The 60,948-nt window shown below is 39.7% G+C and overlaps 1 protein-coding gene across 4 annotated transcripts; it reads right to left on the bottom strand.

Annotated features, from left to right (window-relative positions):
- Positions 1 to 22,381: 22,381 nt before the first annotated feature.
- On the bottom strand, positions 22,382 to 39,684 carry MED30 (mediator complex subunit 30). Of its 4 annotated transcripts, none has more exons than XM_053978931.1 (5): positions 39,654 to 39,684; positions 38,968 to 39,173; positions 37,978 to 38,136; positions 34,841 to 34,951; positions 22,382 to 23,744 (listed from the first exon to the last, which is right to left on the bottom strand). In XM_053978931.1, exons 2-5 carry the CDS (start codon positions 39,139 to 39,141, stop codon positions 23,649 to 23,651), a joined length of 540 nt encoding a protein of 179 aa, XP_053834906.1. In that variant the 5' UTR covers positions 39,142 to 39,173; positions 39,654 to 39,684; the 3' UTR covers positions 22,382 to 23,648. The 4 variants fall into 4 exon arrangements, with proteins under 4 accessions (XP_053834906.1, XP_053834890.1, XP_053834898.1 ...); XM_053978915.1 differs by lacking the exon at positions 39,654 to 39,684 and adding an exon at positions 39,336 to 39,602; XM_053978923.1 differs by lacking the exon at positions 39,654 to 39,684 and adding an exon at positions 39,380 to 39,602.
- Between the last annotated feature and the right edge of the window lie 21,264 nt (positions 39,685 to 60,948).

Here is a 60,948-nt window from a genome sequence, read left to right as displayed (position 1 = left end):
TACTTAAAGAATTAGATATCTCTGAAAATGCATATCCACCCTTGTCTTCTTACGGTCTTGTAATATGTATGGAAATTGTGTATCTGCAGACATATACTTGAATACATCTCATGAATGAATTTGTCTTTCATTCACACCCACTCTCCCACTGTATCTCTACTCCTTTGTAGCTGTTTAGATGATCCATATTTGTTTCTCAATCTATAGATTTTATTGACAACCTTACAGACAAGTACATCGTCACCATCCAAATCTTCTCTCTGCTCACCCCCAGATATTGGACCTATAGATAAATTTGCTGTGGCTGTTTACAGGATGAAGGAAGAATAACATGAATTGAAGGTTAGAAGATTTCTGTGGAAGGGGGTACATTGCACAGTTTATAGCTACCCCAAAGGTTCTGACTAGAACCAAGATTTGGCCCCACATCAAGCGATAGATCAATAGTTCTGCTGTTAGCAATATATATCTGTTAACAAAACATTGGTCCAAGTTACTTAGTCCAATAGTTCACTAACTGCAATACTGCATGTGGTGCTGGGAAACTGTTGCAAGGGCTTTTAAAGAGAAAATAACAGTCCTTCTTGGGTGCTCTGTGTTTTCACAATAAACAACCATAAATAAGATGCTGCTAGTAGACTCCATTTTCTCTGATTACACAGCTACCTGCCTTTCTGTCCATCAGCCACACAGTAAATCTCTCTCTTTCCTTGAAGTATCTTATATTGTGCAAAATCAATATGCTGTCAGAGTACTTTGCTACCTGACTGCCATCACCAGCATGGCATCTGCCCTGGGGAGCCTGACTTTGTGTGGGAGAAAAAATTCACCCTATCCTAGGGCTGGATTTAGAAGGGGTCTGAGAAGTCTGGTGCTGTGGGGACTTTGGCATTTTTTTGGCTCCAGCTCACTTCTGGATCTCTGACCTGGCCCCTTCGGTTTACAACCCTCGGGGGGCCTCCAACATCCCATGCTCAGCAAACTTGGCCAGACAGCAGCCACAGCAGCAGCACAGAGAGCTTCTGCCAGCTCCCAGCTCAGCATTATCAGTGTTAAAATATTTACTGCATGTGCAATTCTCAACAGCTCTTAACTCTGGCAAATGAAAACCAATTTTAACCGGAACACTCCAAAACACTTCTCTGCAATGAGGGCTATCTATCTGTCTGACAAATTCAGGATTGCTTCCCCCAGCTGTTTTGGCATTAGAGCTGTTAAAAAAAAAAAAAAAAAAAAAAAAAAAAAAAAAAAAAAAAAAAAAAAAAAAAGAGTTGCAACAATTTTCTGCTTTATAGATGTTGAAAGAAAAATCATTCTCCTTGTATTAAAAGCTGGTGATAGCTTCATGCCAACAAATCAAATGAGATTTCAATTGCAGAAAAATTAGAAAAATAGAAAAAATTCTGTCTGATCAATAGACATTCAAAGTGTTATCAGGAATTAGCCAGAGGGAGCTGGGATGGAAATGCCTGCTGATGTCAGCTGCTATATGTAATGTCCTGTCTCAGGGCAGTTTGAACCCCTAAGGGCTGTGTATTGATCTAGATTTTAGGGCACAGAACCATAAATCCCTGTGGTCTGCCAAATCACTCACATTCCAACACCAGGCATGTGACTGAATCCTATTCCTTCCTACTGAGCATGCAGGCACTCACTCAACTCACAGCTGGAGCATCTGATGGGCTCTTTGAGGGCCCCAGTCAGCCTGAATTCTGTAAAATTCAGCTTTGGTTTTGCTTCCCACTTAGTTTAGCTTCATTGCTGCATTTGCAGGTTCAGTGTGTGTATGACCAAGCTGTGAAAACAGCAACCAAACAAAATAATAATACCCTAAGGTCTGATCAGCATCTCTCTGGGATTTACTTCTTTCAGGCTATCATCCTCAGTTTTAAATTGGAGCAGGGAGCACAGCACAGTCATTTTATTGAATGGATTAGAGAAAAATTGAGCTGGCTGATCTGTATGATGACATTATCGAGTTGTGTTTGCAGCTATGACAGAAACAAAGAGTTTTTATTGGATTACTGAAGCACAGGGAGAAAAGGGGAGAGAAAAGGTAATGTAGAGGTGAGCAGGTATTAGGCTTGGTGCCTCTGTGTTCAGTCTCTCCAGCAAGGGCTCTCTTCTTCTTTGCTAGCCTGTCTACCCAGCTCATTGCTGGGCTGGCTGCTGCTGCCTTCCCAAATGCAACCAACCACGTATCCAAAGAGACAGGAATTAGATGCAGTCCCTCGTTAGTGGATGCTTACATTACACTTGTTCATCACCCAGGTAAGAATATTTATGCTTAAAAAAAAACCCAAACAAAAGCCATTTGGAGGTGAATATCCTCTTTAAGGGATATTTTTGTGCAAGCCAGGTGTTTAAAAACTGTGGTGTTGCATGACACCTACTGACAAGCAAGGCATACCACAGTTCAGTGTGTAGGCAGCTGAGTTGTTTAGTTTATTTTTACTGGTGATTTATTTTTACATTTGTTAAAAGTATATGATTGAAAAGGAAGGAATTGATATTTTGTACCATGCGAATATGTGACAGTGAGTGACCGACACATACACATATGTGTGTGTGTGTGTGTGTATAAATGTACCCTACCCTATATTTTATGCACCTCTTTTGCATGTTTAGTTTATAGACTGGTGTTAAATCTACCATGTCCAGCAGCTTTGTTGATTCATTTTATTGGTGGCTGAGGAGGAATGTTAGTAGCAAATGTTGTACTCAGTACAAGAGAGCAACCTACAGGTTATGCTTTTAAAATGATCATATATTTTATTCATATGGTGCCTGTCAGTCATAGAAGCCTCCTGTGAAATATTACTGAAATGAAATGCAGCTAAGACTCAATATTAAAACGACAGCGTCTGATTCTCCACTGCCTTGCATGCTGTGCCCTTAAACTGCTGAAATCAAACCATGTGGAGAAGAAAACTATACAGGTATGAAGTGGCCTTACAAAATAAGAACATTTTTCAATTGCTTTGCTCTGGTATGTTTTGTACTACTAAATGATCAGGAAGAATTCAGAGCCATGACTGTGCTGTGTTTCTATTGGAGTTTTACTCCCAGACCAAAACATTCATTATCTTGTCAGTTCTCCTGTGGCACAGGTAAGAGGTCTGAGGGACACATGACCAGGTGTCAGATCAGAGCCTCACCAAAGGCCATCAGCCTCCTCGCCTTGCCATAGCCTGAGTCAGGATTTCACCCAACAGCTGTTTAAGCAGGAAGAGTTCCTGCATCACAGCTCAACCCAGCTCAGCACTGACATGCCGACTGAAGACACAGAAGGAAATGGAACTTGTGAGGCTCATCAGCACAATTCAAACCTTAAATGAAACCAACAAGCAAACAAATGAGCTGTAATTTTATCAGGTGGAAATAGAAATCAGAGGAGCTGTAAGTTTGCAGCAGCTGAGACTCCACTCTTTAAATAAGTTGCGCAAAGCCACTGCTGCAACTGGAGTGTTTTTCACCTCAGAAGGCAGCAAGTGGGCCCCATGCCCAAGGAAAAGATATCAACACTGTACATTTTGGAGATATCATTTCCATGCTGTGAAATTGCCTGTGTGCTAGACTTGTATGGATTTCAATGGGAAAGCTCACCATCAAACCACATGGCACCCAGCCCATGCAGAGCTTTGAAGAAGATACTAGAGATAATGTCAAAATTGCCATGAAAATGGGACCAATGGCTAACAGTACAGCCGAAATTGGTCCCATAATTCATTTAAAATGCTGTCAAAATAATTCTAGAGCTGAAAGAATCTCAACAAGCATCATTATCAGCTGCATTTTTCTTCTAAGAATGAAATACAATGGGAAAAAATTGTCTTTGTGGATATCCCACTGCTTCAAGGTAAAAGGACTGCAAAAAATTGCTCCATTAGGATTTAGAAGTTGACACGTCAGGCTACAAAATTCCATACAAAACACATAGCTCTCATTTAAAAAGCACAAAATCATACACAGTGATGGCATATTCATCCAAGCTCCCCAAACAGCTCTGTTTTCCCTAGTGCTGGACACATCTATGTATATCCCTACATGTGTCTGACTTTCACAGAAAATAGGTGCACTGAACACATTTGCTTCCTCAGCCTCGCTGAAAAACAGGCCCTTGCTGCTGCTGAGGATGACCTTAATCAGATGCTCTTGGAAATAAGCACACCAGCTTCCTGCTGGAGGAAGAAACCTCATAGCCACCTAAGGCTAGAGAACAGGCTCAGGATGCCCAGAGCAGTGACCAGGCTGTAGTAACTGGGAGTGCACCCACTGCTCTGGTGCACTTTAAAGACACTATTGACGTGCTCAGTTCCTTACTTAAAAGATGCCAGTGATGGAGCCTGTGAGGAGCAGTAGCATAAAATTTAACAGGAAAAATGTAAAGGCTGATAAAACTTTGGCATTGGTGAGGTCTAATTGAACATGGCATGATCCTGTCAGAGGTTTCTTGTTTGGTCACTGGAAGAGATCCAAAAAAAACCCACCAAAAAGACTACTACAAAGAAGAGTTCTGCATTGGCAAAGCATCCTGTTCTGCTGTGCTTCATCCTTGCACTGGCAGGATCCATTTACTCAGGAGATGTTTACCTACTTAATTTTAATTAAAAAAAAAAAAAAAAAGAAGAAGGAGCAGGTCTTAAAGCCTCAGGGAGGAGTTATCAGCTTAAATATATTTTTAAATTTAATGGCTATGTTTTTATACTGATTCTTTAAAATTATTTGAATGCCCATGGGGAAATATAGTAGTGTTATGTTTACACCAGAGATACTGAGAACACAGCTCCCCTCTAATTTATTCAGTACCACTCCATGGACTTCAAACAGGTCAGAGAGGAAGCAAAGGAGAGCAGAAGTTAACCCTGCAGATGTTTGCCTGGCTGGACTCGATTAGCTTATCTGCTGGTGCTCAGCTGGCACACGGTTTGGATTAGGATGAGCATTCCCCTGGCCAGGGACAGTTGCAGCAGTGGCATCCTTTGCACAGGGATGTGTTAGCTGGAGACGCTTGTCTCAGGACACAGCCTAAACAGTATTGCCTAAACAGTATTTTGGTATGCAGTGGTGGCTATCCCCCTGCCTGAGGTAGCTTTACATAAACATGGAATTTGTGTGTGATAGTTAATTTAACTAACATGTTTATTTACTGACCCGCTGTCTTTTTGTTTTGGAAAAGATGACTCATCTGCTACTTGATCCTGCCAATGTTTATTCTGCTGGTGGGCTCACTCTTTACTGAGCAGTGACAGTAATCCCACTCATATCAGGCCTATTAGTGAACATTCTTTCACAGGATCAGGTCACAGGCTGCCAGTAAATAAAAATATCCACCTCCTCACCCCCAGCTCGAGTAGAATTTCAAGGATGCTCATGGCCTGTTACCAGGTCTCAAAAGTACCACACTAGCTATGTCCGGTTTTTCTAGGGATAACATTTTAAAGGGCACAACATGCAAGGAGAGATTTTGATGTCACTCAGCTGAACACACAACACTGAAGCTCTCACAGGACTTTCTGCCTCATGCTCAGTGGTGTTCAGGTTCCTCCAGTGCCCAGAGGCACCTAAATGTCTAAGACAGTGGCTGGCCAGCAAAGCAGGGAGTTGTCTGAGGCTGAGATAAATAAAGCAGCTGCATGCACAAAAAAAAATCAAGGTTCCTGGGGCCAGCATGAGGATGTAACAGCAAACCCACCATGCCCCAGCCTTGCAGTCAGGACACCTGATGAAGGCAGATTAAAGGCCTATTCTTCCATCACTGCTTCTCCCTGCAAAGGTTGTATAGACAGCCCAGGACTCCCTGTGCTGAGCAGCTATGGAGTGCCAGGGGACATCAAGGGACACTGTAATTCAGTCATAGGTGCTTTTCTTTCTTGGAAACCTTTTGGGCTTGTGCCACCTCTGCATCACAAAATGGTTTGGCTTGGAAGGGACCTCAAAGATCATCTAGCTCCAATGCCTCTGCTATGGGCAGGGACGTCACCACTAGATCAAGTTGCCCAGGGCCCCATCCAACCCGGCCTTGAACACTTCTTAGGCTGCCCAAGAACATCCAGCCACAACCTGGGAGCAGGAATGGTCAGGGCCTCCCCAAGGAGGCAGTTTACATGCGGTTCCCTGCCTCTGCCAGCTTCGATGCTGGCTGGCCTTTGTGACACCATGCCTCTGTTTATGTTTAATGTATTGGACACCTGCAATTTCTATATAACCACTCTTACTTCAGGTTCCACACCAGGGAGATCTAAAAAGTAAGTGTTTCAGTTGTTTTGGTGTCTCACTTATAATCACAAGAGTCTGGATCTTAATTGCCAACTACATGAATATCTCTGAAAACTTGTTGCCCTTGAGGATCCATCTGGGCCTTGGCTTTTTGATTACACAGATATTAAACACATCAGGACTAAAATAGATATTTAGTACTTGCAGATAACATCATAGGGTTTGTTGAAAAAGAGCTGACAAAGATTTAGTAAACACCACTCTGGTGCACTTTGGTGCTTTCTAAACTTGAACTTGGCATCACGCATCTATCTACCTAGGTATCCTTGCAAATATTTGCTTCCCACTGGAGTCAGATTTGGAATGAGTTTTGGTGTCTAAAAAAATATCTAAGTCCACCCTGAGACCCTAAGTTCACCCAAGATGCCCCAGCTCAGGCACTAGGCAGCCTTGATTCTCCACAAGTCAGACTACTTGTGAGCCATGGGGTGGCCCAGCCAATGTCCCTGGAAGGACTGGCAAAGTCCAAGGACCAGTCACGCTCCTTGTAGCTGGAGCACCAATCACCTGAGCACCACAGAGGAGAGGACAGAAGAGGACACAGAGCACCAAAACAAGTAAGAACTGAGAATAAGTTTCCAAGTTGTGCTGAGTGCAGCAGAGCAATGCCACTCTTATTTCACAGATTCATAGATTCATAGATTTGTAGATTCACAGAATGGTTTAGGATGGAAAGGACATCAAATATCATCTAGATCCAACCTCCCTTCCATGGGCACAGAAACCTTACACTAGATTAGGTCACATGGACAGGTTTTTTTGCTCCTCTCCAGAAGCAGGTTTGGAAAGAGGTTCCTCACCTGTAGATGGTGCTGGTTCCAACCCTCAGTCCACTCAGGCAGTCCCAGCTCTCACCTCACTTTATCCACTATATCTCCCACCCTCCATTTTTTAATCACAGGCACTTTACTTGCCCCAGAGAAGCCAGCTTTAATTGTGTGGCCCTTGTGCTCAAGCTATATGTTTTCCTTTCTTTCCTTACACCAGAATAGTGCAGCACACAATATAATGGGATAATGTGCTAAAATGAGATGCCAGGGCTGTCTCTTCAGAGGGCTAGGCTGCCAAACATTACACCCACTGGATGTTAAATGAAGGTGATGACTAAGTGTTCACACAGTGGCTTGCTTTTGCTGAAGAGTTTGGCAGACTGACGTAAATTGAAAGCCTGCTGCGGGCAGATTTCCTCCTACTATTTTTGATTTCATGCAAATAAGAATTGCAGGACGCCAGGCAATTTCTACCTGTGACTGACATATTTGGTGTTGACAGTCCCACACTGTTTTTATATCTAGAAGTGTGGATTTAATGATACATGCAGGGAGGTTGCAGTTTGCAATCTCATCACAGACCCATCTCCAGTTCCTCTCCCTCCCCTGTTCCCAGCAGGCTGCATCCAGCCCCATGGCAAGGCTTCCTTGGACACATGCATGGCTATAAAGTGTGGCAGTCTGCTGCCAAACTCCCAAAGAAAACACAACTGTGCAATATTTTCTGCTAACAAGCCTTTGTCCTGTGTATTTCACTCCCTGGTTATGCTGGATAAAGGCTTCCTGTTAAAGGATTAAGGGGTAGCTTAGTCAAACAAAAATTCTCCATCTTCCAGCTGATCCAGGCAAGGAAGCATCTACTACTCAAAAGCATTTAAGCTAAACTGAAAAAGTCTAGGAAGGAGGCTCAGCAGGTGCAGGGCTTCTGGGAGAGGAACAGAGACATCTGCTTTTGGGGTGATGGGGAGACAGTAGGAAGCAGCTGCACGGGGGAGCAGCAAGCCCCATGAGAGTGGAAACTGGAATGTGTTGCAAGAATCTGAAGCACCAGGTGCAAGTGCGGCTTTGCTTTCTCAGCTCTGGGTTGTACCCGTGTGTCACAAGAAGTGCTGGGTAGGGATGGCAGTCACGCCCTGGGTATGAAGATCCCAGCCACCTGCAAGCAGCACTGCTGCCCCCCAAGGCCAGGGGCCATGCCTGGAGACCGAGGCTGGCTGCAGATACCTTTGGAAAAGCTCACTAAGCTCACTCCTGGATAAATAACCTGTGAACTCTCTTATGCTTGTCCCTGCCAGCCCAGAAATTTTCCTCTTTATATTTTAGTGTACTATCTAGCCATCATGAAATGTGGTGGTTTCACATAATGTTTTCCCCACAGCGACCAGTTATGAAATAAAATCTCAAGGAGGAAAGGAGACTAGGGAGTCAGGATGCTAACCAGAATATGTGACAGAGGTTAATGTTTTAATTTCGATCACTCTCTCAGACCAGGACTTTCCACTGCAGCAACTGCCCATTTGGAGGCACGTGCCCTCTCCTTGCAGGTATTCTGCAGCAGATGCCTGTCTTTCCCTACCATGTTTTAAACAAGGCTCAGGCTGTGCCTCCCTACCTACAGGCATTTGCAACAAGCTATACACACACAGCTTGGCCTGTGGCATGATGTGGACTGCAGCCCAAGATTCAGGGGTTGTCTAAGGGCAACTGGAAATCCATACATCTAACATACAGCCTCAGTCTCTAGCAAGGTCCCCATGGAGGACTTAATACATAATAATTTTTGGTGGTTTTCCTCCTAGAGTGCTTGAACTGATGTGAGACTGTTTCCTACAGTGATGTTTTGGCTTGAGGAGGAGAAGGGGAGCTTCAAGATTTTCTTGGATTGTGGTAACTAATGGATGGTGGACAGATCCAGACTTGGGGAATCTTGTCCATACTTTGCCTGTGGAAAAGTATCTCTGAATGAAGTATCCTTTGACATTTATTTAGTAGTGCACATACATCTGTGGGAAGCTAACTTGAAAGGGACCTAGCAAATGAGGCATCCTGGGTACCTCACCTCTTACTCCATAATTCACACAGGCTCCTGAGACATCTCATCCCTACAGGAGCAGAAAAGCAGGTGCCAAATCAGGCTGAAGGTGTTTTTACTGATGTGCCTCAGAAATTGCTTCAGCTCTAACCTTGTGGCTGGCACAATGTCCCATGATGCTGTATTCACATTGATATGTTCACAAGACCACCTTTTTCCTTGAGCATTCAGGTTTCACTGGGAGAGAACAAGTGGAAGAAAAATGAGAAAACTCATGACTTGAGATAAAGATAGTTTAATAGGTGAGGGAAAGAGAAAAAAAACCAAGTGGGATTACTCACTCTGTCCCACAGGCAGATCAGCTGAGCAATGACCACCTTGGAAGTCAAAACTCCATTGTTCACTTCCCCTACCCATTTTTATTCCTGAGGACATCAACCACTATACAGTATGAAATATCCCTTTGGCCACTTTGGGTCAGTTGTGGCTCCCAGCTCCACTGGAAAGCTGAGTCTGACTTCACCAAGTGCCAGCTGGTTCTAAGCATTGCAGTTCAGACAATGGACATGGGATTTCAGTACTAACTCTTCATGTGCAAAAGAGACACACAAAACACCTAATGGTCAAACTACCTACCCCTGGACGTGGCTAGAATGTCTTTTTTATGGTTACATATTTCATAGGAGAGCTCTTTCCTATATGTTTGAGCTGTTAAACCTAAAACAGTGAGTCAGGGCTACAATACTGGGACCAAAGACCTCAGTAAGTGTTTGTGTTCACAGTCCAGCTTCTATTTACATTCCTCCCTTCAGCAGCTGAAATCAAAGTGGGAAAAAGAAGTGGGTGGCTGGTCCCAGGGCCAGTACTAATAATTGCAATTAGGAAGCTTCATAAGAATATACCCCACATTTAAACAGAGCACCCAGTGTTTTGCAGCTTTGCTACACTACTTAACTGTGAGTGCTAATTTAACTAAAAAAGGTTGAACTGTTTTTTATCACAAACATCCAGTTTGTTTAGGTCTCTATGGACTTCCAAGAGCTCATGAACAAAAAAACCCTGCACTGAATCCATCATGTTCATTATTTCTTCTGAATGACCAAGTTAAAGTTTCTTTGAGAAAACAGAACATCATCTGAGCCCATTGCATGCACCCCACCAGTGAGAAAACAGCTGCATCCTACCACCATATCTCTGCCCATCTGTGCAGACTGTCTCTCTACTTACATTCAAAGCATTGACAGGAATCAGCCCACCTTGCCTCAGCTATGCCCACTAGCTCATAAACTTCATTGTTTTGTATCTCTTCTAGAGCCTGCTGCTTATTTTCCATGCTCCTTGCATCCACATACAGACAGTGCATTAATATTCTCCATCTTCTCTTGCTGAGCTACTCCAGCTTCAGTCTTACCTGTAGGCTGGAAGTACATGTCAGATTATTTGAGTTAGGTGAAAATTTTTCCTCCTTTCTTCACACTAAGTTTTATTGCTATCCAATAATGGTTTTGAAACTGGGGGTTTAGTACCCTGTTCTGGCAGAATAATATTAAACACAAATTGCTTGTATCTAAAAATAATACATGATAATTTTGTTCTCTCTCAGAAACTGGCACACTGCATTCTCTAAAGGGAGATAAATGAATATGTGAAAACATTTTCAGAACAGTTGCTTGTCTATAACAAGTCAATATGAAATCAAGATAGAATTTATCTCTTCATAAACACTTACTGAGCTGTGTTTCAAACATCTTTCAGCATGAACCTTCTGGAGGCCCAAGAATGAAGTACTTGATCTTTCTAGAGTTTTCTATTTAGAAGGAGACAACACACTTGAATATTCATCTCCTGGACAGCAGGCACAGATTACAGCCCTTGCAGAATTTCTTTGTGGAGTGAGGAAATCATGATAATCTTTTATTTTGCTCTCAATTTCCTGAGAAAATTCTGGGCATAGCAACACATAGCAATTTCCTACAAGGAGTCCTACATGTTAATTAGATCTCCTGAGAGTCATCTCTCCCAGTCTGAAACAAGGGCCAGACATTTGCCAAATTACATAATTTCATTGTGAGCAACTTCTCTAAGTCTCACCCGTGTCAGCCATGACAAAAATTGTGGTCATGCCCTGATCATTTCTCCTCAAGTCTGCTTGAGCCTTCTCTTCATTTTCACCTTTTTCCTTTGCAACCTATTTCAAATGTCTCAGTAAATCATCTGCCTCAACAGCAGCACCTCTGAATTCTTCTATCATCTTCCTTTGGCCTCCTGCATTAAATTTCAGCTACCTGTGCTTCCCTTCAAGGATCCCCAGAACACTGCCCTGACTTATAGCACCAACTGCAGTATTTCCTGCCCTCATTTTCACTCAGCCAGTACATCAAACCTTGGTGACACCTTCATCGTCTCCTCCATGCTCCAGACCATCCTCAAAAATGGAATTCTTCTTGTATGCAGTTTAGAAAGGAATGCACTTCTGTTTTCATACATCCTTTCTCAAAGCACATCTTCCTTTGTGGAAATGGGCTCCTCTAGCCCTTCCTACTCCATTATGATATTCAGACAAGGTTAAATATTGCCAAAACTATCACACTCTGGCCACTAATGAGCACCAGGCACGTATTTACAATTCATTGGTTAAAAGCCCCTGGGGCAGCAGCATTTTTCAAGCCCTGTACAGTATCCACCTACTTCTAGACATCAATAACTGATAAAACTAAGAGGCCTGGAATAAAGTCCTAGTTTCCTTTTTGTTCTACAGATGGAGTCCTGTTACATTTTTAAAAACAAAGTCCCTTCCAAGGTATAAAAAGAGTCAAAGTGAAGATTAGGTTTTCCTGAGAACTCCTCTATCCTTAACTGGCTGGCTGAGGCTACGCCCAGGACACTTTTGTTCTCCTTCTCGTCATATTTGGTCCTAGTTGCCCCCTTGTTTAGAGAGCTCCTAGAAGACAAGAGGCACTGCAGGCTCATGGCTCCAACAAGTGGTGGAGGATCTCACCTGAGTATTGGAGTCCCATCAAACCTAGTGGCTTAGCTATTGGAAAAGGATGTTTTTTCCAGCCATACAAAATGTGAATAATGTGAAGCTGGGTTTGTTATTATATGTATTTACCTGGGCTTAAAACCACAACATTGTGTTTGTAGTGAGAAGAGCTATAGGACTCTGTTTCTTATGCATCATTTAGAAGTGTGTGAAGAGAGCATAAAAAATAGAATGTGTTGTATATTTCCTACAATGCAGTATTATCTGGCAATTTTGCAAAGATCTGGTGAGAAATTATTGCAACCATATTTCACACTTAAGCCAATAACTGCAAGTTCACTGGCATCACAGAAGCAGTGTTGGACTTATGCAAATGCTATTTATATCTTTTCCCTTTGGCCTTAGCTACTGTGGCTAAAGGGAGCACTTGCTTATTCTGTTTCTGAAATTTTGGGTTGACCCTGCCTGGATGCCAGGTACCCACCAAAGCCACACTGTCACTCCTCTCCTCAGCTGGATTCCCTGGATTCCCACAGACAGGGGAGAGAAAATTTAACAAAAGGCCCATGGGTTGAGATAAGGATGGGGAGAGATTGCTCACCAGTTCTTGTCATGGGCAAAACAGACTCAGCTTGGGAAAATTAGTGTAATTTGTTACCAATAAAAATCAGAGTAAAATAATGATAAAAAAAATATCTTAAATCACTTTCCCCCCACTCCTCTCTACCTCCCAGGCTCTACTTTACATCTGAGTTCTCTCAATCTTCCCCCCAGCAGTACAGGGGGACAAAGAATGGGAGCTGTGGTCAGTTCATCACACCTTGTCTAGGCTACTCCTTCCCCCTCACTGGGAGAACTCCTCACATTCCTTCCCCTGCTCCAGCATGGGGTCCCTTCCATAGGGTGCAGTCCATCAGGAACAGACTGCTCCAATGGGAGTCCCTTGCAGGGTCCTGTCAGGAAAGCTGCTCCAGCCTGGGCTTCTCTCTTCAGGGCTCCACAGGTCCCTGCAGGAGCCTGATCCAGCACAGGCTTCCCATGGAGTCACAGTCTCTTTTGGGCACCCACCTGGTCCAGGCATGGGGTTCTCCAGGGGCTGCAGGTGGATCTCTGCTCCACCATGGACCCCCATGGGCTGCAGGGGCACAGCTGCAGCACCATGTTCTGCTCCACAGGTTGCAGTGAAATCTCTGCTACAGCACCTGGAGCACCTCCTGCCCCTCCTTCCTCACTGACCTTGGGGACTGCAGGGCTGTTTCTCTCACATATTCTCACTCATCCAAGCAGTTTTTTCTCTTTCTTAAATACATTACCCCAGAGGTGCTACCACAGGCTGATGGTCTCAGCCTTGGCCAGCAGCAGGTTCGTCCTGGAGGCAGCAGGTGTTGGCTCTGTCAGACATGAGGGAAGCTTTCAGCAGCTTCTCACAGAAGCCGCCCCTGTAGCCATCCACTACTGAAACTCTGCCACAAAACCCCAACACAGCAGTATTTTCTACTTTTCCCTTTTCTGGATCAGCTGTTTGATTTGCACTGAGAAGCTGTATCTTCCAACAAATATAAATCAAGCACATAGTCTGTGTCTTCTCTGTTTTCATAAAATGCATGCTTGCCTTCTCTCTCTGCAGTGAGGCTTCTATGTATGCAAAAAAAGAGACTTGCATATGAAAGAACACCTTCCAGACACCAAGCTGGCTCCTTTCAGGCAAGACTCACTCTGCTGCAACCCTCTTCACCTTAGCCTGAGCCTGATGTGTTCCCAAAGATCGAGGACCTGAGTTTGGATCCTTCGAGGAAGTGCTTTAAATGCCAGTGGCACAGGTGTTGCATCTTGTGTAGTCTCTTGTGCCTCACTGACAAAATGCCTACTAGTGCCAGTTCCCAAGAGCAAGAGGTGATGAAAAGGTCAGTACGGGACTTTTGCCAACACTCAGATCCTATCTAGGGATCACAGCAGCTCAGTTACATCAAGGCTTAGCGAGCTTGTGAGTTCCTGTAAGCAAAACCTAGGTTTCAGGGTTGCAGCAACATAGACACAAGATTTGCAACAAGTATTAATGTCATTGTTGGACAAGGCACTCCAAGCAGCGGTACAACTTTTGAAGTACTCAGTGTCCAACACTTAAACAACAAAGTAATTGCACACATAAATGGCCAGAATTAGCCAGGTTTCATTACTTGCTGTGTTATGTACCGATGCAACACAACATCACAGTTATTGTATTTTACAAATTGGTCCCCTCATAGTTGTTCCAGAGAGATGTAGGCTAATGAAGCAACGTTCTGTCATGGACTCAAGAGGCAGAAACGTCTCTGTAGATATTTAAACAAGACCCTTGCTTGAAGAATTAGTGTTGATAGAATAAAATTAAGATCGGAATAGGCTCTCTAGTCAAGCAATTCTTCCTATTACAGCTATCCTTCAGAAATAAAATGTATGTTCCTAAAGCTGTGCCTTCTGGAAATTTTGAGGAAATTTATGTGCCTTAAAAGTCAATGTTCTTAGACCTTGTTAGACACAGAAGAGAAGCACAATACAGAACAGAAGACTCTCTCAATTAAATGCTTAAAATGTTCCAGTAACAAACTCCCCCACATTAAACTGGATGACAACTAACTGAGGCATTTCTGATGTGTTCTGCTGCTTTGGTGCTACACAAGCAGAGATCATCTCTAGAAGGCACAAGATCCAGCCTACAAAGGCTGCTTTGTGCACTGTTTCTCTGAAACAATTTTTATAGCAATTACTTGGAAATTACATTCTACTGCATTTGCCATTAGCTTCAGTGGAACCGGGCTTTCATCCATTTCATATCAGCTTTAGGGGTGGTTTTTTTCTGTTTTCCTATTTCTGGCATGATCCAGTTCAAAGAGTAGCTGCAATCTGTCATCTCTTGGTGGATACTGAATGTATACTGGGGGAGGCAGGGGAATTAAAAAAACCCCAACCTGCCAAGTCTTTCAGCCTTCAACCTCTGGTGCAGTACAAGGTTTACAAGATGATTTAAAATCTGCATGTGTAGGAAATAAGGAAGATGGGCTGAGTCTATACAGAAAATGGGTTTGGGACAGACACAGATTGATGGCTTTGTGACAATGACACTAAAGTTAATAGCTGATACAGGCAGACAACAGAGTCTATTTTAAATTTCAAATTGAACACTGTGTCGCTCACAGCATCATACTGACCATTCATTGCTAGACCTAATTTTTTTCTGCTAATGACTACAAGAATCAGAATAGATAATGATGTGCACTGCTGAACACTGGGGAAATGGCATTAACTGATTCTCCCCCCGCTTCCTGTTTAAAAACCAACAATTTAATGATTACTAGGGGTGACTATCCTTGAACACTCCTGAAGGGTAAAAATTAGTCACTCCTCTGGGGACATCTCTGTCGCCTTTCCTTTCCTTTTGGAGACAGAAGGGGTGTAAATTGTGCTTGCAACAGACTGGGAAGGCTGACACTGCTAAAATATAAGACCTTGACAAAAACCCTGGAGATGATGTATCACTAGTCTCCTGGGCAGTTGCACTCCACATTCACATTTGCACACTGCAGATAATTCCTGCCTCTCAAAATCCTGAACCCAAACTTCAAATGCAAATTGTCTTGGAGGTGGAAATGGAAACCTGCATGCACTGAGACAGTTATTCACATATTTAAATAAAAATCTCACAAATAAAAACCAAATCCTTCAGTCCTGGGGGAAGCATTTCTTTGTTGTCTGTTTCTGTCATTAATCCCTCCTGTTTACCTAACCTGCACTTCAGGGACAGATACCCATTGGTTTGCTACATCTCCACCCATACAAATAGAGATCTTTACCTGGCATACCAGTATATGGTTGATCACCAGAGACAGTATGTCAGTGAAAGGCCTTTAAAAAAGCACACCAACCATAATACAAGGGGCTTCTGAAATTTTATATGCATGGGACATGGAAGCGACTGAATTTGGGAATAAATATTTGTGCCTCAGACCTGAACACAGCCAGCACACATGTGTGAGGTGAATGTTGCTGGCCTTATGCTAGAAGTCTGGGCTCTGTCACTGAAACCACTTTTCTTGGTAAGTGCTGTGGCAAAATTTTAATAATACATTCCATTATTTGCTTGAAAACTGTATTTCAGAGTATCAGCAGGCTGAAATTTCCACCTGTTTTCCTTACTCCAGTCTGTGACACACGCTTGCACATGAGAAGGATTTACTGTTTCTCTGCCTAATTTTTTGTTCAATGGGAAAACTAGCTGAATTGTTTGCATCAAGTTCAAAAGCTCTAATATGAAAGCCACATACTTTTTGCTTGAATTAATTCCTACTCCACTCTGGCTTTGTAAAACTAATTTAAATTATAGCTGTCTCTGCAACTTCCTGTTATAATAAATCAAAATAAGTAAATCTAATTGTGTGTGGCTTTACTACCATGAATCTCATTACTTTCCAAATGGTATGGTGGGGCTCATAGTTTCGATAAAATCTACCAAATTATTTTGATGAGAAATTGAGACTGTGGCAATCTTAAATACATATGTAAAAACCCATTTTCTTTTCCGTGAGGAAGAGCAATGCCTATGTTCTATTTCCATCCCTTACTTCTGTCTTCTGTGAGTGCTGGAGGGTATTTTAGATGTATTTGCTCAGACTATTCAAGATCTTTAAACAAAGTTTTTGTCCCTAGAAAATAATTGAAAACTTCAACGTCAAACAAAAACATATGTAATGTGTGTAAATGCTATAAAAGTAACATGTGTTTTACATTATTATCTTATAATGGTACTTCATATCTGAGGCAAAATGTGATCAGATATTTTACACACTTAGTTCAGCCCTCTGTGTTTGTGCTCTCTTGGTGCAGACTGTGATACCAGCTCACGCTGCAAGGCACGCAAGCACTACAGCTGGTTTTGTTACAAGATGGGGAAGGGTGGATAAATAGCAACACAAGTCCCATTAGTGAAAGGCTTCTTAAGTTCTACTGAGTCAACAGACAGTAATCAGGTATCAGCTACTTCACTAAGAAATGCATCAAAACTAGGAGTGGGAGGCTTGGGATGTGAGGTGGGGAAGCAAGGAGTGAGACACAAGGTTCATTTCTTTGTCTGCTCCAATTTCATTCCTCTAATAGAAATTCCATGAGGGCATGTTAACCTGAAGAGGAATTTCAGCAGCAAATCATCACAAAGAAGACAGGAAAGCCTCTTTAATACTTGCAGGTGGCATCCAGTCCAGGTGTTCTCTAATGAGCTCATATCTGACAGTCATCTGATAAACATGCTTTACAACTGTACAGTCTAAAGGTGGAAAAACCAGTCAGGTCAGCTCAGTCCACCTCTTGCTCTGCCCATCCAAGACAAGATTCTTTTTTGCCTTTTCCCAACATTTTGTTTAGCCTTTTTGTGCTGTTTAGTTTTTAAATTTCCAGGTAACCCAAGAGGTATCTTCTAAACTGCAAAGGAAATTAGTATTTCATATCTTGATACTAAGAGGTTTCCATCTTCACTACTGTTTGGTGAAGTAAGTTCTTGTTTACCTTCTTTCACTGTTCTATAGTACAGCCACTCCAAATCACTCTACCTCCCCTTTGCATCTACCCAAGAATTTCTATATTTGAGCCTTGTATTTGCCTTCAGAAGTTATTCTAATGATTATTCATATGGGACCACATCAGTATTCTTCTCTTTTACTGTGTTAGTATCATGCTGACCCCAAGCCTAATTCAGTATTTCATGCAGAATTACAGTATCAGAATCATTGGTTTCAGAGAAAGAGCTCTCATATTGCCTACTATGCAATATTTGGACATGCACCCTAAAATTGCAGTGCCTTTTCTCCTCTCACTGCATCCAAATTTATCTCTTTAATGCAGGTTTAAAATGTGCTTTCCCAAATCCCCTTTCATTGCCTCTATTTTATGGCCAGGGTGTACCCACCCAAGTTTTGATTGTTGCTGTTGTATTTCTTTATATTCTCCCATTAATTTTTGAAAGTCTTCCCACTCCAACAATGTATTTCAGTAACAGACTGCCTTAATGAACTTCCTCTCCCTTCTCCAGGACTGTAAATACCACTAAACTCATTATGTGGATATGAAAACAACTGCATTACTATCCATTGCTACTCAGACAACTTTAAAATCACAAATCTTTCTTTCTATTTAGGCAAATCTGAATTTATTTTTCAAGCAAGATTTCATGATAAGCACACAGAGTCATGGGAGAAAATTTTAGCAGAGACATGTATATAATTCATTCCACTCATCCACTCAATTTCAGCTTCATTCTGGAACACTGCTCTGTAGTTTTGTAGTGGGCACAGTCAGCTTAAGGTGAGAGCCCAAGAAGCCAAGAAGGGCCTAAGCACATCAGGTCTGTTATAGGATTTAGGCAGAAAAATCACAGTTTCTACAACTTCAGCAGTGATTATCAGATACCATCAGCTGCTGGGAAGATGTGCAGAAGCAGAACTCCAAGCACATTGAACATGGAGGCATTCAATGAGCTGCGATGCTCCCAGAGTTAAGGAGACACATGGAAACTTGCCTCTGCTTGTTTACCTCAAACACACTGATGGTCTTTACTGGGTCTAGTCTGGTCAGAAGTGCTGGAAAACACAGATTCTGCTTCTGACTAAATTCAATCAATACAAACACTGTTGCAAATGATTCTTCACAGTGCTATTTGTTGTACAGTGTAGTGTTTTAACAGATGCCAGAATGTGTCCCTTATGCAATATGAGCAAAAAAAAATCCTTAAAATTTACACAGATGTTAGACTTAGCAAAAGTTTTACTATATTGTATTTATTTAGCTCTTACATTCCACTTATCCATTACATTTTGTTAAATAAAAACCGGCATTGGTACATATTTCTGTCACTTTAATTACTATCCTGCAATATATATCAGTCAGCATGTTCTTTTCACACCTATGGAATAACCTTCCAAGTCAGGAAAGCCCCCTTCTCTTTTAAAGATGATGCTCTACCATATCAGACTTCATTACTATTACATAAGGGGAATGAGAAAACTACTCACTTCCTTCCCCAAATATTATTTCTGTACTGATGTATTTGTAAATTCCTTTATAATCCCCCATTTCCTCTTCTAGCATGAAGCAATTGAACTAATCCATCCTCTGTCAACCCCAGCCGACTCATAGTGTCTTTCAGTGCCACTGTACATTTTTTAAAGTTTTTTTTCTAATTCAGGTCTTCAAACATATATCTGGAGCTTACTATTTTCCACAGCAGCAGTCAGCTACCCTTCAGCTGTAGTGTTTTTTGTTTCTGCAGCCATCCTGCGCACCGATGAAATCCTGGTTCCTATGGGACCAAAATCCTCATCCTCCTCCCTCTAAATCCATTCCTTAGTGATTAATTTGAGTAGCACTTGTGCAAAAGTTCCAGCTTCTCCATCAGTAATACTACAATCAGAGTAGGTTTTTCTCTGGGACAACAAGAATAGTCATGGATTTGGCCTTGCTACCTCTATGGAAGACAAGAGGCAAGGTAAGCTCCTTGCATCTTTCCTGAGCAAGGCATAAATCTGCTCTGAACTTTTGTCTTTTTATGTAAGAAAAACCTTGGACTTTGCATACTGCCTAGCAGGCATCTTCTGTGCTGTGACACTGAACCACACATTCAATATCCTTTATTTTGTCTACAAAGGTGTTGGATTAATGTAGTATTTAATATCCTTTATTTTGTCTACAAAATAAAGGATTAATGGAGTATTTTAGAGTGTGTGTTAACTTGGACTATTTCCCACAAATACTCTTCAAAGTATTAAGCATCGCAGCTCTACTCTCCCAAGTCCTATCTGGGCAAAACAAAGCCCCAGGAAATCCAAACCCCTCAAATATTTTTGTATTCCCAAAATATAACGATCATATTTTCTGATATTTGCTTTTGGAAGTATCAGCATGTTTATCCAGCTTCTGCCTTATCAAAAATATAAAAATAGTCACAAAAACATAGAATTATTTAAGATGGAAAATACCTTTATGATCATTGAGTCCAACCATTAGCAAGCAGCTAAACTTATTACCAGTCACATGAAAACGATGCTCCAAGTGAAGAGGGGGCACTTCCAGAGCCAGTCAGAGCTCTGTGTGTTCAGGAAGGACAGCATTGTTGCAGGCAGCAATTCTGGGAGCCACCAGCCTCGTGAGGAAAGTAGGGGAGTGCCAGAAGCATGAAGATAATTTCAATGATATATAATGATATAACAGTCAATGATACATAAACCAAACACTGAAACATCTGTGTTTGTATTGCTTTACTGGTATTTGTAAATACCTCGTCTGGTGCCATTTCATTAAGCAGCAGTTAAAGTTCAGTTAGCATTAATAAAATATTAAATTTCAGCACATGTTGATGCCCAGTAATTCATTCAAGTGCTTCACAGCTGAGGAAACACTTTTCTTAAAATTGTCATCTTCTTGGCCAAATCCTATGCTTATTCATGGATCTGATAGCATTTCAGTTATATTCACTACCCTTACTTTCATTTGTGTAAGTCAAAGTGTATGGTTTTGGTCCAACACCTTGCACAGTCCTGTTGTGACAGTATTTACTGTGATAATTTACAATTCTGTCTATTTCTGCACTTTGCAATTTAGCTACTGCCCATCTATTCTGGTAGTGGTTTGAAGTGTTTCTCCTCTTTCCCAGATGAAAAATTGTAGTACAGACCTTGGCTACTGGTAGCAGCTGCACAGAGAAAGCTGAATATTTAATCACCCAGACATCTACTTGCAATAGCTGCACTCTTACTCACATTTTAGGTTACTCTGTACTGTTTGTGTGTAATAAAAAACTCACCAAACTTTAAACACATTTAGCAAGAAGACCATGCCATATGAGCTGTACAGTGAAGACTAATCTCCATTTTCCATAATTGTTCCAAAAGTAGAACAAAAATATGAAGAACTGAGAATTTTACACTTATAATTAAGATGATGATGCCATTTCAGAATTCACTTCAAATACTTCTTCTAGGCTGCTTGCATGCTTATGCATGCACTAAACAGAAAGCTGCCACTACAGCTTGCAAATAGATAAATGCATTTGCATTTTAAACCAACAACAAAGTAAAATCTCTACTTGCAGTCATCTCTTTTTCAAAAGCTTTGCATACGAAATAGTTATGACTCTCACAGCTGCAGAAAAAACTATTATTTCTGACCAGCAAATCTGCCATAGTGCTGAATCTAAACAGGGAACAAACAATTCTGCTGCAGCCTTTGCCACAGAGGAAGAGATCTACTCTTGCATTTGTGACATGGGAGAAAAGAGAGATATCTTATTTGTGAAGTGTTTTGACATCTACTCACATCTAGATACTGTCATACATACAGACCACTTTCAACATCAGGTAAACTAATCAAAATCAACATTTTCTACCACTTTACTTTCAACTGTAAGACTGGATGTTCATTCATCTGTTAATATTTACAGCCTTTAAAAAAAAAAAAAACAAAAGACTTGTACCTATATTCACAGAAAAGTCACATAATATTAACCAGGTGTGATCGCATCTGTTACCAGTGATTTTTACCTCAAGGAGTAGACAAATGGGTTGAAATTATAAAAAAAAAAAAACAAAAAAAACAGAATTAAAGAGACTCATAGAACAACAAAACACCTGTGAGGGTGATGAGACACTAGAACAGGTTGCCTAGAGAAGCTGCAGATGTCCCACCAATGGCAATGTTCAAGGTGAGGCTGGAAGGGGCCCTGAGCAATCCTGTCTGTGGCAGAGGTGTTGGAACAAGATGGTCTTCAGGGTCCCTTCCAACACAAACCATTCTATGACTCTATGAAAATCAGTGTAACATTTTAAAATCCATGAATCTCAAATCAGTAAGTGTTCAGTATCAAACCATCAGACTACAAAAAAGGTAGCTTTTAAAAGGATACCACTTAACTGGACATTTCAGGAAGTTCTGAACAAGTCTTTCACAGAGAACTACTATGGAGTCTGACTGGGCATGGAATAAGACTTATAAGTGATACATAAGAAGCAAATACTGAAGATGGCTAGTTTTCAACCTGACAAATACTAAGAGTGAAGTGCCCTATGGATTTATACTGAAACTAAAACTGTTTTATGTATCTTTTCATTTGGAGAAAGAGACACACAGTACACTGGCAGCATCTGTAGATAACAAAAATTTTCAACATTATTTTCCGGGCAAATGAAAATTGTGAGGAGTAACAAAGTTAGAACAAAGAAAGATGAAGGTTTATGATTAGCTCAAAATAATGAACTGCTCATATACTCCAAAGTTTGCTACGACTGATAGTCATAGGGACAAGATTAATGAGGTCTTTATTCAGTGCATTCTGGTAAACAAAACCAAAGTATTCCAACCATACATAAATACAGAAATACACAACCAGTCACAGTTGTTCAGAGCCAGCATGGCTTCATGAGGGTCAAGTCCTGCTTGATCAACCTGATTTTCTTCTACAACAGGGTAACCCACCTAGGTGATCTAGGAAAGCCAGCAGAAGTGGTATTTTTGGACTTCAGCAAAGCTTTTGGATACTGTCTCTCACAGAAGCCTTCTGGACAAAATGTCCAGCACACAGCTGAATAACTGAGTTACATGACAGGTAAGCAACTGGCTGATGGGTTGGGCACAAAGCCTTACAGTGAATGGGGCACATCAGACTGGTGACTGTCACTAGTGGGGTTCTGCAGGGCTCCATCCTTGGCCCTTTGCTCTTCAATACAGGACTGGAAGGAATACTAAGTAAGTTTGTGGATGACACTGAATTGGGAGGAGCTGTCAACTCCCTTGGGGTCAGAAAGGCCCTGCAGAGACACCTCCACAAATTAAAGGGTTGGGCAATCTCCAACTGTGTGAAGTTTAACAAGGGCAAGTGAAAGATTCTGCACCTGCGATGGGGCAGCCCCAGCTGTGTGTATAGACTGGGGAATGAGAGGCTGGAGAGCAGCACTGTGGAAAAGGACCTGGGGGTCCTGGTTGATGTCAAGTTGAACATGAGCCAGGAGGGCCAACCCTGTTCTTGGGGGCATTAGGCACAGCATCACCAGCTGGGCAAGGCAGGGGATTGTATTGCTCTGCTCTGCACTGCAGATAATATAAAAAATACTGCAGACAGAATTGCAGTATCTGATTGATGATTTCAGCCCTCTAGTTTTCTGGAGTAACTTTCCTGTCTTGCAAGTTTTCCTCTCTGTAGAGGCATTTGCACTGCAGAAAAAACTGCATATAAACATATGTTTTTATAATTTTTAATTGTATTATAAAGAAAATCCCGAAACACTTAATTTATAAAACCCCCTATCTGCATAGCAATCCAAACTACTACTGTAAATTACTGAGGCTGTACAGCAGAATCACACAGGTAAAACTTATACAATGAATCTTCTATAAAAACAAACCCAACACCATTTACATCACTAGAAAATGACCCAACACTTTAATCTTCGAGACTTTTTAAACATTACTGCAATATAATTGTGGAAAAACATGTTACTTCTTAGAAGGAAGTTAAGTATATCCAAACAGATTTGTATCTTCTTCAGTTACAAAGATTGATTTTCCTTGTTCAGTTCCTCATTGCCAACATGGCATTTATGTCCCAAATAAGATTTCGTAACTGATCCATGATCTGCTTCAGCTGCTGATTCTTCTGTTTCAGTTTCTGTGGGAAGAGTTTATTAGAAGTTTTTTTGTGATCAGTTCAAATAGTGCACTCAAAAATTCAACAAAAGTTACAGTGCTACGAAAAGCTATATAAATCTTTTTCTCAGTTGTCAGTGAGCACTATTAGTGGAAGAATACATCCCCTTTAAAGTACATTCTAAAATTACAAGAAAGCCTCAAAAGTTAAGGACCACTGCAAGAGGGGGAATGCTGTTTCATTACACTGCAGCCTTTTATCAAAACACCTGACACCTTCAAAAGCTGGAGGCTTGTGGGCATCAGTCCTCACTTTGAAAAGTCTAAAAGAGAGCATCCTAAGCTGGAAGAAAAAGTCTGGGGAGCAGGTAAATTTATGTGAATATGTGTTTTATAAATTTGGTTTAGAGAAAAATGAGGCATTAACAGTACAAGTTTGAACAAAGCACAGGGTATAGGTGGAACAAATCAAACTTTTGCAGCCCTTCTGCTATGTAGGTCAACTGTGATGCTTTAAGAGTCCTATCTTGAAAAGGTTTTCCCAAGCATGCTGAATTCTTTAAAATTATATATTCGTTTCTGCAAACTGCAAAAGCATTTGGAGGAACAGGAGAACAGCAAACTAGCTTTAATTTGGTTGCATAGCCAAAACTTAGAAATTATGTCTCTACAGAAGAAAGAGCAGGGCATCAAGACATCACACAATTTCCCTAACCTTTCATGTTTCACAATAATACCCCTATTTATTGTTTAATTTATTCATTTTCCTGGTCCAATCAAAGCTGTTGAGAACTAAGTTAGGTTGTTGTTAACAGTACGCTGTTTGTCCTTCATTTCATTCTGATTTGATAAGATGTCAGCCTTCCAACATTAGAGATCAAACTATTTATTCATTAGGGAAGTCCGGAGTTCCAAGTAAAGTAAAAGCACAGGAAAGACTTGCTTCCATCAAAACAGAACAAAATGTTTCAGGTTTGATGTAACTTTGTTATTTGCACTACACAAAAGGCAATACATTAAAACCATGACTCAAATCAGTAATACAACAGAAGTTACTGGAACAGAGAGAAAACGAAGCAATATCCTGAAAATTAGTCTCCTGAATTTTGATGCAGTCAACACAACAATATTTTTAAATTGCCAGCTGGTCAGCTGGGAAAGAAGCCCACAGAAAAAAATGAAGCCTATTCACTTGAGATCTGTAAAAACAGTCTGCAGTAGTATGGTAATTAGGTTAGATTACATGGGGAACATAGTGAGGGAAATACTCCTAAATACAGACTTTGCGGGACACTGGAAGAGACAACACTCAAATCCAGACTCCCAAGAAGGATACAAAAACATACGCAGGACAGTTCATGTGCACTAACATGGAATTCCTAACCAAGCATTTGACAGGCTAAAAAGTGTTTTAAAGGTAAGTATGTGCATTTATCTAATGCTTTCTTTCTTTTCCATTTGCTGATCCAAGACTTCACAACATACAGCAGAGATTCAGCTCCTAACTAAAGACGAGAGACAGCTAAGAAGCATGTAGTTACCACGGCATTGAAATGACAGAATTGCAAGGGTCTTCCTACCAAAGGTCATAAATGCAAGATCCTGATGCTTGAGAAAGCACAAGAGGGATGAGATAAACGAGCATGTTCATGCCTGGGGCATTTTTTAACATAATTCTGTTTGCCATCCTCAGCATCCAAACCTAGAGAAATCAGTGACTGTTAAATCAAAACTACTAGTTTAATGCAAGCTGTAACTCCCTCATACGGAGGCCATGCCATTTCAAGGTATGTCAAAACCTTCATCAATGGAAAAAGGCTGAACAGTTGATGATGGTAATTAAAGTCACAGACAGAAATAAGAACCATTGACCACTGAGAAGTAGACTGTTTTCTCTCTCCATCCATGTCTAATTGTACTAGTTAAGTACTGTTACTCACATGAACTTTGTGTAAGTTATGCCCGAAAAGACTCATTCTGTCTGTAATACTGTTTTCCTTTCTTGGTAAAGTATTATGACACTGTAAATTGTTTGATCTTAATTTGACGCTGCTAGACAGGGGAACACTCAGACTGGATTTCATCTGTTTTCAAAGCATCTGTAAGGACAAGAAGTATAAATTTGTTTATTTATCTGAAGATAATTTTAGATCCTCATCTTTACTGAAGAGCTAATTTCTTTTCTGGAGCCAGAAAAAACATGTAAGATGAAGCACCATCCCTGGGTTGCTAGGCTGTTAAAAGAATAAAGAGAGGAGAAAAAAATCTACTTCAGAGAGCACAGTCTCCTAATTGAAATGCATACAGTGATCTTTGTTACTGATCTTTGACAGGCAGTGGTCTACACCACAAAGTACTACATAATTAATATGTTCTGCACCACTGGAAGTGCTGGCCTCTGCTTAAGACTTTGCTGAGCCAGTAAGAACATCTCAACTCAAGCCTAACCTTGAAAAGATAGGTGAAATGGCCTTCTTGGGAAATGGGCAAAATCTTTAAGCAGCTTTTGCAGCAGTGACAAATTTTCATTTGAACAGATTGCTTGCAAGTTGTCTCCCACTCTTTCCTCCTTCTGTTGAAATGACTTAGTTGAACTCTAGACTGCTTCTCAGGATTAACAGTTTTATGAAACAAGAAAAAGTACTTCATCCTACATGCATGCTACAGCTTCTGACTTTATCTGTTTTTAGATAGCACTGGGAAAATCTATGAGGCAGTTTATAATGAGTTTAAGAGACTTAAATTCAAGTTACATCTGTCAGGCCTGTTTCTGTTAGTTCCTCTTTGTCAGAAAAGTGATCTGACTGAAAACCTACCCTAGGGGGTCTTCTTTGGTGATATTAATTTTCAATGGGGTCCATTTTGACTGATCTTGCAAGTATTATAGCCATTGTGATGGGGCTGGCAAGGACTGCACCTTCCAGTAACCAATGAGACTTTAGCTAGCTTAGGTCAGGTAGGTCATTTATGAAAACATTTACTGAAGCACAAAACCCACATAAATGAAACAAAGTGGGAGAACCATAACATACATCCAGAAAATAGTTGTCTTTCAAGGAAGAAAAGCTGCTATAAAGAACATGCCATGTTTCATACAGATTTGGGTTCAGTAGGACACAGAAATTGCAACTTTGATTGAAATAAATTTTTTTACCAGAAGTCTTTTTTTTTCTCTTGCATTTCATTAGAAATCAGTGCTGTCCAGACCAATTCACAACTTATGACCAGAGATGTATCAGAACCTTCCTTTGCACAATGTTCTTGTCTCTCTCCTCATTTTAAGCTCATGTATCCTTCAAATTTTAAAACTAAAACATCACTGTGAGTTATTATGCTGCACTCAACCCATTTGTTAGAAATCCCTTATTCAGGCAAAGAAAATAATGTAAACACTATGGAAGAGTAAGATCATATTCCAAGTGGTGCTTCTAAAAAACATCAACAATACTCATCTAAGTTGTACAGGCTCTTCTTCTGCTTAAGGAAAAAAACAAGCAAAGATCTGTTTCCATCTTGAAAATCTTGTATTAAAGACCATTCTCCTGAGTGCTGTGCCATCTATGGTTTTTACCTGCTCTATTCAAGATCTACAACAGTACAGACCAGAAGGACATCTCAATGTCTCAGTGTAACATTAAAATATTAATAACCACAGTACCTTTACTTGCATAAATCTTAGCAAAATTTTAAAAAATTACATTTACTTTGTTGATTAAGAGTCTACTACAGAGAACTTGGATCACATTCTTTCCCAGGAGTATAGGATCATGGAACAGTTTGGATTGGAAGGGACCTTTAAAGATCATCTAATCCAACTCTGCAATGAGCAGGGACATCTTCAACTAAATCAGGTTGCTCAGAGCTCCATCCAACCTGACTGTGAATGTTCCCAGGGATGGGGCATCTACCACCTCTCAGGACAAGTGCTTTACCACCCTCACCCTAAAAAATGTCTCCCTTATAGTTCATCAAAATTTGCCTTCTTTTAGTTTAAAGCCATTAACCCTTGTCCTATCACATCAGGCCCTGCTAAAAAGTTTGTTCTCATCTTTCTTATAAGCCCCCTTCAGGTACTGAAAGACTTCTTTAAGATCTCCCTGGTGTCTTCTCTCCTTCAGACTGAACAGCCTCAACCAACTCTCTGCCTTTCCTCATAGAAGAAGTGTTCCATCCCTCTGATAATTTTTGTAGCTCTCCTCTGAGCCCACTCCAACAGGTCCATGTCTTTCCTGCGCTGAGGAGCCCAGAGCTGGACACAATACTCATGTTACTCCCTCTGACCACTCAACTCCTGTAGGAAGTGATTCTTGAAAGCCTTATAAAGGTGACAGTGGCCTCCATGTTTCCAGGTAAGCCAAGCCCAAGAAATTCCTACAGAAACACAATGTTTGTAATAGGAATGTGACATTTATACTGTTCTTATTTAAAATGAATCCTTCATAATGAAATCTCTGAAGTATGAAGGTGGAAAAATCTGCTTTTTTCCTTTGGTAGTTAAGAGACTATCACAATGTTATATGTATATAGCATATATTATATGCACATAGATGGAAAAAAATATGATGGAAAAAGTGCCCTCAACACTTTGCTCAAACTCTCTTAAAGCTGCCAAGTAGTGTCTTAACTTATGGCTCCTCAACTGATACCAAGGCTCATTTTCCATCATAATAAATGCATATATCAATCTACTTATAGTGTTTTTCCAAAGGGACAAAAAAAATATTCATCACTAATGCAGTAACTGCTGTGCAATTAAACATTAACACACTCACTGTCCAGTATCTACAGCTTTTCCTGATGTCATTACAGGCATAACTGTTCTACACTTAGCAGAAATGTGAGACTGAGTTTTCTGCCTTGCACCTCACCTGACAGCTGAAAGGAAAATGCTCCTTCTGCATGTGTAATTGTGTGTTCCTGAAACAAACAGAAACATCACTGACAGCCTGTGCTTTGCTACAAGCGCAATACTTCTCACCTATTGACCCAGATAGGATTGTATTTATCCACTGATCTGCTGTTCTGAGAGGAATAAGCACCTTCATTGAAATAGATGGATGTTTGCTTCATACCAATTATTTATCATTTGGCAATGAGGTCTGAGGTCTTATTTACTGAGTATCATCTAAACTCTGTAGCTTGTAATGGAATTATTCATTCCTCAAGGTGGTTCTCTACCACACTTCTCAGTGTTATATCCCCAGTCTTTATATGAAAATCCTACACATCTATGATCGTCAGTTACAGATGGCAAACTCAGTCACATGAACACTACAGATAAAACTCCAGTACTGCCAACTTTATCCAAAGATATTTAAGATTCATGTTCATCTCTAAACTTTATATTTTAACAGCTTCCCACATATTCAAAGCTACCACGAGCCATAAGGGGAAGAATCAACAATCACCACAGATAATTTGTGGCAGAGAAAAAAAAATTCACCTCCCAAGAGCTGCCTTAGTTAGTTACTCACTACACACAATAAATCCTTCCTTCTCATTCCCAAATTCCCTGTTTACTCAATAGTTTAATGCCAGTTACGCAATACACAAACCAGGATTTTTATAATCTTATTTACTACCATACCGATCCGATCTAAATAGTACCTAGTCTGCCACAAAAGCAGAAAAGCCCTAAGAACTCTTCCAGAACAGAAAGTGGGAAGGAGGGAAGAGGAACCAAAGGCGATAATGCAATACAGGTTGTATAATATACATCTATATGAGAACAAAAGGGGACAAGTGGGATTTTACAGGCAGCTTTATGCTCACTGTTTCCTAACTTTTTTCAACTTTGTAAGCATGATATGGTTTTGATATGGATGCAATGTGAAAAATTTTGTGTGCAACATTTTATACAAAACTGAAAAGGAAATAATTCATTATCTGGAATAAAAATACATCTGAATGTTGAGAAAGTTGGTTTTTGACAAGACCACCTTACTTCATTTTCTACTGGAGAGGCGGGATATGCTCCTGATGAAAAAGGAAACATTTCAACTCATTTGCAAGAAAGACAAGGAGGGGGATCCAGAAAACTACACGCTACTCAGCCTAACTCTTGGCTCCAGAAAGACTGTGCAGCAAATCCTTCAGAAAGTCCTATCCAGACACATAATGATAAGGTGACTGGGAACAGTCATACTGGATTTCCTACAGATGCCTTGTGCCTGACCAACATGACAGCTTTCTTATCGAGAAATGACTGGCTGTGTGGCAAGGGGAGAGCAGGAGATTTTCTTCACTTTCCTAAGGTAAAATCATTCATTAGTCAGGCTTTTGACACAGCCTCTCATTGCCTTTGAGCAAATTGGAGAGATGTGGTTTGGCTAGGTAAATTACCAGGTTGATGGAAAACTGGCTGGACTATGGGATTCTAAAAGCTGGGATCATCAGTATTAAGATCAAGTGCTAGCTGGTCACTCTTCAAGTTTCTCAGGTTTGATACTAAGGTGGATATTCTTAATATCCTCATTAATGACTAATCTGCACTTAATGACCATATCAAAGCTATCAAATTGGTGGAGAATGCCAAACTGGGGAAGAGTGAAAAATATACTCAGTGGTGGGATATCAGATTAAGAGGGACCTCAGCAAGTAGGAAAGGCAAGCCAACACCTACCTCAGAAACTTCAATTAAAGCAACATCCTACATCTGCACACAGTATAAACTCATACAACAGCACAGGCATATGGCTGACTGAATAGAAATGAAATTTGCAGAAAAGGATCTGAGGTCCTTTTAGATACTCTCTAACAAATTTAACATGAGTCATCAGCAGATCTTTTTTTGCAACAAGGAAGACAAACTGCACTCTGCCCTGTATTAGCTAGAGTGTACCTCTCAGGTCAGGTGAGTACCTCTCATACTCTGGCTCTGGAGAATGACTGTCCAATTTGGGGATCAATACAAGGCTCTGTCATACTGGATAATGCCTAGTGGATGGCCACCACAATGATTAAAGGTGTGTTTGTTCAATCTCAAGCAGAGAAGACCAGAGGACAGGATCACAGTGCTGTCTTCAGCCACATAGTGAAGCTCAGAAAAGACAAAACTGGACTCTTCTTGAGTATACACAGCAAAAGAATGAGGGGCAGTGAATATACAAGTTATGACAAAGAAAATTCCAATGTAAAATTAGGAAAAAATTCACAGTAAAAGTCAACCATTAAGAAGGGCCCACAAAAGACAGATTTTCAATCCTTATAGGTATTTGAAATGCTGGAGCATGGACATGAGTTGAAGCAGCTGGATTTAACTTTGCTGATTGGACTGTCTTGGGCTGGGGGCTGAACCAGATAATCTCCAGACCTCCTACTGAGCCTAAATTCCTCTGATTCTACCATTGAAGAGAGTCAGTTTGGGTACTCAAAAATCATGGAATTGTCCCTAGTGCAGATTAATCTGCCCAGAAGGTGTCCAAGTAAAGAATTCTTCCCCTCTTGCCAAAGTGTTCCTTTGTGTGCACTCATATTTTGGGCAAAAAAGGACTCTACAAATATAAAACCAATTACAATACATGCAAATAGTGTGAAAGGCAGTTTAAAAGGAATTTAGGTAAACTGACTTGCATCAGCTGCAAGGCACAGTGTTTGTGCTATCAAAAAAATCCCAGCGCTAAACTTGTTACTTAAGCTTAACTTAAAAGTCTGTCATGTAGATTGTCTTTTCCTCTCTTAGCAAGATCAGTGTTAAACACTTAACAAACACTAGTTAAGAACATAAAATAAGATTATTTTCTAAAGGGCTACCTGGAATGTCCAAATGCTATTTTGCTTTATTTTCACCCAAATGTACTTACACTACTAAATATGTGATGGTTTTCCTATGTGCTTCATTGAAACCAGACCTACAGCATCAATGAAACCTAAGCTGTACTTGCACAATTTCTAAAAGTGAGCAGTAAAGAAAACCATTGACAGGGCAGCAAAACAGATTAAATAATTCTCAATTTTTGATTTGGTATTTCTGTTTCAAGACCTGCCAAATGTACTACAAGACCACAGACTGAGGGTGAGCCTACCTTGAAAATAATATTGATGATTCTATACTTAAAAGGTAAAAAACGTAATAGACAGAACATTGAACACTTGAAAAACATGAACTGAAGAGAGGAAATCTTGGTAACATCTTCCACTTGCTGCAAATAGATTAATTTCAATGAAAACTGGATCAAGACATGTACTAAAAGATCTATTCAAGTGCTAAACTGATTCTGGAACAGTAATTTATCCCAAAAAATTCAACCACCTCAACAATTTACAAGCCCAGAAAGCATATACAGATAAAAAAGAATAAGCTACATTTTTGGAAACTGCAGGAGAGAATTGTTTAAGACAAGAGATAGAGGTAGCCAGTGCTCAAGAAATGGTTTGTTTTGTAATAATGGCAGAAGCTTCTTATTGTGGGCAAAACTCCCTTGTGCTATAAAGCTTAATAGGTTTTATTTAAACCTACAGTTGCTAATTATTACTGAATTGCTAGGACAGAAATTTATTGCCTTGTAAACAAATCTATATTTTAAATTAACAGACAGGTACTTGCATAGCCAAGGTCAGCACATTAAACTTTCTGACCTAAAAGGTAGCTCTAATACAGCAGAATAACTATGTAAGACCAAAAGGTGTCACAATAGACCAACATAAAAAGCTCCTGCAGTTTTTAGGAACTCTGTTACATCAGCAGGTTCTCCTGCCCCATGAATGAGATGGTGAGCATAGGAAGTACCTGATGGTCCCTTCCTCCTCCTGAGGATGCTCCCTTCCCAGACACCTGCAGTAGCAAAGGAAAGCTGCTATTTTTCAAGTCAGTGGTTCATGGAACGAGGACATTTTGATGTGAGAATATATGAGCCACAAAGTTTATGAGAGCTACTACTAGTTTTGGCAGTGCTCCACACAGTGGGGCAGTTAGTGTCTTTGATATACATCCCGAGCCACTAAAGAAATCAGACTGGCTGGGACATCATGGCAAGAAGGGCAAAATTAAGAGACCCATGGCAGGTGTAAGAACCAATTCAAATATCACAATAGTGTCAAAGTCTTGGGTTATTACAACAGTGATTTTTTAGTACCAATAACATGTAAGACTGAAAAAAATAACGCCTATCACAGCAGAAAGGATTAGGTGAGAACAGTACAAGGAGCTGAAGGAAAAAAAGATTTGGTCAAGAATATAAAAAGCTTCTTTAACTACCATGTTGGTTTGCCTGTCACAGTATTTTTGTCAACAATTTATATTACTGAAATTTTCCTAAAATTAATTCATCAAATTGAGTTGGACGTGGACATTACAGACTAGAGAGGACTGAAGAGCTGTCAGGTGTGCCAGCTAAGAACCAGAGCAAGCCCTCCTTGCAGCCAGCAGCCAATGTTATAAATTAGACCAATTATCTGATTCTAGTGCTTTTACTTTGCAAAAAATAAAAGAAGAATTTATATATTTCTAGTCATAAAAGCATTACCTAGTCTGTAATGTATTAAAATTTGAACTTTGAAAATGGTTGTAAATGTGCTTATACAACTAGAGGGAGACAAAAGAAAAAATCAGTGAACTTTCAAAAAACAAGAAGCTTAACTTTCTTTTGCTGCAGTTACTAAGTATTTGTCCACAAGAACAGTAGAGAAAGTTCAACTATCTTGTGAAGATTTACTGTGGAAAATCTGGAAATTAGGTCTAGGCATTTAAGTATAAATACAGGATTTCACCCTATATTTATGTGAAAATTTCAATGCATTCTTAATTACCAGTTTGCTACCAATGGTCCTGTGACACCATCAACCTTTTTAAGGTTCAGAACACTTCATAAAAATTTATGAAATTATTTTCACAAGATCACACCAAGGAGGTTTAAAATCACATTAGCATCCAAGTACAACAACAAGGGCAAAACCATGTCACAGAACTATTAAAACCACAGCAAATATGGACAGTTAAGCTTATTAATACCTAAAGATTGCAAATAAATGTGCATTAATTCACAGTACAACACTACATACAATATAAAATATTCAACCCTGCTACATCAGCAGTGAAGAGAAAGATTACAACAAGAGAGCTGACAACTGCATTTCTCTAAATTCACAAAGTCCTCATTTTCTCCTGCATAATACACATGCACTTTTCTAAATAAATGGGTTATGAAAAAGTCAATATATGTATGATTGGGGAAGACAAATTAAAACACTGGAAATATTTTAAAAGCCAAAATTTCATCAATTATTCCTCCCATAAATAAACATTTTATCTATTTATTTATTTTGTTCAGTTATTTTTGTAGATTATAACTCCTTTTTACTGAGCATTTGCAGACATTACAGCTATAGAAATATTTATTTAATCCTATATTTGTACTTTACAGATTGAAGAAACAATGCTCAAAATTGTGGTCTGGTAAAACTATGTATTTTTAATCTCTGTATTACATTAGCTTTTACTACAGCATAATTTTTTTTAGATTTGAATCCCTCTTCAGTAATTGTACCCAGCTGCACAATGCCACTCAAACTGAAAATTTAACATTTTAACTCATTTAACATTTATAATTCATAGTACATTTTTTTTCTGAACGTGCCAAGATTCAATAAATGTTCCTCTTTACAAAAGGAACAGTCTTCCTCAAACTGTCAAAATCCAGAAGGTAGACCTGAAAATTCTTTACCAATTCACATAATTGTAATAATATTTACACATCTGGTGTAAATATTATCTATTTATTATTTATTCTGGTGTAAACATTTTTACACCTAAGGTAAGTTTTGAAGATAAATCAGTTCAACGGGCACCTTAGTTCAGTTTGTACTGTCAGTATCTAGTGGGTTACACATAAACATAACACACTGCATTCATAAGAATATATGTCTGTTTTAAAAGAGACACAAGTTAGAATTGTTAGGAAACCCAATTGTTAGGAAACTCTACTGTCAGAGGTACAGCTAAAAACTAGTTGTTTAACTAAAAAGTCAATACTGAAATATTTATTAAAAAAAAGTATTTATCTCCAGTTTTGATAGCAGTCATCACACATTCCATATTTAGTACAGCAATCTAGAAATTTAGGCTTCGTAACGTGAAAATGACATTTCTCAGTTTATGCAAATTAATTTCAACTTTGTTACCTTATTTACTTCCATGATTTCCCTTCTCTCTTCACTAGCAAAACGAAGCTGACTTGCAGCACCACGATCATCATGCTTGGAGCCATCTTCTTCAACATATGGAATAAGTTGCTGTGAAGACAAGACACATCAGCTTTAGAGAGAAAAAAAAAAGAAAAAAGAAAAAAAAAAGAAAAAAGAAAAAAAAAGGAAAAAAAGAAAAGAAAAAAAAGAAAAAATCAAATCCAGGAAATACATACAGTACTACCATTTTCTCCACAGGTTCTAACTGCCCAGGAGAAAGCAAAGACAAGCCTACTTGCCACCTCAAACCTAAAGGCCTGGCAATGATCTCAGTTGCTTCTCCAGGAAAACAATGTGTTTTGAAAAGACACAATCTCACACATTACCAAGCCTAGACCAAAGAAATTTTGTAGCTGAAGGCAGAAGCCAGTCTTTCCATTTTAAGAGGTTTGACATAGATAATCCTTGTAGTTTCAAATTCTACAGACTGGGATTTTAAAATTTATTATTCCACACTAAGAAATAAAACTACAAACATAAAGTTATCATTATGCTAAGTCATTTTAGTGATATACTGGACATAAATATAACTGGCTTTACATAGCTACTTGGCTAATACTCTAGTTATGTCTTCCTATTCTAATGAGCCTCTGTTTAGCTACTCTTAAGACCGGGCCCAAAGTTACCTAAAATTAGTTTTTCTGTAAGTATTTCTCACTGTGATCTCCTCAGACACACAGAATCATAGTTTGGTTTAGGCTGGAGAAGACCATAGTGCACTGTCTTTTCTGTAAGCTTCAACAAAGCCAAAATTCCTTGATGTAGAATTTCTAAATAGATACTATTATGTTTCCTTCCTAAAAAAATAAATCAAAAAGAAATACACTAGATACAAAACAAATACTTGCTTCTGTGTCAGAACTCTCCCAAGCTACTAACAATTTCTTAAAAATAATACATCCACAAAGTCCATAGTCTGACACTGACTTTTCTGTCCTGAAATATGCAAAATTACATCCGTGTTCACAAACACACTACAGACAAATGGAAGACTAATACTGATAAAAGTGAGCAAGGAGGCATTAGTTTAAAAGCCTGGGAGCAAGTTGCCCATCAAGTGCGTATTAACTTCTTACTTAGGTTGGGGTGCAATATTACAAAGTGTTCAGTGCCTCCAGCACTCTGACGGAAAACTTATTTTGATTTAACACACTAAAAATGTAATTTCCTTCTATACAAAATTTTTTGCAGCCATTCTTATAAAGCTTAGCAAAATGGACAAAAGCTACCACACTTAACTCTGCCATGAAAAAGTTGCAAACGTTAACAATGTTATTTCATTTGCAGACTATAAAGAAGTAGTAGGGCTGCTATTTGCCCTTGGAAAAAAATCTCTCTGATGGAAAAATAAAGTAGCACTCAAAGTAGAACATTTCTTTAAAACTTCCTTATCTTCCAGAAAGGTGATAGATAAAAAAAAAAACAAAACAAAAACGAAACCTACCAAGAAAAGCTGAACTATACCTAATACACAAAAAAAAAAAAAGCAGGAAATTTAATCTTTGTAGGCAGATCTCCTTCACAATTATCTCATGCTTTCCTATGATGGTTAACAGAAAGTTAGTAATACTTATTACAGATTACCAAAATTATGAAAATATTTATATCAATAAAAATTGAATAAGCAATACTAGTAGGTATGGACTTCTCTTGATTGTGCAAAGAAAAAAAAAAGCTTTGTTGCTATTCTGTAAAGACACGGTTACAATATCAGCCACTAAATAATACAATTGAGACTATTACTGAACTACTGGAAGAAGAATTTAAGAAAACTGATCCAAGAGGAATGGTGTGCCACTGTCATTCACTCTAACCAATAAAAACATGCGGAGGCAGGCATATACTAAGTTCAGAGAAGAAAAGACTAAGAAGATTCAAAAAAAAATACCCCAACTATCAATAAAAAATTCTGCTGTGACTAAGTTATCAGTGAAACCTTGCATTAAAAAAGCCTGCAGTGACTACTTATTTTCTCTATGGAGATTCTTTTCCATCCTGATAATGGGAAAAAAATGTGAAAAGTTATAGAAAAAAACCAACCGAACGCCACATCATTCCACTGTTATGGGAAAATAGGACACATGAAAAGCTTTTAAAGAGGACACAAGTATTTGGTTATTGCACACAAGTTCAACACACCGTGAAAACAGGTTTTATTTTCTTAAATGGGAAAATGAACTTATTCCCCTGCTTGCTGTCAGGTTTCCAGATACATTTTTATTAAACCCTTGTCAAAAGTCAGCAACTGAAAACAGTAGTCTAGAACAGACTGTACAGAATGGACTTCTTCCTTTCTTTACTCCTATTCAGTTAAGAGAGTCACACTTCAAATATAATGCCTGTATGATTAACATTCAATGGACAATCAAAAGTCCATTAATAAAGTTGCCTCAGAATCCGGAGGTCAGTAATTAAAGAATGTCAAAGTTCTGGTTAATATAGAGCAGGATCAACTCAAATTGTAACAAAATTGTAACAAAACTCAGGGTTTACAAGTATTACTAGAAATTAGAAACAACTTATGAGGAAGATGACATTTAAGATTTTATGAATAACAGCAGTATTATTAAGAAAAACTTTGGCCTCCCTGGAAGTTTTATGTCGGAACTTTTCTATCACCACTGCACATTTAGGTTTGGTTCATACTGGCCAGCAGGGTAGGAATAGCTGAGTGACTGAGTGAGGCAACTATGGAGGCACAGACTATTGGCCAGAGAAACTAAATAATACTTATTACTCAGGAGCCAGGTAGACAGGTGAGAGCTTGAAGCAGGCTTTTTCCCACTTTTTCCCACTTCTTGTAAAAAATTTGCCCTGATCACCGAATCACAGGATCAATTAGGCTGGAAAAGACCTCTGAGACCAAGTCCAACTTATGATAGACCACCATATCAACTAGACACTAAGTTTCACAGTCTTTCAACAAACTAATTAATAAACAGAATTCAGTCCACTGAATAATTCCAGTATCATTAAAACCTGTTATGAGTCTCCTGCAACTGAGGAAGATGGATGATTTGCTATCCAGAGTGGTTATTCTGATTTACAATTTATACAAAAATAAAGATACTTACTTCTATGGGAACAGGATCAAGCCCAGCACAGTTTTCATTGCATTTGTCATAGACTAATCTCAGTTTTCTGAAGAGTATTGATAGCTGACGGAGATGTTCCTGCAGCTTTGCCAGTCTGTCTTGGTATGTTGCAGTATGATAAGTAACACCATTTGGTAACTTAGAGAACCAAAACATGAAAAATATTAAAGTTTCTGTCACATGAAATAAAGAAAGATATCAGACAGGTTTCTCTGTATTTTAAAATAAGACAATCACACTTTTCTTACAGTAATCACTGAAATTTTAATTTTCTTTACTAGCAAAATTACATATTTTATGTGCTCAATCACTGCAGTCAAATACCCTCATGTATTCTACACTTTGGTCATTGTCAATCCCTCTGACTTTTCAGTGAGTGTCTTCACAATGCCTAAATATGACACCGTTGTGATTGGGGTTGAGATTTTGTGTCTCAACCCCAGGCCACTCAATTCAGTGACACAAGAGTAATGAAAATACAGGAGTGGGAATTTATTTATCTTGTACTCTCCACAGAGAAAACACAACAGAAGTTTGTATGTTTTCTCAGTATAGACACAAATAAGGATTATGTTGTTTTTCCTAACAAAAAAAAGTTGTAGGTGGAAAATATTACAGAAAAAGATCAATGAAAATTCCTCTAAATTTACTCCCCATATGTTAACATAAACAGAGAAACATAACCGACATATGAACAGACACCACTGTACATAAAAAAACACAGTTACTAAGCGTATTGAGAGTTTTTTTATTGGGAGGGCAATGACAATTCAGCATTTCTGAATTTCACTTAATGTACAGGACTAAGCAAATATATTAAGAGTAGTACTCACTTCTTCAACCAGTCCTCCTTTTCAGAGCAGTTTGATCGAGTTTTCTGAACATCCTAAGGCGTCTCCTGAGCCTATATATACTGGCAGTCGGTGATAAAAACATGGCAAGTTGAGTGTATAAATAGTTGTTTCTCACCTGCATGTTCCTCAGTAGCTGGAAGATTTCCATGGTTCGAAAGACAATGTCCTGCACGGTCTCCTGGCCGATGCGGCAGAGGGAAGCCGTGTTCACCTCCCTGGCAGCCTGAGCCTGCGTCCCGGAGAAAGCGCCCGGCGGCATCCCTGCCCCGGCCAGAGGGGGGGTCGACATCTCCTGGCCTTGACCCGTCACACTACGGCAAGCTGCATAAAGAAGTGATGATGGAACTATCAAATACTTGTTTGACTCTATCCTAGCAAACTTCTGCAGGGTGGCTATCCCACTCCTTTTCCCCGTACGCGGCTCTGTCCAACAGATGAGGCCGGCTCAGGGCAGCACCCCTTGGAGACCGCTCCCTGACCCACCGAAGCTTTGCCGGGCGGTGGAACTGGGGATGCCCCTCACGCACCTCCCTCCCGTCAGAGCGGTCATTGGGCGCGCCCCTGCCCCGATCCGTCCCAAGGGGAACACGACAGAGGTTTTGCCCAGCTCCAGCAGGCAGAACCGCAGCCCTGGGCTCCGGGACCTGTGCCTGCACGACCACTCCTCCCTCCGCTGACGCTCCGGCTCCCGGGGCGAAGCGGTGCCCCGGCACGCAGCGTTCCCCGACCGGCGCTCCTGCCCGGGCCCGGCTCCGCTCCGCGCTGCAGCCGCCCCGGCCCCGCCGGCCCCGCCGCACTCACCCCGTGCCCCGGATCTGCAGGCGGAAGCGCTTCCCGGCGCCCGGCGCCGTCACAGCCGGCGGGCGGCAGCGGCAGGCGGGGCCGGGGCTCTGTCGCGCCGATTTGGGGCCGCCCTGTACCGCTGGTCTCCGTCGAATATCTCGCTCGGAGCCGGGGCGTTTTCCTGGCTTGCTGAACCCAGTGCGGGTTTGCGGGCAGGTCAGCCAGCATGCGGGCTCTTGAGTTTGAAAAGTTTGTTCAGAATCCCCAGGCATATTCACACATTCCCACCACCCCTCTGATTCATAGAATCATTGAACAGTTTGGGTTGGAAGTGACCTTAAAGAACATCTAATTCCAACCACCCTGCCAAGGGCAGGGGGGCCCTCCACTAGACCGGGTTGCTCAGAGCTCCATCCATCCTGGCCTTGAACACTGGCAGGAACGGGGCAGCCCCGACTTCTCCGGGCAACCTGTTCAGTGTACCACCATCCTCACAGTTAAAGATTTCTTCCTAACACCTAAACCTACTATTTTTTTCAATCTGACGCCATTCACCCTTGATGTTGTGATGCACTCAATAGTTATTTAGTTGTTGTTTTGCACTGGGTGATTGGGAATTTGCACTGAGTAGGTTTTATATTGCACTATGTCACATTGGTCTATTGCACACACCTTTCCCTTCCCCTCCCCAAGCCTCAGGTGTGATGGGCTCTTCCTGACCTGCTCTCCCCTCCCCTTCTTCTCTCACTCTCTCGGACGCCATCAAACACCTCGGCCTCTATTGCCCTCTCAGGTGTTGCCTGGATCTGAAGTGGCTCCTGTCAATAAACAGGATTTAGTCCCGATGAGAAGAGTGCCTTTCGTCTTTTACTTGTGTCCATGTAGGATTCCCACCCCGTGATCAACTCCGAGGATCGCACCTCGCCAGTCGCCCGGACGGCCCCGCAGCGCCCACCGGGTGTGGATGGCGGTGGATGAAGGGAATTCCTACATCTTATCGCTAAAGTTAAGGATGAAGAGTCCCTCTCCACCTTCCTTGTAGGCCCCTCCACATAGGCTGCTATGAGGTCTCGTCTCCTCCAGGCTGAGCAGCCCCTACTGTCTCAGCCTGTCTTTGTAGGTGAGATGCTCTAGTCCTAGTCACACAGATAAATGGCTGAGTATCTGATATGTGGGATAAGTATGTGTTGTCAGTATGCACTTTAAAACCTATGCTAATTTTATAGCTTTATGGGTGTACTGCTATTCCTTCCTGCATAGATATATTATTGCTAATACAGAAAAGCTTTAACGTTTGGCCTTCCTGTGTCATAGTATTTGCATGGATATAAAACAGCCCTGAGTGCTTGCACCACACTAGTACAATTGAGGCATTTTTGAAGTACAGACAAGGCCTCCTATGTGAGGGAGAGGGAACATCTTCAAAAAGAAGCCAGGCAGGTTCTGTGAGGCCTGACAGGAATGAGCTGTTTCTAGAATAGCTAATGCTGTCTGCCTAACAAAAAAAAAAAAAAAAAAAAACCTTCATATGCAAAAAATCAGTAAGTACCAAAGTTTCTCAATCTTTTCCAATTGACATAATATCTAGGACTCTGTATTTGAGTGATTGTGTCAGTAAGTATCTAAATATGCAGAAGAGAATATTTATATACTTGCAACTTCTAATGAATTCTTAGTACAGTAAAGATAGTTGTGCTGTATTAAAACTGATCTTACAAATGATCTTTTGTGTGAAATGTCTTACATTTGTAATGCTGTAAAAATAAATCAGAAGTTTAATGCGTGCTATACAGCCTTTGTTAAAGAAAGAAGAAAGCAGTCAATGAACATTCAGGAACAGAACCATATGAACTTGCTGTCTGAGGCAAAACATTCATAAAACATTTTTTACCTCAGAAACAGACTACTGAGGGGAAAGAGCACTCCCTTTCCTAAACTGGGGATTTTTGCTGCCTGGCTAAGTTCTCCCTAGCACTCTGCCCACTCTGCACTCTCAAGGTGCAATATAAATAACTATATTTTAGCAAAGATCTTAGCATAAAGGATACAAAAATGGTTTCTTAAGCAGAGAGGGAAAATGGTTTATAGAAATAATATAGAAATAAGAGGAGGGTATTTTCAGAAAGCAAAAGAACATCCCATGGTGTCTAGCTAGACAGTGCTTGGGAAGAGCAGCCTCTGGAGAACTTCAAAGGGCTTGTTTGAAGGTTTGCTTCTCATTTCACTGTACACTAAGAAAATGATACAAGAACTGTTCAAGTGTTGAGCACAAAGGATATTGTTTTCATCTTCTGATTGCATGCCCAAGAGCTCTGTTCACAGTGCTTAACTTGCTGCCTCAAATTCAACGGTGTAAGAGTAATGATGGCTTCAGACCACCTACTGCTCAGGGCTGCCAGACAGATTCCATCTAGAGTCGTATCCTGCAGTATAGGGCTGCCATGTACAGTAGGCAGTTGAAATACAGAGCCAGGTCTGCACATAGAGAGTGCTGGAGAATGTTGCTGGGAGGCTTAATATTCTTCATTACTACTCTCTGGAACCATTTGAGTCTGGGATTTCATTCCCAGACAAAGGAATCTTCTTTTAGATAAGAATGCTTTTCTGGTTGAAAAAGATAAAGATGAATTTGCTTTTAAAAGCAATCTATTAAATAACCACTCTCTGTGTTCATTTTGGGCAAAGTGCTTTCATCTGGAAGGTGTCCAAATCAGAGATCATCTTTTATATCCATTTCAGTTTCTGTGGCATCAGTTCAAACCAGTATCTTAGGATTCTGCTGCCTTTGTTGTTGGTTGTAGAGAAGCTACCAAAAACCTAACAAAAGCCTATGTCTGCATGTAATACTCTAGTCCAATCAACTTTAACCCAAGTTTGAAATTAGGACTCTTTAAAGAGTGACTACTTTAGTGATTATAATTTTCACCATAATAATGTCTTTTGAATTCTTTTTGTATTTTACGATATACCCTGAGCAACTCCAAAGATGGTTTTGCAGTGCTTTATAAGGAAAGTAAAAATCCTCAGAAGTGAGGGAAGAGGGTAATTGTTGCTTTTGTTCAAATAATTTTCTCTAAATGTGTTGATACGCTTGCAAGGCGATGTGAATCATTCTGTTTAAAAATAAGCAGAACTGGTGAAATTCCTGGATTATCATCTGTTTTCCTCTAAGAAAGAAGAGTTTACTCCCTCACAAGTCTCCTCACACTGTTTCTTAAGCAGTAGTGCTTTGTTACTGCTCTGAGGGTGACAGATGTGCTTAGGGGAAATGTGCTAACCAGGGAAGGACTTTCATTCTCCAGTCTGTCCCATTCAATGTTTATATGTTCATTCAAGGAGAAATAATGGGACTTTGTGGAACCTTTGCCAGCAGTAAACAGACATGGCACAGTTTCACTGTTACCAAGCTGTGGTAGATAACAGTATGGCACATAACTTTTTTAGAATGTGGCCAACACTTAAGGTAGGTGGAGTTTAATTCAGCAGAGATTATATTTATAGACCAGTGGAAACAGTTAATGGCTGTGAGTAGGTGAGGAGGACTGGGTGCTTGAGGAGTTTTTTTTGCAAGAAAGGGAATTTTTGCAGTGGTGTTTTCTGCATCCAGGCAGGTATTCTCACAAACTATGAGAGCATCCATTTAGAGGGAAGCAGGACCATCTGTGGTAGTGCTATATAAGATAGCATAAATTAGACAGGATCAGAGCCCAAAACATCAGAGCAGAGAGTGATACGCCATGCCCTTGCTCAGTAGGAGGTGAACACAGCTGTCTCCTGGACCAAGGGGATGCTGGAGTTGAGCAATGAAGACCTCTCTGCCTTTACAGGTTTCTCTTGCACAGCCCTTTGGTGCTGTGATAGGTGAAAGAAGGACAGCAAGGAGAGCAAGATGGAAGGGGCTCAGCCTCCCTGCTTGTCTCTTGCTTCTGTCATCTGTGTATCCATAAGCAAACGTGTCTATACGTTGTATGGGTTAACGGCACATTCTGCTAGGGCACAAAGAAGCAGGGTCATGCTGACTGGGTTTCATACAGGTAGTAACCAACTTGAGTGGTTTGCCACAGCCCAACCTCTGAATTTCACAGAGTGGTCAGGAAAAATGATCAGGAAACCACCAATTTCAAAATGGCTTTATGTGGTGGAGTGGCTGCCAGATGCCCAGCACACCACTCCACCATCACACTCCCTCACTCTCCCCCTCTCCCTCCTCAGCAGTACAGGGGGAGAAAATAGGATGAAAACATCATGGGTTGAGATCTGCATGTGGAAGCGCAGTCCTCTCACAGACTGATCCAAATGGTACTGCAACAGCTTAGACACTGTCAGGACTTGCACTGACTCCATGAGCCAGGGCCAGTGCGTGGGTTACTATTACTATATGGGTTTACTATTTCCCATAGGATAAAAACAAGTATTAACAGAATTATGGGGAATTCGGTGTGATAATCCAGCCTACATGTAGACTGTTTAAAACATGATGCGGCTTTTGGTTCTCACTATGCAGTGGGTCCTACACACCATTTCTTGATCTTGACAGGCATGTTGTATCATCAGTTCTCTACTTCTCTGAAGTTTCCTTCTTGACATTCAGCTCAGGAATGTTGCCCTTGGCCCATTTCATATTCCTTTAAACACCAAAGAACTAGTTTTGTAGTCATTTGTTTCTGGCATGCCGATTGTTATCCTTTCCCATGTTTTATATGATGGGCTGTTATGCCCAGCAGCTGGTACTCTCCCTGTAACAGTGACAGAAGAAAAAGGAGTAGCAGGACTTATTCCAGGGTATCACAATGCAGAAACACCATCCTGATAATTTTTCTGCTTTTGCAGTTGTTCATTTGCTTGTCTCCAAAGAGCTCTCTGGAAATCTAAGCATAATCTTGACATTGTGACTTCAGACCCAAACCCAGAAGCAGATGTATCATGTCTCCTTTGGTCTCTCACTACCCAGCACCTCTCCTGCAGCCTTCAATTGTATTGGTACTCCAAATGCTGACACTGAAAATTATTTAAATAGAACAATATCAAGTTTCTCTCCTTTCCCCAAAGTAGCTGTGGGCAACCTGTGTCTTCTTGTACTGGGCTTTCAGACATTTCCCCCAGTCCTATTTTTCCTGAGCAAATGGTCCCATATAGGACTAGCTGTTTGGAAGAAGAGGCATTCTAAATCAAAGTTTATATGAACTCTATGTCTTCATCAGCTAAATGTACATCACAGCTTGATGCCTGTGGATAAATTTTCAGCATGCTTGTTTGATGACTTCTCTTGGGGCTTGCAGAAAAATGGCTTGGAAATGAAACATTTGCAAAGAAGTGGATGTTGGCAAAAGAAAGCGTTACAATGAGATGTAAAATATGTGCACTGTAATTTATACAGGCAACTAGCTTCTGGAAAACTTGACCTCTGGCCAGTAGAGGACAGAAACATATCCAAAGAGACCACTGAAGCAGTGACTGGTACCCAGTGGGATAGAGATGGAGGGAATAATTATATTTTCACAGCTGTTACACCATTGCTGGAAGTATGTTGGTGACAAATGACTTTGTGGTGGACTTCACAGTAGTTAATACAGGAGAAAAGCTAGTGTGCCCTGTGGTTTGAAAGCTTATGTGCTATTAGCATTATAATCAGGAGTGCAAGGGTGTTTTTTTCCCTTCAGGGGTCGTTGCCAGTATGCAGTTTCCCATTGTTGCTCCACAGTTGGAGGCATAGTTCTCATTAAGGTGTTGACAGATGATATTCCTGTGACTCACTGCATAGTAGGATAGACAGAGAGGTCCTGTGCTTGTTTCCTTCCTAAAACATGTCCTAGTGTGTGAGGGGACCCTTGCTGTGCTCTGTGGTACATGGCTTTTTGTCTTAGACCCTGAAAGGTGCAGCAGCCCAGGGTTTCTCTCTTCATCTGCCTTATTGATGTTTTATTTCTCTCTCTGACTGTAAACCCCTAGCAGTAGGTGGAAACTTTCTCTGTGACTTTAGAGAGAAATAAACTCACCTCACCATCTGGGGGAGCACTGAGGACCCATCAGCAGATTGCAAAGAACATTTGTATTCTTGAAGTATATTAAGGCTCATTTTTGTTTCTTGTACCTCTGGCACAAGATGTTTTCTTTTACCTTAACTTCCTTCTTATGAGCAAAATTGTGATTTATTCAGTGTCAATTAAGCTAGATTCTTTAGCCTCGTTTCTTATTCACAGGTTCCACAACCCTTTGTGCATTTGAATTAGATATTGCACGTAAACATGGATGGCATGTAAAATAGGCATTAACAAGATCAGCCATTCTGGTGCTGCAAATCTGGTCCTAGGAATTTTTGCATTCTGGTCAGTAGCTCCCCTACGTGTGTGACCATTCACAGACTCATTCTGTGTCCTTCACTACCTCATTGGACATTCATGCATAGAATGTATTAATCCCAAGATACATTTTGCTCTTCTTGTTTTGTTCTTTGTAGACTTAGAATTATTTAAACAAACACAGACATACATTATGTGATTGTGTCAGATGCATTATGGTAGCAGCAGAAGACTTTAGGTAAGAATATAACCTCGTTCTGCTGTGTGAGTACAGAAGAAAACAGTCCTTGTCCTTGATGGTTTATGATTCAGAGATTGTATATTTCACAGCAAAGAAGTAGATAGATTATAAAGGCACCTAATAGTTCCTGGATAAGGAGGTTGGAGTGTCCTAATTTACCATGAAAATCATCGACAGTATAGATGGCAATGCAGAAAAAATTATAAGGGCATGAAAGATGTATAGTGCAGGTCGTGTCCACAAAAGCCATCATTACTTGATGCAAGTCAAATGCCACTTGTGTCTTCCCAGTGATATAAGACTATGTGAAATAGGGAACGGAATAATAGATAGGAAAAAAGCATAGCTGGAGGCAGATGTTTGAACACAAATCATCCTTCTAGGCTGATGCATTATTGCTGGGTTCCTGGATTGACTCACTGACATTATTTATGCAAAACTCCTGGCCACATTCCCTCTGTGCAATATTACAAGCAATATATTACAGAATGGAGGATGTCCTCTATTTCCCCAGAGTTTTCCATCCTGTTCCTATATAACCTTCCAGATGTATATCACAATTACTAGAAGCAGTATATTGCTCATTATAACCTGAATCTATATACAACATCTGGACATTTTTACTGACCACATTCCCATCTAGTGCAGGCTTGGATGATGGCAAAACTCATCATCTTGCTGGATCTGTACTAATTGCACATTAGCTTTTAGACGTTTTTTTCTTAAACATCGTGTATCCTAATTTTATTACGGCATGTTGGAAAGTTTTTTTGTAGCTTGTAGGGTATGGTATGTTGTGAAGCAGATGTTCAATAGACTCTGTATGGCTGCAACTGTACTAATAAATTAAATCCTCATCAGGCTGTTCTATGGGTGCAAGGCCAGTTGGCGTTGAATAATCTATATGAATAATATTTGACTCCATTAAACTTTGGAAAAGTGCAGCAATACATACACTGCCTACTGGAAAGGATTGCTGTCTTCTGGTACCTCTCACATGGTTGGTGACAAGAGTGCTACTGACCAGGGTAGTCTAGTTTTCTTTTTGCAATGCAGTCTTTCCAGTGTGTACACCATAACAAATGCATTCTTTAATTTGCTTTTAAGACCAGTAACTCTGAAATGCAAAATGAGATGGAGGAAAAGCAAGCCACTAAAGAAGAAACTTCACAATCTTGTAATCCATGCCATTTTTAAGAGGATAATGGAATTTGGTGGACTTGTTTGTTTTTTTAATTGTTACAGGGGCTTTTTTTAACGTGAAATGTGATATGAGCTAGTGCTTTCTCCATGAACTGTGTGAAGTGAGTGAGAAGTCTGGTGTTATTTCAGTTTCACATGTTTGTCTGTATCTGGAACAAGGCTTTTCCTGGAATAAAAATGATAATTAGTGATTTGAGATCTAAGTGTGTTCTGAGGTTACAACTCAAAAAGGCTTATTAGCAGAGTGAACATACTGTCAGATGCCATGTGACAGCATGAGGATCTCCAAACATGGAAATGCTTGGAGAATTGGAGAATTCCTGCTTTGGATGGCTTACTTACAGTCATCTGTAAGTAGAGACTTGGCCATAGCTTCTAAAAGCATAGCAATGCTTTTACTGAAAATAATGTTAACAAGAGGAAGAAAGGCGTGTCAGCCCCACAGAGCTCACATATCAGTCCCTGCTGCTGTATCAGGCTGTTACAGATGAGAAGTACAGTGATGTTACTTGAAAGGAGCTGCCACAGACTTGCGGATGATGGTGCTTTGACAGGCACAGCAGAGGAGCTGCCTCAAACCTAAGAAAACTCTCATGGCTGCATCTGTCTTTACAGATAATGTGGAAAGCAAGAGTGCAGGCAGACAAACTGTAAGGGTAGAGAGGCAGAGTAAATTAAAATTACATGGGTACTGTAATAAAGGATTCTGAGAAAATCCAACTGTTTTAAACCAATGTAATGAATTGTCAAAGAAAAGGAGAAACAAAAGCACAACTCCCTTCTCATGTAAAGCTTTACTACTGAATCCTTCAAATGGGTCTTCAGCTCCTCTGCAGAACTCCCTGAAATCTTGCTGTGTTAGCAGGTGGCATGACATGGTTTTTATTTGCACTGGCAGTGCTGACAAATCACCTTGACTTCATCGCTGTATATACTGTGACTGTTGCAGCAGGGTGCTACCCTCCTGTGCCTCCTTCATCAAACTGAAAACAACCATTATGGGGCTCTTTAGCTGCAGTTACCTGTTTCCTGTAATATGGGAAGGTTTGATCCGAATTTTAAAAGGCCACATTGAAAAAACCCATTAAAACAATTATAAAGGCCCTAAATGTAGGCCTTAAGAAAACAAACTATGCCAAAAGTCAATTAAAATGTTTTCACCAGGTATTTTCACCAGGTATTTTAGAGAGAACTACCCATGTGGTAATAGAAACAGAATTTGTTAAAAACCATATTTTCCTCATTCCCAGCTCTTTCCACCTGATTCCCAGTTACTCCAGTAAAATGGTTAAAATTATTTTTAATGATTTTCAATTATTTTTTTTTTTTTACTTCTGTGTGCAAGAGGGAGGCTTCTTTTTGAAAGTGCTCATCATTTAATATATAATGTGAGGAGTAGCTACAGATGTTTTCATTTAACTGAATAGAAGCTTTTAATTAAATCAACGTTTTTGATGGAAAATTTCTGGGCAACACTATCTGAATGACATATCACATGGCTCTGTGATAATAATAAGAGAAAAACCTGACGTGAAACAGACCAGGAAGTAGTAACCTGAAAAGGAGAACATAACTAATTAGTTTGATTGTTCAAGCAAAGAAACCACAACAAAGCAAGATAACCAAACCCCCCAAGCTTACTATTTATTGTTCAACTAAAAATCTGAAAATTCTTCCATTTTAGTGCTATAAGGGCATTAATGGGAAGAATATTGCAGCTTTGGAGGTAAAAAATGGGACTTCTAAATAATGTTATTTTAACCAATACTAGCTCTTTAGAAGATGCCCTTTTAGAAAATACTAGCAAAAATCATCCAAGTGTTATCAACAGAAGGACTCAGTATGCTCTCTTGGTGTGAGGCTGGTAGCCATAATAACAATTCATGCATCACTTTAAAAGAGAAAATATGAAAGTAATGTTATTGTAGACTTCATAGATTTCTTTTCTTGTTTTTAATTTCTAGAGGTATTATCCTTATCTCTGATTGTTTGAGCTGAGGATCTTCAGACCCAAATGTCTTTATTTTTCATGTACAGGTGCCAAATTACTGTATAGAATGAAGGGTTACATAATGTAGAAAGGAATATTTTTTTTTTTAATTCAGAAAGATCTCTGAAATCCTTTTTGCAGCCCTTAGAGAATGAAAGTCTGGGTCTAGAAAGAATGCTTACAGATAAAATCTGTGACCTGTTGCTACTTCTACAGCTGAGATTAAGGAATGTTTAGTTTTATGTAGAAAGATTGTAATTTACCAGCATATGTTCCATACACTATAGGACAGTCCTTCCCTTGGACCTGTAAATATATATATTTTAAATATTTTTTCTTCTGTCAGCCTGTGCACATCTTCCCACTGAAGATGCAACACTGCCATCCTTTCTTCTTAATCTTAATATTTAATGATAAAAATTTATTTAGGTATGCTGCTTCCATTAGTACCAGAAGTGACAGAGCAAACATACATATTGAGGATGTGGGAAGAGGTCCTTCAGCTGCTGATATCTGCTGAGTAATAGTTGCAGGCATGAGAATTAAAAGCTTATACTCAAGCATGAAAAGAAGAAAAGGTCAGTTCAGTATTTCATCATTTGTCATTTGTGTCAAACTAGTTTTTCAAATCCATATCCTCTGATAGCATGAAATGTGAAGTTTTCTAGGTGACTTATCTTTTGTCTGTATGGCACTATATGACAACAGTGGCAGCATCTAGTGATTCATGTCTTCAGGGAAGTGGGTAACAGGAGGGAAAGAAAAATTAATATTGGGTTGATGGCAATTGTCATGGTTCCACTGACATCAAAGAGACAGCTATCAAGTGGCAGGAGTTGAGAAAAATTTACATGAGTTGAGCATCTGTGCCATCCTGTATTTTATTAACTGGCAATCCTGACTGAAAACTAATGAGGGAGAAACTTAAAAAGATTTGATTTGCACAGACTCAAAATGTGAACTGCAGAATTTAAGCCTAAGTGTGGAAGGTTTTGGAATATGGGACTGATGAACTTGGTCCAGTTCCAGTAAATACAGGGCCATTTCTAAGAGGCATATCTTTGCTGGGATAATTATTTGAATCCCAGACTGTGAGCACATTCTTCCTATATTATCCAGCTAACACAAAGTTAGTGGGAGAATAATTCTCTACATGACACCTAGACACTGGTGGGATCCTAATAAAGAATGGCAGAGAAAAGTCTTTCTCTGATTTTACATTCTTTCATTTTTGAAATACTTTTGTTTACGGTTAAAATTGTTCAGAATTAATTAGCCTTATCGTTCAGCCTTCCATGACCAATAGAGTTTAAAAGTTGTAATATTTCAGCTAAATTAATTAACACCAACCCAAGTAATACATTTCAGATGTTAATCACATCAAATCCTCAGGCTAAATGGGGGAAAAAAAGACATTAGGGACAGAACTGCCACTACTGAAGTAAAGGAAAAGGCTGCATTAAATCACTAATGGCCTAAACATCAGGTCTGAAATAACAGCACGTCTCAGACTCGTAATCCCACAGGGACCAACAATCTTTCATCCTTATAGAGTAAATATAATAGCAGCCAGTAGTTTGCTATGCCTCAATCTTTAGCTTTAGAATTTAAATATCAAGAAGTTGTGTTTCATATGAACAGATCTTATGGGAAGAACATGTTTTAGTTCATCCAATCTGCCATTATTTTCACCATTTTTTAAATCTGCCTATCCCTAACTCTGGGCTTTTCAATGTTGCAGTAAATTTACAACAGGAAGAACATGGGAGCTCTAAGCGCAAAGCAGGAGTCCAGACTAAGGGCAATGCTGGCAGCTATTGTACTGAAAACACTGAAATAAAACCAGTTTAAAGAACATAATTGATAATTTTTCACCACGTATTTACAAAACTGTTTATATTGACTAATAGATAGATGATGCTGTTGCATCACTCCAGCTGCACATCTGCAGTGGGTTTTTGTTTTCTGAGGGAACACCAGACTTGGTTTCTGTGAACATACTAATGTTTTTGCAGTCCCTTAATACGGACAGAAGTGGTGGAAACACATATGCACTCCCCAAAACTGCAAGACTGCATCTGAATCTCCCACTTGGCCCTTTCCCCATTGTTAGGGCCATATTAAGGTCAGCAGAAACCAGTGACAGTCTTACTATTACAAAATAGAGACAGGTTCTTACTGGGATGCCTTTAGCAGATCTCTCTCCTGACCTCAGCTTCTTGTCATGTCCAACAGGGGCAGTTATTAGTGTCTCTTGTCTTGTCTTTGTTTGTGTCCAGTCTCTCTATGTAATCTACTTTAAAAAGTTCAGTGACCATTTTCATGCTAACGTTTCATGAGTCTACCTTTAATGAAAACCCCATCTTAGCTGGTTTTGTTGGCTCTGATCCAGGCAAGTACTTAAGTATGTACTTAGCTTAGGGTTTACTGGCATTCCAAACTCAGACTAACATCACACTTTGGAGAGCTGTAAAAATAATAACTGAATTTATTATTGAAATTGCTATACAAGGTTGATAAAAGATTTTGATTAGTATTGACTTACTAAATAAGGTATGTTATAAAATTGTTCAGGACAGAAGTGATTTCTGAAAAAACTGAAGAAACAGACAACATAAATAAATTTAAAATGAGTTATATGTATTCGAATGCCATATTTTAATAATATTACAATACAAAATTCTACATTTAGGAGATTATGTTTATAAAAGCATATGAACCATATAAGCTAATATCTCATATTCTTGTATAGCATGTTAAATGTGTATATGTGTGTATCTATATCTGTATGTAACTGTATCCATATAAAATGTATACATCTGCCCACTTATCTCTGTGTTGTAAACCATTTTATTAAAAATGTAGATGAAATACATAATGCTTTCTGACACCTCATGTATTTCAATTGCTTGACTGAAATTCTGAGAATTGTCCATCTGTCTTCAGACTAGGAGAATGATAGCAGCTCTTGTCTTGTCTGGTAGTTATTTGTTAAATGTCAGAAGGATAATTGGTCTGTAGGAATTGTGCTACTTCTGGTAAGGCCCGTGCCATGATGTGTATACCATGAGAAGATGCCAGTGCTACTGGTCGTGTTTATTATGAGGAGAACACTTTCAGAATGAATTTAAATATTCCTTAGCTAAAGGAGAAAGGAAGAGTAGAAAATAGCTTCAGATGAAATGTTCCTTAGGCACAGACAGAATCCTTATTTGACCATATAAGGCTAGACCTAAATTTGAGTACAACCTTCATATGAGCCAGGAACAGATTGTCTTCCTGGCAAAAACTGAGTGCATTGCTTCAGCAGCCTCTCCTTATTATATTGTTCCCAATGCCATAAACTTTGTTACAGTGATAATTGCTTTTTTCTGGATTCCTGAATCTTCTCAACACTGGACCAAGAGTGGAGATCAGCTCAGGCCAAACTGCCCAAGGCTCCTGTGCCTTGTGACATTAACAGGTCACAACATCTGAACTAGACTACCCCACCTTCTTACCCTCTGATTAAAAGGGTGAATCAGGAGCTAGTAGGAAAGTCTAAGCTATGGTGGATAAATCCAAAGCATTTTGGATCTGTTCTTGGGAACTAACTCTTGAAATGTGTTAGTTGGACATTTCTGAATTTTGGATATTTAGGAGCAGATACCTGGTGTGGATATGAATTTAATTTTTAACCTCAATTTTCATAATCATTGGAATTAAAAAGCTCAATTACAAGTTTCTCTGAACACTCAGAGCTTTTGGATTTCTTCTGCTCAAGATCTTTATGTCAAGATGAGGAAATATGAGGTTAGAAGGTGAAAGTGGTGAGAGTGACATCTGAGCATAGCAGGCCAAACAATTCCATATTTGGAATGCTGAATCTATGCTGTGATACTAACAAATTTAGCAAATATGAAAGATTTGCAGAATAGAAACTGAATATAGACAAATTGAAAGGACATTGACATTCATTCTCAAAGAACCTTCCTACTGGCTGGCAGAAGGAAGCTGGATGGGTGTGGCCAACTACTGGCAGAGCTCTCCTTTGGAGGGTGGATGTGTCCTCCTCTGCTTGGCCTGATGTCACCTAGAGTGGTGCTGCAAACTTTCCTTTAGTGGAAGCATGCACAGTCCCTCTTTTATCTAACTGGGCACACTTTGAACACAGAATATGAGAATTACAACTCTCATATAGCATCCCAAAGAGGGATGGCTGGTAACAGGTGGAAGAAGGTCATGGTTTTTATTACCATAGTAGAGATCTGGGGAGGAGAGCAGGTAAGGATAGCATATCTTTGTAAATATTGGCCATCTGAAAGCTGTGGTGTGGAGGCTGACCCTGTTGTCCAGACTGTCCCACTTTTCAAAGGAGAGTGAAAGGTACCTTACAGCAAATGAAGTGCCTAGGACTGCTGGTCATTCATCTGTCTTGACTGTAGAGAGCTTAGACTGAACAGCTGAGTCAGGGAAGACAAGCTCCATTCCCAGTGCCAGAGGCAAATCTCCTGGAGACGGCTCTGTCATAGTTAAAAATTGGAAGCAGGTATCCAGAATCCTGTGTCTTGTGTGCAATGCTGTTCTTTATGTTTAAAAATGAATGTTTGATGACAAAGAAAGATCAAAGTGGAAGATTTCTGCTAAGGAAAAACTGGGGTCATCAGTTAGGTCTGGAGCTTAATCTTGAGAAATCATATCCATGTCAGAGTTTGAAATTAATATGAAGGCTGTATGGAAAGTGAAGAAGTGAAAATGTGGCTGTGAAGCAGAGAAAGTGTGATTAGTTAGCAGACAAGCAGGTTTTAATTTCAGTAGAGAGCTGAATATGACAAAACAGACAGTCCACCTCATGTTCCAAAGATGTCCTACTGTGCCATATGACAATGACAGATAAGGGGAGCGTCATTTGGAAAAATATAAATTGAGAAGTGGTTGCTTTGTGGGTCTGACTGATGAAGCCACCCAGAAGCTGAGACTTCATCCAAAGAGGATTAGTAATTTAAACATAGGACTTGGTGTCCTTCAAAGGATTGCAAAGGTGAAAGGCTGTCATACCAGAGGAAAAATGGCACTTTGCTACTTAGTCTCTGTTCCCAGAATGAACTGTAGGCAGGGCAAAGGAGATTGAAGATGTCAAAAAATAAAAATTGCAATAAAAGAGAAACAAAAGGAAAAGAATTGTAAAAGCATTTTAATTTCATCTGTGATAAAATAGAACCTATTTACAAAACTGTCTACAGCAGCCTTCTTTCATCTGAAAAACCATAAAATCCTGCACAAACTGAGGTTAATGGGATTTATAGCAGAGAAAGATTTGATTTTTATACAGGAGCAGTTTCTTTGATATAATTGTATTTGTTTTCTGGTACTGTCTGCCTTGCTGTGTCCTTACATTCAATTTTGTTTTCTGTGGAACCATTTTATTCACTTGAGGATTTACTTTGTATCAGTGTCATCACCAGTACCTTGTCCCTGTTTCACTTCCCCTTGTATCATAAAATGCTTTGTCTTAAGAATGTCTTAAGGGGCCTAAGGGTATGGTTTGATTCACTGATAATACACCCAGCCTCAAATCTCTTTCAGGAGGTGCCAAATGCTCCCCTCTATACATACTAACTTTTTGTATACCAGTGGTTGGAAGTCCTCAAATCCAGTAATTCTAAAAGCCAGCTCTGAGAGTCTGATAAGTTTTGAAATTTGAAACAGGATCCCTGAGTGTAGTTTATATGGTGCTAAACAAAGGACACAAACCAAAGTTTGTGGTTTTTAACATGTTTTCATTATTTAACTGATACATCTGGCCAAAGCCTGCACACCCCTTGCAATTTCTGCCCTTTCCCTCTCCTGGCAATGCACTTTCAATCCTGTTCATGTCAGGGATTCAGTTTCCATTCCCATGCTCCCTGTATTGACAGATCATTTCAGATGAAAGAGACAAAGCAAAGGCAACAGGAATTCAGACAAGCAACTTGGAACAGCAGGAGATACATGTTGCCAAATGCCCAGTCTATCACTATCAGCATCACTGAACCCAACATCTTTCTGCACTTCTGAATCATCATGGACTTTATAAACCACCCCCTTCCCAGTTTCTAAATGTCTTTGTTGTTCTGTATAATTTTTCTTTATAGTGGATATTATTTCCTTGGGTTTTTCATTGCTTCCACACATATTTTTATGCAAGTCAGAAAAGATGTTTTGTCACCTGCAGCTAAGCTGCCGACTGAAACTGGTTGGCATATGCACATTAGGCCAGGAATCTGCAAGCTTCACTGGCTGCTAATAAAGTGTCAGATTGATGTCAATGTTAAGATTGTCTGACTTTTAAGTACCTATACTTAGGGTCAGCCTTGTTAGCCTTATTATTTATATAGTACTAAAGGTATACATAGCACTTATCTAACAAATTAGTAGATTAGAGCCCTCCATTGAACATTTATGGTGGCTAGTTTGGTTTGCTATGATGTATAAAAAATTAGTGGACACATGCAGGTGTAGGGGCAAATAACACTAAAGAGGAACTGAATCACTCAAGGTTTCATGGAAGCAGCAAAGATACAATACTGTTGGCTTTAAGGATGTCCTTTATGGTGACTGGGGGTATTTTTTGGACTGCAGCCCCAGGGAGCTGGATTTAACACCTGAGTCCTCAACAGATCTCTACTCAAGCCTTAGCAGTGCATATATATATAGCTATATATATAACTATATATAGCTAATACAATAGTGTGTATTGCTGTTGTGCTGCAAAACAGGGTCTTAACTATGTGCTTTACTTTAACTTTTGGCATCTTGACTTCAGTAGACCTGAGGCAGCTTATATCACCTGAGGATCTGTGCCAAAAATTAGAAACTCACAAACTACCTACCTTAGCTGAGTTCTGAAGAGACATCTGCAAACATTTGTGCTGTTTTATCTGATGTCACTAGGGTTTATTTGTAGCTTATCTGGCAGAAGAAGGTGAAATATGCCTTGCATACCATTTCCTGGGCAGGTACATCAGAGACTAAATCACTGTTAACATACTTTGCTTTTTTCAGTCTTAATGTGCATTTTCTGCTGCTAGTGTACAAGACATATAAACTATTTCAATCTTTACTTTTCTCTTTATTTGTTGACAAAGCAATGAGCCAGTCCTAACGCTGATCTCTAAGGTATGCAGACATTCTTTTCAGCAGGCAAAGGATTTGTTTATGACAACTTGCTGTTCTTATCTCATTGTTCCACTTTCTGCCTTATCTGTTGATGCTTCTTTCTTCACATTAGACATTTGTTGCTGGTGGGCTGTGTTATCAAGTGCACTAGGACATCTTAGCTAAGGGCTGCATCTCTCATGAGCAGCATGTCAGAGGGATCTTCAAAGAAGTCTTAACAAAGGATGCATTTGAAGCAAGAGAAGTCTGGCTATTTTAGCTATTCTTCCTTTTGATCTCCGAAAGTAGACTGTGAATATGACTGCTCTGTATTTTCCTGTTGGGTCCCTTGACTCTTTTTCTAAAAGGTTATGTTAGTTACTTTCTACTCCAAAGGGACTCTTTCCCGTACTAAATGCATTTCTGAAAATGTCAGCCAAAACTCCTCCACCTTCTATTCCTGTTTGTTTTTAATATGCTCAGTTTCCTATAGACTGAATCTCAGAGCACCATCAATTTTCAAATCTTTCAAACTTTTCAGAGAAGTTTGGTGCTACTTAATGTTTTATTTGTCCTTACCACTTTACTGACTGACAACAAAAGTGATTCACCTTTTGCATCTTAGAATGTGGCTTATCACTTTATTATTACTATTACTCCTCCTCTTCCTCTGCAGCTTCTCCTGCCCTTGTGCAACAAACAGGTTTGAAAATCTGTTTGTCAGGCCTTAGTTTTCTTATTGATTATTTTCTTAAATTTTCATGCTTTCATTTAAAAGCAATAACAACCTATCACTCTGTTTCAAGGTGAACTGAAATATAACTTACTGTTTAAGACTAAAAAGCAAAATAATTTTCATTTCGGTTTTAGTGGGTTTTATATATAAATTTCCTGATGTTGTTGAATTAGGATAGGAAGAGCTGTACGGGAATTGATTTACCAGGTATTTTATTTGTTCATTCAGAATCAGAATAAAAATGGTAAATTAAAAACGTTTCCATTAATAAACATATTTTATTCTGATCCACTAACACATTTCTTTTCAGTGAAATCAGAAATTTATTGTCAGTTTTGACAATCTTAATTTTCCAGAATTTGTTTAAGGGTCAATGTAATTCAAAAAGTAAAACTAATGTATTTATTGCCCCGAATGAGAAATGTTCAATTTTTACACTGTACCCAGGCTTCTTTTTTTTAATTGCACCATCTGCTCTAATAAAGTTTGTTACATCTCCTTGCGAACTGATTCTGTGATGGATATGGGTAACTTATTTAAAAATCTTTACTGGTGTGCTCTTGTCATGGTTTAAGCCCAGGTGGAAATAAAACACCACACAGGCGCTCATTCAACTCCCTCCCCTCTCCTCCCCCACCCTGGTGGAATGGAGAGGAGAATCAAAATAGAACTCATATGTTAAGAGTAGTTTAATAATTTAAAACTAAGTAAAATTCAAGAGTAATGTTAAATAATGATAAAGAAATAAGTGAAGCACAATGGAATTGCTCACCACCAGCTGACCAATGCCTGACCCGCTTTCCTCAGCCCAGATCAGCCACACTTCTGGGTACGTTCCCCCAGGTTATATCCCGGGCATGATGTTCTGTGGTGTGGAATATCCCTTCAGTCAGTTCAGATCACCTGTCTTGCCTGTGCTCCCTCCCAGTTTCTCTTGCATACCTCCTCACTGGCAGAGCATGAGACAAAGGGAAAAAGGAGTCCTTGACTTAGGATAAACATGATGTAGGAAACCCCAAATCATCAGTGTGTTATCAACACCATTCTCATTCCAAAAGCAAAACACAGCCCTGTAACAGCTACTGGGGAGACATTAACACTACCCTCGCTGAAACCAGGACAATAGCCACCCTTTACTCCATGCCATTTATGTCATGCCAAGTTTCACATTTTTTTGCATTCCTCAATATCCCATCACCTTTCCTATTTATCTGTTTTGATAGATATACAAACACCATTCTCTTAGTCTATGGAAGGCGTCTGTCAAATGTTCATAAAATGTTCACACACACACACACACACACACGAAAAGTTTGTTGAATTAATTTCGTCCATTACTTTAGTCCTTTATCCTTGGTAACTCTTTCAAGCAGGAAAGATGATGTAAGGTGTTGGATTGTGGCATGTTGCACATTTTACTCAGTTGTGATTTCAGTGCAGTTGTGCTTGTTCAGTTTTATCAAAGTTCATTCTTCATTGGTGTGGGTGCAATGGTCAGAGGAAAGTCAGGCTAGGATCCCCAGAATGTTTGTGGTTAAGATCGATGCCCATGAGCTGCTCAGTGAGGTGATGCACGTGTAGCCATCACTGAAATGGTAATGCACAGTGTTGGATAATTATTAACTTAATGCAATTTGATTAATTTTTGATTTTCATCCAAAATCAAATTCCCTTTAGGCACACACCAGATTTCTCAATCCTCCTGTATTACCCACCAAGTGCACCCAAGTTTGTGAGCAAAAGCAATCCCATGGATAATTTTGCCTTTGCCTGAGCCAGGAATAATCCAGACTGTTTTTCCCAGTATGTCTTTAATGTACACCAAGGAAATTTATCTTCTTGTACAGCACATAAAAATTAAGAAACTTGTTATAGTTTTATCTGTGTGATCACTGGAATCACTAGTGTTAAGAAAGGTGAGGAAGTGGGATAGTTTTCTTAAAAGATACAAGAATGTTAGTGAAGGAGGGTATACCATAATGTGGGGACTTCGGAATTAAGACTAAAATGGCTGTAGGCATACTGGCAAATGTGCTCGCTTCTGTGAAATCTAAGTACTAATGTGGATTTCTTGTCAAGATGTTTTATTAACTATTTTCAAGGTGGCTGGTTACTATATCTGATGAGAAAATCTCTTGATGGCTGTAATCTGCCACTTGACTGTAGTCAAGTGCTTCTCTGGGACTGCTTGATTCCATTTCTTCCTGCTTCAGACATCAGAGACAGCATAGCAGCAAACTGCATGGGTGACATGGTTAATCCATCCAGAAGGGAACTCAGAGAGGAATTTTAATGAAAGATTTCTTGTTCATAATACAAGTAAATGCTTTTTTTTTTTTTTTTATTGCAGCTTTCCAGTCAACCTGGAGCTGATTCCTAGCCTAGTAAGGCATAGTAGTGATGAGTTTACTCAGGTGAAATTGGAAGGACACACAAGAAAACCAATGTGTAGAACTGAAACATAGTATGAGGCTTAGCATCTTTAATAGGAGGAAGTTTTACTTTATGTTTCTTTGCATGCATATGCTTGTAGGGAAAGAAATCATGAAGAGGTACAGTGATATTTCCACTTTGTCGTGGGGAGTTTGACATATACCCAAAATGACAGCAGAAATGAAAGGTGGCATGATCCAGGCATGATTTCTAGTACTCATTGTAGCTCCAAATAGTGTAAGCAGAACACACAGAGACTGTAGTGACTATTTAACTCCAGGTAGCCTAGGGCTTACAGCTTGTAAATCAGAGTCTCTACCTGTGTCATATACTTTGCTGTGGATTAGTTAATATCTTGAATGCATTTGGAAGTACCAGAATTCCCAATGCCTTAAACTAGACACCATTTTGCTATTTGCAGCTTCATATTATATAATTTTGTCTCACTCCTATTCTGTCATTTTTAAGAAGACAGTCACAAATAGAAATACTCAACATGAGGTTCATTCCTGGGGTATCATGGAGCAGCTCTCATGGAAGAAGGGGAATCACAGGGCTGGGAGTTTCTCCATGAGAAAAGACACTCCTGCTGGAAAATTGCTGTGCTAAAAGAGAAGACTCTCCGCTAAAAGCAAATTCAGATTCTCGTTTAATAAAAGTCATTAACAATGTGAAAAAGTCATTAACAATCCTAGGAAGGATCTCAATTTGGAAGGCTCTACCAAGTTTTAAGAAGATGTGTACCTCCTTCCACCCTTTTAAATAATGCCTGAATCTATTGGTTGATCTTGAATTTCTATCCAATCCAGAAACATCACATTCATGTAGTAAAATGAAGCTACTTTTACCTCCTTAATCTCAGAAAATTATCTCACTATTTCCAGTTTTGTCAATATATGAAAAATGTCCCCATGTGTGGTATATAGGAATGTTAGAATATGTTGTTCATGAAATAAGATTATTTTTATTTACAGCAAAGTCTGTACAAGCAGGCAAGCATTTGTTTTCAAAGATGATCTTAAAAAGAAACAACTCCAAAGGGAAAGGTAGAAACTCTTTACAAGAGGATGGAGATGCTTCTTTACCCCAATCTCCATTTTGAATGTCAAATCTAAGGGTGAGAATGGGATGCAATCAAAAGGGGTGATTGTCATTAATATTGATATACCAGAGTTTGCTTTTCAATCAGTGCCTTTGGATCTGATGAGAGTTTGTCAAAATTTTATCCGACTTTATGCAACCTATACCATTGGGCAAGATGCTGTTTGAGTACCTGATCTCTATTTCACCTAATT

Source organism: Vidua macroura, chromosome 1 (genome assembly GCF_024509145.1).
Source record: "Vidua macroura isolate BioBank_ID:100142 chromosome 1, ASM2450914v1, whole genome shotgun sequence".
In the NCBI taxonomy this organism is placed as follows: Eukaryota; Metazoa; Chordata; class Aves; order Passeriformes; family Viduidae; genus Vidua; species Vidua macroura.
The sequence above is the reverse complement of the archived record's forward strand: the minus strand, read 5'-3'. Positions and strand labels throughout refer to the sequence as shown.

What these genes read in the sequence shown, in the direction of transcription:
- MED30 (XM_053978915.1), bottom strand. Translation starts at nt 39,402, where the DNA reads ATGACCGCTCTGACGGGAGGGAGGTGCGTGAGGGGCATCCCCAGTTCC. An exon ending in AGCTACTGAGGAACATGCAG is followed by an intron (nt 38,137 to 38,967) that starts GTGAGAAACAAC and finishes TGGTTCTCTAAG; the next exon opens with TTACCAAATGGTGTTACTTA. An exon ending in TTGATCCTGTTCCCATAGAA is followed by an intron (nt 34,952 to 37,977) that starts GTAAGTATCTTT and finishes TTGTCTTCACAG; the next exon opens with CAACTTATTCCATATGTTGA.